Source organism: Propithecus coquereli, unplaced genomic scaffold (genome assembly GCF_000956105.1).
Source record: "Propithecus coquereli isolate 6110/MARCELLA unplaced genomic scaffold, Pcoq_1.0 Scaffold217, whole genome shotgun sequence".
NCBI classification, from domain to species: domain Eukaryota; kingdom Metazoa; phylum Chordata; class Mammalia; order Primates; family Indriidae; genus Propithecus; species Propithecus coquereli.
The window spans coordinates 2,634,479-2,702,368 of NW_012146856.1; the positions used below are offsets into that span (position 1 = coordinate 2,634,479).

The 67,890-nt window shown below is 50.3% G+C and overlaps 1 protein-coding gene across 4 annotated transcripts; it reads left to right on the plus strand.

The window, feature by feature from the left end:
- Positions 1-20,854: 20,854 nt before the first annotated feature.
- On the plus strand, positions 20,855-52,509 carry STEAP3 (STEAP family member 3, metalloreductase). Of its 4 annotated transcripts, XM_012644682.1 has the most exons (6): positions 20,898-20,931; positions 21,849-22,088; positions 37,170-37,669; positions 38,291-38,818; positions 45,362-45,526; positions 51,883-52,509. In XM_012644682.1, the coding sequence occupies exons 3-6, from the start codon at positions 37,178-37,180 to the stop codon at positions 52,162-52,164; spliced, it is 1,467 nt and encodes a 488-aa protein (XP_012500136.1). In that variant the 5' UTR covers positions 20,898-20,931; positions 21,849-22,088; positions 37,170-37,177; the 3' UTR covers positions 52,165-52,509. The 4 variants fall into 4 exon arrangements, with proteins under 4 accessions (XP_012500135.1, XP_012500136.1, XP_012500137.1 ...); XM_012644681.1 differs by lacking the exon at positions 21,849-22,088 and having other exon boundaries at positions 20,855-20,931; XM_012644683.1 differs by lacking the exons at positions 20,898-20,931; positions 21,849-22,088 and adding an exon at positions 25,274-25,693.
- Positions 52,510-67,890: the final 15,381 nt, after the last annotated feature.

Genomic DNA, 67,890 nt, shown 5'->3' on the forward strand with positions numbered 1-67,890 from the left:
GGGCAAGTGTTTGGGCAGGACATCTGCCTTCAGCGCAAGGCGATTCCAGAGAGGCCTGCGGCCATTGCTCCACCAGCACCCAAGGCACCTGGAGAAATGAGCGCCTCTGTCCAGAAGGGGGTCTTGGCAGCATGCTGTGTATCCACTGCAGGGCACACAGCTTGCTGAGCAAGCTCTTCACGTGCATAGCTTACCTGCCCTGCACAAGGACCCTATGAACCAGCAGTATTGTTGTCCCCGCCTGACATAAACGGACTGTGAGCCTTACAGAGGTAAGGTGACTGGTCCAGGTTCACACAGCAAGTGAAAGGCTAAGCTCCCTCTCCCCGTTCTTCTCCTTAGCAAACTCCATTCACCCTGCAAAGCCCAGCTCAGCGCCCACAGCCCTGTCATGCCCTCCTCCTTCCCTTAGGAAGACCAAGTCCCCCGGCCTCACACCGTGGTTTCTAGCCCCTTCATCACCCTGGACAAGGTCACCTGGAGGTTCCATCCAGATTGTGAATGTCCCTCTTTAACCACACCCCCAGCTGAACCCACGACTTCAGGGATATGTGGCCTTGTCCCTGGGTTAAGTGGGATTCTACTGCCCTTACCCTGGACCTGGACCTGGGCTTTGCCCGCACACCTTCCTGCCACGAGGGCCTGTACTTAACCGAAGACAGCTCAGCTGCACTGGGGATTCCCTGAGCGTGTGGTCAGCTCGCACCATTACATCCTTGTCACCTGTGCCCTGGGAAGCTGTCTCTGCTCACACCCTGCTGGGGCACCAGCTATTTGGTCAACTTGATCGAGACGAAGGAGACTGGAGGGGCCCAGGGCTCCCTTTCTCTGGGAAACCGTGTTTTGAAACAACACATTCATTGCATTCACTGGGGGTATCAGAAGTCAATGATAATTTGTGTTTTGTCCTTATTGGATGTCACAGGGCAGGTACCCTAAAAGCAGACCGGAGATGAACATTGGCGAGACTGATTGAGGGGCGTGCTCCCAGGAGAACCAGGTAAGGGATGGGGGAGAAGGACAGGAAAGGGAAGAAATTACACAGACTTGGGTGGTGGGGAGCTGGGCTCTCATACCCCAGCCCCAGCCAGGCAGTGCCTCGGGGGTGCCCCAGGAGGACACCAGCTCCCCCGCCCTCCCACACCCCGGCCATCTGTGCATGCACATGTGGCCGCACCAGCTGCCCTCCGCGGTCTGCTGAAGGGAGTGGCAGGTGCAGGCCATTAGACACCTGCACCCAGCGCCCAGGGATGGGTGCACAGACACAGTAACACGGATCTGAGAGGGTCAGAGCAGTGTCTCCTGCACTACCATAAGTATTTTTGCCTCCCCATTACCAAGAAAGTATGAAGCATTTGGTTCCCTGGGTTGTTCCCTGTTCCGTGTTGCTCAGCCAGCTAAAATCAGAAGTTGCCAAAGCTCCTACGGAGACAAGGCACCCATCGAGGCTCTTGTTCGCAAAAGTCTGGGTTCATGAAGCTGATGGAGCTGGACTTCCCCAGAAGGAAAAGACACTAATGTTTCATAAGGTTGGAATCCAAGGAAAGAAGTATATGAAGTTTCCCCAGGGCCTAAAAACTAAAATTAGACATTCCTAAGATGGCAGGAACACTTCATCCAAGCCCCTTCCTAAACAGATAGCAAACCTCATATAGGAGGGTGCCTAGGGGGGCTGACATGAAATCGTGAAGCTCCCAACCTTAGTGAAGACCCCCAAGCTGCAGCCTGGCCTGGAAGCAGAGGGACACCCCTGCTAGGATAGGAACTTAGAGTAACGAGTGACAGCAGAAGACCGGAGGGCTGTCCCTCAGTGCTCGCCCAGGGTGAGGCCTGTCCAAATGCTGACAGACACAGATTTCTCATTTATCTTGACAAATGGGGACTTGCAGCCAATTTCATTTGATTTAAAGCAAATAAAATAATGTGACATCTTTTTACCCCCAGCAAGAACTAATCCCTTTTTCCAGTGCTCCCACGGCATGGAGGACATTTCCCTGATTGGCTCTTTGCGTGACTGTCCTTCCTCCCCAGGAGACCCTCGCCTCATTAAAGTGGAGGTGGTGCTTTCTCTACCGTTTCTGCAGCCCAGGTGCCTATCGAGGGCCCGGCACCCAGTGGGTCTGCAATAAATGGGATCTATTGTAATCAACCCTTCTGCACAATAGCATATAAAACATCAAAGTATTATTCATTGTTTGCATTTTTGTATTTCCTCCCCCTTCCTCTCACTTCACAGCTCTGCAAGCAGAAGCTCATAAATGTTGCATGAAAGAAGGAATGGAAGGATGGATGGATGGACGGATGGATGGACGGATAGACAGATGAACTGACAGATGAGGCTAGTGAGCAAATGCAGCAACGCTTTTTTCAGAGTGATCTGTTTGGACCACTGCCATTTCCTGTTGGCTGAGCAATGAGTATGCCGGGGGGCCAATCAGCTCTAAATGCCAGGGAGCATGTGGACAGAGGAAGTTTCTTGCTATCTCTCCTTCACCCTGACAGTCATGGCCCCAAGGGCTCACCAAGGCCCTTGAGACCAATTCTGCCATCAGAAAGGAAAAGCCCTAGCAAAACATTTTGCATTCAGAACATTAACATTTATAGCACAGTGAGAGAACTATGAAATATCTCCCCAGCAAGCACTGGGCAATGCCATGCTGGTGAGCTCTCAGGAGCCCTGGAAAACTCACTTGTACCTTTCTTACCCTGAACCCCCATTACAAATACATGATACACAAAATTCATACTGTACAACATAGGAATTCCGGCATGGAGCACTCTCATTCTCATATGTTGCTGTTGAGAGTGAACATTGGTACCCCCTCTACTCAAGAGAATTTGACAATATCAACCTTTTTAATGCACATACCATTTGATCCAGGCACTCTACTCCTAGGAATTCATCCTGCAAACACAATCACAATCACATTTATGTATTAAAAAACCATAAACAGTGTTTGTAAAAGCAATTCATGGAAACCATCCAACTCTCTCTCAGTCTCTCTGATTTTCTGCAGCCATCGGAAAGAATGAGAGTTCTGCATGTTCTGACATGGAACATTCCTCAGGATATGTTGCTTAAGGGGGAACAAGGTACAGATCATTGTGCATCATTTACTACCATTTGCGATGGTCTTAACATAGCACAGACCAACCCTGGAAGGATCTGTAAGAATGAGTCCCAGGGCTCGCTTACAGGGAGGGACCACAGAGGCTGGGACATGAGAGTAGGGAAATTCTTCTCATGTTGTACATTTTGAATTTTGTGTATCATGTGCGTGTATTACTTACGCTTAATCAAATAATCAATTTTAATATTATTAATTTTACAAATAAACATCCTTACTCACCCAGCCAGGTGCCATGGTATCTGACATTCTGCCTATGGAGAATCACAAGGTTAAAATCTTGGATTGAACATTGTTTCTTCTTAGAAGCTCTAAAATGCAAACCTCGCTAGAGGTGACTTAAGTATGATCTATCCTATCAGACTGATTTTCCTCACTCAGGAATACAAAAAACCTCTGTTCCACACACTTGTGCAGGCACCAGAGAGGCAGGGAGAAGCAGGGCCGACCTCCCAGTCAGCCAGGTGGACAGCTGTGCACACAGAGTAATGGCCCTGCACAGGGATGGGACAAATCCACCCTGACATTTGAGGCAACGAGGCAAGGGTGCAAGCGGTAGGCAAGGTTAGGATTTAGAATTCTCAGACTCCTTGGGTTTCATTGGAGCATGCTGGCGTGAGAGAGCCAGGCCTTGGCCTTGGCCTGGCTCCGTGTCTTCCCATTCTCTTCCCAGCACTGTCAGTGAAGCAAGAGGCGGGGAAGGCCGTTCCAGGGAGAGGAGTGGCTGGACAAGAGGCTGAGTGCAGAAGTCAAAGGGAGAAAGAGCGAGAGGGCAGGGGCCCAACCTCCCTGCTTCCCACCTCCCTGCTTCAGCGCCTGCCCTGCTCATGCCCCTCTGGTCTCCAGCTCTCCAGGGGTACACCCTTGCTACCCACAGGGACATCCAAGGACCAGCAGTAGTACCTGTAAGCTTGGAAATGCAGACCCTCAGGCCCCACCTCATAGCTACTGAATCAGAGTTTGCATTCTAACCACAGCCCCAAGCGAGCCCTGCAAGCTTAGTAATTTGAGCAGCAGTGGTCTACGCCAAACTCCAACCCCAATGGCGCTCCATTTAGCGGTGGTGGGCATTCTGCCTTGTACTGTTGCTTCTGGAGTGCAGCTTATGGAAGTGGGAGGGAGGGGACTGCACTTACCATTCAGTCCCCTTGTGGTCTCTGGGTCCTTGGTCGCTCACAGCAGTCTGTGGGTGGAATGAGCACCAGACACTTTGCAGCATCATCGTTCCCTCCTGATGAAGCTCTTCTTGGTCCTGGCTTCTTTTGGATGCCCTGGGGCACAGTGGCCAGAAGGTCCACTAAGGGGCTCTCTGGGGAGGCGGGGAGGGAGAAGCTGCCCTCACCCCCCCAGCACTCCTGGATGAAAGAGGATGCCCTGGGCTGGGCTGGGGTCTCCTGGGTCCTCAGTCTCAAGCTGCCTTCTGACATCTGCGAGCTTGTTGAGGTAGGACCACGTCCTACATAGGGTGGGTACAGAATATACATTAGGATGGACCCAGCATCTGGCCCACCTCCTCATGTTTCGGGAATGGGCCACTAGGGAGTCTTGGGGAGGAGTAGGCCCTGCCTCATCCACGAAAGCTTCAAAGGCCCTGACCTTGGCCTGGGCAGCTGGGAAGCAGGCAGATGCCCCAAGTTCAGACAGTCAGATGCTCCCACCAAGGATTCAGGTCTAGAGTGAATGACATCAAGAAGCAGGGCAGGGCCGGGCGCAGTGGCTCACGCCTGTAATCCTAGCTCTCTGGGAGGCCGAGGCGGGCGGATTGATTGAGCTCAGGAGTTCGAAACCAGCCTGAGCAAGAGCGAGACCCTGTCTCTACTAAAAATAGAAAGAAATTAATTGGACAACTAAAAACATATATAGAAAAATTAGCCGGGCATGGTGGCACATGCCTGTAGTCCCAGCTACTTGGGAGGCTGAGGCAGTAGGATCGCTTGAGCCCAGGAGTTTGAGGTTGCTGTGAGCTAGGCTGATGCCACAGCACTCACTCTAGCCAGGGCAACAGAGTGAGACTCTGTCTCAAAAAAAAAAAAAAAAAAAAAGAAGCAGGGCAGATCAGAATTCCTGCTGGCCAATGTGGCATCCCTGCCCCCAGCAGCAGAGGCAGCAGGGCCAGTGGTGGCATCTGGTGTCCATAGTGATGGTCACGGTGTCCCAGACAGGCAGTCCCTGCCCCATGACCTCAGCTGTCTCTCCAGCTGCCTGTGGTTCCCACCTGTGTCCCTTCAGCCCCTCCAGATTCCATGAGGGGCCCGTGTCCTGCTCCAGACAGGCAGAGTCCAGGTCAGTGCGGCACAAGTCTGAGCATCACTGAAGGGGAGGGATGAGAGAGGACATGATGCTGTCAGAACCTCCGTGTCATCCAGGGAATTTAAGGCTATTTTTAGCTCAGTTCCCATCATTCGAAGCAGCGTGGACAGACTTCACCGTGCCTCTCCCAGGAGTGCTTGTGTTCCTGGGACACACCTCTGCTATAACACTTGTCGCCTGCTGTTAGTCAAGCATCTGCCTCCTTCATTTGCTTGTGGGTGTTTGGAGCGCAATCCACAATTCCTCTCTGTGTGCCTCAGTTTCTCCACCTTTAATAGAGGAGATTGGATAAGATTCCTAAGGCTGCTTCCCCTGATGGCTCTACGAGCTGGTCCGTGCATTCAGCCAATCCGTCAGCCGTCAAGCGCGCCTTCCTGCAAGACTCTAGCGGGGTTACATACCATGGGAAACTGAGATGCAGAGGGAGGAAAGGTGAATGGCCCAAGGTTAAAGAGACAAAACCAGCAGTGTGGTAAGGGAAGGGGTGTTCATATTACCGCAGGACTCCAAATTCTACCAGAATTGATGCTTGTTCTTTAGAGGGAGGCCTCACTTTTTGCATTCAAGCATGTATTTGCAGATCAATACCCATCAATAATTGGAGGAGATGGGCAAAGACTCTAGCAAAGGTCCCAGGTCTTCCTAGATGTGTCCAGAATAATGAGCGCTCACCCCCCAGATGGTACCATACATTGGGGGAGGTGTTGGACAGTCCCACCCTGCCCCTGCCTGCCCAGTCACACTCACCAACCCCTCCAGGACCTAATGGGGACTCACTCCACACACGGGCCACCTTCAGAAGTCACTTACCCTCTCTCCCTGTTCACTGTAATAAAATGGGCAAGGTTGTTGAGAGAATAAATGGACCTTGATTTTCTCATCTCTAAGTGAGAAGGTTGGACTGGAATTAACAAAAGTATCCTTGACGTTCTTTCCAGCTGACATCCTCGTGCCTCGCTAAGTGGTTGTGAAACAGGATTATGTAAGGTCCCGTGGCCTCACCGATTGTTTGGAGCATCCAGTCTTTTTCCCCAGCTGGATAACCATGTGCCCAAGGGCAGGAATTGTGCCGACACCCACCAGGTGCATGTGAGTCAGTGTCTGGACTATGTGGCCCCGCTGGGTCCGCACTTGCTGTATCAGACACCCCATCTCAGCCCTCAGCCACCTCTGACCTCCGCCCTGCAGGTGGTTCCTCTACAGCCCCAGGGCTTCTCCCACACTGATGCAGGTCACCTGGACAGCCCATCCCAGCTCAGGAGTGCAGGACAGTCAAGGACTCCTGCAGCCCTTGGCCACAGGGATGGGTATGTGGAGTACAGGGTGGGAGGCAGGAACGTACACCCTCCCCAGAAGCTTCCCATGGGATGGAGGTCAGCTCGGGACACACCCTGACTTGACCTCCCCTCCTCCACATCACTGCCCCGGCCCCTCGCTCTGCTCCCTGACCTCTCCTCCCAAATAAACTGCAAGCATGTGCACACCCGGCTGCGGCTCTGCTCTTGGTGGGACTCGAGGCGGGGACTCACGCCCCAGGGACTTGAGCCTGAGCCAGAGGAGGCAGGAGGGGGCACAGCTGGAGCTGTGGGCCCCAGCCAAGTGGCTTCCGGGGTGCCGAGTGAGCTCCCACATAGGGGAGAGGGCTCCTAACAGGGAACGAGGAGGAGAGAACACAAGGGCAGAAATAACCAAGCAGGGGGATTTCTCTCGGACGGCCTCAGTCTCCCTGCCCCTGGCCCTGGCATGGACACAGCCTGCTCTCTTCCCTGGCCCCCAAAACCTGCCAACAACAAGGCAGGTGCTCAAGGCAGCAGCTCACTGAAGTCTGGGAGCGTTGGTGCATAATCGGCACGTGCGGCTGGAAACAGCTTTCCAGAAAGCAGCTCCCAGATCCCATCCTGTTTCAGAGACCCCTCTCTCTCCAGACCCTTCCTTCTACCTTCTGGCTCCTCACTCTTCTCTCCTAGGTTGCCTGAAATACAAAATCCCTGTTATTTTAAAATGCAGGATATTTTACAATCCCATGTGTCCGGTCGCTGTGGCCCAGGTGTGGGCTGAGGAGTTAGAGGGGAGTGTGCCTTTCATGGCGCCTGAAAAGCGTTGTCCCAGAGGAGCAGATCTCTGCCTCTCTGAGAGGAATTCCATCTTCCTCCCAGCCCAAGTTGCCTGACTTGCAGCCTGCCTTCTCAAATTAATATTATATTCCTCTTTATTACAGAAGCATCTACCTGTACCAGTATGAAAGAGGTGGGCTGGCCCACTAAGCATTCAAGGCTCTGAGCAGCACGGGGCAGCTGGCATCAAAGCTTGGGCTGCCACTGACAGTTGTGTAAATTGTGCTGTGTCTGGTGCTAACACCCTGGGTTGGAGAAGGCGCAGCAAGGAGAGGCATAGCAGGCGCGTGGTGGCAGCAGGGAGCAGCAAGAGCAAGTGTGTCTGTCCCCCCAACCACACTCCCCCTCCCTGCCCCTACTGGTCTTTGCCAGCTCCCTGCAGCACCGCCACCCCCTCAGCCTCTTGTGGTTCATCCACCCATGGCTCTGGCCTCTAACCTGGCAGGACTGTATAGGCTAGGAAGAAAAGTGGGGAAGGTTAAGGGAGAAGGAAGTCAAGTCCAAGTTGGGACAATGCCAGAATGTCCAGGCTGGAATCAGCTACAGCCCTCTCAGTGTTCAGACAAGGAAGTAGGAACAGAGAGGGTGACTAAGTCAAAGGCACTCCAGCCTTGTGGGGGATCCTGTGTCCCCGCAGGATGCAGAGGGGATCCTCAACCCCAGCCACACCCTCAGGGTACATGGTCAGAGAGAAATGTGGCCAGTCTCCAACTATGTCTCCCACTTGCACGGGCGAGCCTGCAAGCTACAGCCAACCCACCACCACAGTGACAACGATGTGCTCAGTGACGCCACCTCCTGACACACAGCTGCCAGCCAGTGTTTGCAAACTTTGATTTGCAGCTTTATTAGAGGGTTGGATCAACAAGCTTTTCCTTTAATGAAAAAGAATGAAGTAGGATAGAATAAAATAAAAAACAATCAGATCTTATTATACATTGTAAGGATAAGTTTTGTCTCCCGACAACTTTGTTTCAATTATGGGCGTACAACCTAGATTTGATTATGTGTGTATGGGGATAGGTGTGCTGGTGTGAAAAGGCTTGAATGCCATTGCCTTATACCCATTTGACAAACCAGCCACCCAACACAGGTTCCAAACGTGAGTATTCGCCAACCAAAGGGAGAGAGCTTGAGCCTGGAACAAGCTCCTCAATTCAAGTGCCACTTTCTCCTGGGCGAGAAAGGAGCTGAGGCCACATGCGCACTCGATACTGCCCCACGCTTGACTTTCATAAAGCACCATCCACCGCGAAACCTTTGATTCTCACTGCTGGAGGATCAGTGCTCTCAGCTGAGAGATGGGCGTGCGGAGTCTTCCCATGAGAGCGCTGAAGACGTCGGGGATGATGCCTGTGAGCTCCGGGCACAGGGCACTGCTCCGCAGGTGGCAGGACGGCCCACCGCCAAGGAGGCCCCACGGCCCCTCGTCCCAGCACACTCCGCTGCCTCTGCTCACAGTGTTCAAGGCAGGATACTGCCTTGGAAGAGCCTTTTGGGGCTGCCTGGGGTGGAGGGGTGGAGGGGATGCTTCCGCTCTGCCCCCCGACGGTTCACTTAAAATGAACGGACAGTAGACAGATGAACGGGAGAAAAAGGCATGCAAATTTGCTAAGGTGCATAAGCATGGGAGCCTCACAAACTGTGAGACTCAAAGGGCCAGGTGGCTGAAGCATGATTAGTACCTCTCATAGGCAGAGGGAGAGGGGTGTAGGTAACTCTGAGCCATAGTAAATAATCTCAGGGGAATTGAATGGCCCCAGGAGGCAGACATGACCTTGTAAATGACTCTCTTAGGAAACCAAATGGCCCCACACACAAATTATGGGAAGGTGAGGGGCAAAGCTGCTCTGTGAACCAAGGTTCGGGGTCTCCTCTGATGGGGTGCATGCTCTCAGATCTCACAGCTCCCTCAAAAAAACCCCTTTTTAAAAAAATGTATTGTTATTTTATTTTTTAGGGATGGAGTCTCGCTCCGTCACCCAGGCTGGAGTGCAGTGGAACCACCCTAGTCCTCCCACGGCAGCCTCCCGAGTAGCTGGGATTACAGGCAAGAGCCACCGTGCCCAGCGATGTTGTCGTCTTATGTGGATAAAGTCTCCTAGGTAATTGCCCAAAGCCACCCTCAGAAGCACAGATGAAAAGTCTGTCTGAGTGTGATGACGGTTTTTAATTTTTTCTCTTCTCTGGTGGGTAGTTAATCTTTCCCGTTTGTTTGATAAGATTCCTAGGGAGGGAGTCTTAAGACAATTGCATTTCTTTTGCAAAAAAGTTTCCTTAGATAAGGAAATTCCAGAAAGACTCCCTTCCGGCACTTGGGGGAGTGGGGGGCCATAAATAAGAGAAGGTTAGAAAATTCTTGGTTCTGAGGCAGCTTCTAAGGCCTTCCATTTCTTTTAATTTCGAGTGCCCACCGTGCCCAAGCACTACACTTTGGGGTATCACACTTTGGGGTATCATTCTCTGCATCCCAGCAGGGGAGCGGGGCTGTCTTCAGAGCCTGTGCCAGGTAACCCCCTAAGGGTCAGAGATGGCTCAAGTGGGGTTCACGGGAGAGGTGCCCCAGGCCTCAGGCTCACCCCCAAACACACTCTTGGGGAAGTCTGTGGGGGCAGGCTCTTGATTTTTCTCCTCGCTCCGCTTTTCCAAAAGGCAGACCTGGCCCTGCAGCCCGTGCCCCACACTCGGTCCTCACCATGCATGTGGGCACCTGAGGGGGGGCTGCTCCCCAGAAGGCATACCAGACCTCTGGTTAATTTTTCAGCAGCTCCTCACCTGCTAATGGCCCCAGGAAACAGCCGGCTCCATCCCCGCCTAAGTGCTGGCCTCCCCCACACCTGCCCAGCCTGGGCAGGAAGCCCAGCGCTGCCCCATGGCCCACAGTGGCCCACGGCCAACTCCCCACATTGCCATGGCTTCTGTTTGCCCTCTACCAAGGACTTGGGGCTTGGCATCTCATTTTACCCATGACTGTATGTGCTCCCTGTGTGATAGCCTGGGGCACTGAAGACTTGTGTCCCTGTCACTTGGAATGCAGTTGAGTTCCCAAGCACATGCTGCTGAGAGGCATCTTGGTGCTCAGAGGGTGGCAGTAGGAGGAACCTGGCTGTGGGCCTGAGACACTACCGGCCAGAGATTCCCCACCCCTGGCCAGCTCAAGCCATTCCTCTGCCACCACCGCTGTTCCACCATGCTCTGCCTGGCTGGTTCCTGAGTCAGAGCCAGGCTGGGAGATGTGGGTCTCTGAGCCCCCAGCCTGTCACCCCCAAGAAGAAAGCACTCTTGTTCTTTAGGGTGAAATCATTACAACATGAGCCTTTACTTCCATCTACCCAGAAATGTATCCCCTTTCAAAGTGTTCGTGCCCACCCCAGCCCAGCCCTACCACCGCAATTCCTGAGCGTTTCCTAGAAAACTATCTCCAAGGGCTCCCAAGAGATGTTGATGTCACATTGATTCTGACGACACATGAGATAAGCTCTCTCCAGTGGAACCACCGATACCCCTGCTTGCTTTGGAGAGGGAACGGGATTCTTGATTGTCCACAGCAAAACCCGGCCCAGCTATGACCTTGAGCAAAATACCCTGAAAGCTCGGAGTTAACCCAAGTCTGGCACTCTCCGCTCACACAGACCTCATCCCAACCTTAGCGCTCCACTCAATCCGTGCCTGAGCCCACTCGATTCCCTGGGACTGACAAGGGCAACGAGGTGGGAGGGGGAAGGAGGAAGGTTGCAGCTCAGCCCCACCAGCTGGAATTCTTGCCCCCTCATACCTGAGTATTTGGTACCTCCAGGGCCAAGGGGGACCTCCTTTCCCAAGTCTAAGGCACTCCTGATCTCCCACCCAGGATTAACTTCTTCCCTAGATGACTAGCTAAGAGAACTCATTCTGTACAACAAGAAAACCCCACCCCCAACCAGCCACAGAGTGTGGTCTGGCCTGGACAAGGCCGACTAAAGAAAAGAGCAACGAAGACCCCCGTAGCTGAAATAGACTTTAAGTACCTTAAAGATGAGCCAGGCCCCAGGGCTGAGGATGGAGAGCTGCCCCGGTGCCACCATGTTAGGGGCCCAGGGCCACTGCAGGGGCGGAGGGGATTGGCGGGATCTGGAGCTCTACGTGACCCCATGCCCACATGCATACACACACACGTGGCACACTACTTATTGATCGGGTGGCATAGCATCACAGGCAGTGGCATGGTGAAGGCAGCGTGGAATCAGAGTCAGGCAGCCCTGGCTGAGACTCGAGTTCTCCTGCCGCTGGCTGTGAGATGAGGAAATCCACTGCCTCTCTCCAAGCTCTCCGTTTCTTTTCTTCTGTGTGTGTGTGCGCGTGTGTGTGTGTGTGTGTTTGGGGGGATGGGGTTTGAGGCAGGGTCTCACTCTGTTGCCCAGGCTGGAGTGTAGTGGGGCGATCATAGCCCATTGCAGCCTCGAACTCCTGGGCTCAAGCAATCTTCCCACCTCAGCCTCCTGAGTAGCTGAGACTACAGGCGTGTACCACCACGCCCAGCTAATTTTTTAATTTTTTTTAGAGACATGGGGGTCTCGGTACATTGCCGAGGCTCGTCTTGAACTCCTGGCCTCAAGTGATCCTCCCACCTCAGCCTCCCAGAGTGCTAGGATTACAGGTATCAGCCGCCATACCCAACCTTAAGCTGTTCTTTTCTATGGAATGAGGACATTGTTCCCAACCAAATAATCTAAAGCCCATGCCTGTGCCTGAAATCCTTCTCTCTAGTATCCCTTGGTGCCCATGTGTCTGCAATCTTTCTCTCTGGTGGCCCCACTTCCTGCACAGTGGGACCTACCCACGGCACACCATAGTTGCTTGCTGTCTCCTGATGAGACCCACTGAGAAGGGACTGTGTGGAGGGAAGGCGGTGGCCTCTCCCTGTGAGGCCCTCTGAGGCTTAAGGCAAAGTCAGAAGTAAAAAAGAGGGGGGCACCCCTCCCAACCAGCTGCCATCCCAGGGAACCCAGCCTAAGGCCAGCTATGTTTACATATTATTTGCATAAATCTGCATAAGTGCTGTTGTCCTATTGCGTCTTATAGTCAATTATTGCATTCAGGCAGCTCTGTGTTCCAGGAAGGGGGCACCAGCAAAGATGTGGCCTCCTGGGCTTGATGACAAGAAGGTACCCAAAGCCCCTCTTCACCCCCAGCAGAAAATATCTCCCCTCGGGCTGCCCCATGCTTTCCCTGAACCCACCCCCAGGCTACTGCCCACTGCCTTTGGTAGCTCCCATCACAAGTTTCTGGTAATTGGGGAAGGCATGGGGCCTGGCACCCCTAACCTCTCCCATTCAGTGGACCCTAATTTAATCAGATTAGAATTTTCCCATTTAATAGTATGATAGGAAGACTATTAATTGTTATAAATCATTCAATAATAACTTGTATATTTCAAAATAGCTACAGGAGAAGAATTGTGATGTTCTTAACACAAAGAAAAGGTCAATGTTTGAGGTGACAGATACCCCAATAACACTGATTTGACCATTGTACAGTATATACATGTATCAAAATATCACATGTACCCCCTAAATATATACAACCATCAATTTTAAAAAATCTTCCCCATGTTTTAGCCTGACCTCACCTACACACCAGGTATGAGCAACTTCAGACTCCTCAGACTGTTGGAGACGGAGGCCCGAGGAGGGGGAGGAGCTGGCAGAGCTGGTGTCCCAAGGAGTCAGAGTGGCCACAGTGGCCTGGAGCAGAGAGGTGGAGGAGAGGGTGCTTCCTAGGAGGATGAGGGTTTCTGGGGCTGCAGGGAAGAGTGTGAAGTGGAATGAGAGAGCTGAGGGAAGACTGGGCCTTGCAACCACCCAAATCAGGCCCCCCAACAGGGCTGAGGCTGAGAGACAGAGTGCACCCTGCTTCCTGGCGTTCTCCTTCCATCACCCCAAGCTTCTGACATCCAGAGAATTGATTGTGGTGGAGAACGACAAGGAGCCAAGGTGAGGGGAGGCGGGGAATGCAGTGTGTTCAAGGCCTACTTTGAACCATCTGTACTTGGTTTACTTTGCCTGGTGTTACCATTCCCATTTTACAGATAAGAAAACTGAGGCTCAAGATTAAACCTAGGTCCTGGTAACTTCAAAAGCCTTGTTCTTTCTAGGCGTCAAAGTCAGTAGGTGGGCCATGGGTCTTACAGTCACGTCCCTTCCTGGTCTTGACGGGCAAGACTAGGACCTTGGCTAAATTGCCTGTCTGCAGACTTTCCAGCCCCAGCTGAAGACCTGCTGTGAGCACTTGTTTTGCACCCTTTGATTAAACGTGTAGCCTCCGGGTCTGGGCAACAGGCTTCCAACACTCAAGACTCATTTTGTCCCCTAAGTAGACTTCAAAACACAGCCCAGAGACTCCGCCTGCCAGTTGCCCATTAAGCCCAGCCTGGCATCTTCCTTCTTTGATCCAGCCTTCGCACAGAGAGGGGGGAGAGAGGCTCTTCTGAAATGAATAAGGGCAAACAGACAACAGGGATGTAGATGGAGGAGTAAGCACCAAAACAGACCTGCAAGTTCGAATCCTGGCTCTGCCACTTTTTGAGCTATGTCACAGCAGGCAGATGACTTAACCGCCTCCTGCCTCAGTTTCCCTATTTGAAAACGGGGAAAATGTACTATGAGGATTAAATGAGTTAATACAGTCGAAATGCTTTGAAAAGCACCTAGTATGTAGCAAGCACTCAAAACATGTTAGCTATTATCATCACACAGACAGACATGCCTCCTAAAATCTTCCTGGGCTCCCAGTGCCAGCATGATAAAGCCTTGCTTCTCACCAAAGACAAACCAGGCCTCTCGTCGCCTGCCCCCTCCCTCCCCAGCCCCATCTCCTGAAGCGCCTTTCAGGGCCCCCCAGCCTGTGCACAGGACCTGTTCCCAGCAATTCTCAAAGCAGCGGGGGGACGTTCTAAGATCTCAGATCTCAGACACGGCAAGCCGGCAGGAGCGGGAGGCCCAGCAAGAAGAGATTTTATGAGTCGGTCAGCCATGGCGGTAGGGCATGGTCAGGTTTCCTGATTCCCAGACCAGGGTGCCCAGGGTACCCACAGTTTATGTGAGACGGGGAGGAGAGGGGGCAGGGGCTGCTGGCGTCCACGGCCCACCTGGGATTCCTTGCTGTGGGGTAGGGGGAGGCAGGAGGAGAGCCATTTCCTGATGGCTTCTCAGAGGCGGTGTGGGTTTAGATAATCGCACAGGATAAGGAAGACCTTTTCCCACCTGGAGGCATATTTCCTCTTGGAACTGGCTTTCGGTAGTGTGCCTTCCTGTCTCTGAACATCCTTCTTTTCCTCTCAGAGGGTCTGACTGCAGATGTCTGAGGACAGCTCTGAGTCAGGCATGGTGGCTCACACCTGTAATGCCAGCGCTTTGGGAGGCTGAGGTGGGGAGCTCACTTGAGGCCAGGCATTCAAGACCAGCCTGGGCAACACAGTGAGACTCCATCTCCGCAGAAATTTTTTTAAAAAACGAATAAAGATAGCTCTGTTATGATGTCCCTCTTGTGTGCATGTCCATGAAATCAGGTAGTAGGCCAGATAGAACCAGACCCTCCGTGACTTACCCGACATTCCACAGACCTGCTTCCCTGCTGCGCAGATCTCAGGCAGACACACCAAGGGACTGGGGGCGGCTGGTGGGATCTCCCCCGGGCAGCCTGTGCCACATTGGGAGGAGAGTTTGAGAGAAAGGCTCTCCGGTCAGACTGCATGGATGGGCCCTCGCAGCAAGCTGGCCCCAGTCCTCGAACTAAGAGGGTCACCAAAGGTGTGTAGGCCACTGCCCACAGGCACCCTCCACCTAGGGAGGCAAAGGTAGCAGATCTGGAGTCAGTCGGACCTGGCTCCATCCGGGATCTGCCACGTCCTCACTGAGTGACGCTGAGCAAGTCACATCCTCACCTGAAAAATGGGGCCGATCCCACTCATTTCGCAGGGTCTCAGTGGGGACTGAAGAGGGGTGATCTCAATGTAGCACAGGGTTTGCCACAGGTGGGACTCCAGCACATGTCACTTCCTCGCCTCCCCTTGAGGGCCAAGATCAAGGAGACCGAGAACTGGGCAGGTTGAAACCCAAGCCCTGGAGGCAGGGCTTATCTCCACCTCTGATCCCAGTGTGTTTGCAGCAGACCCTGAGGACAGTGACCACCCTAGCCCTGCCTGCCCCTAAGCCTCTGCTGACACTTATCTCCACGGCCCACGCTGAGCTGAGTGAGTCCAGCCTCAAGGCTACATGTGACTTTCTGGATCTTTGAGTGCAGCATTTTGACAGAATCCAAATTTTATAGACCAAATCCTTTTAATAAAGGTATTTGTTCTGTGAAGTTTGGATGTGGTCGAAGGGCCGCACTTGGGGATCTGGAGGCCACTGTGGCCTTGAGGCCGCAGGTTCCCCACCCCTGGTAGACCACGGTGCCCAGCTGGAATGGAGGGAAGCCCTTACTGGGCCCAGCAGCAGATTCCACTCGCCTGCGATGATCACACTGCACTGCCCTTCAGCAGGCGGGAAGAGAAAGGCACTCACCCCTAGGCAACGGCAGAAGCCTGGCTTTAGCCCCTTGCTGCTCCAAAGGCAGGCCCGCGATGGCCTGGGAGGGTTTTAGAATTGCAGAGTGCCAGGCCCACCCAGACCTCCCAAATTAGAAGGGCATTATAACGAGACCCCCTAGGAAATTGCATACAGAGCAAACTTTGAGAAGCGCAGCCTACAGCACCATTGAGGAACCGACGACTCCCTGAACACCTGGGTGGACGCAGGTGAACAGAAACCTAGAACTGGAGGGTGCTCACCCTCACCAGGGCACACTACAATAACACACTGCACTGTCTTAAAGGTCCTGTGAGCCAGTAGCCTGATTTCATCCGCTTTTGAACTTCTGTCAGTATGGAGGGCATGGCTCTCGCCTTCACAACACTCAGTACCTATTACACAGAGCCCCAGGGAAAAAATATGACTGGTGTATTTGCTCCCTTCCAATAACTGATCATATTTCCCCTTTACCATGGTAATGGGATACTCAGACCCATGTTCCGACTGTATTATCCTCATTAAATATATTTAAATTCCACTATCTTTTCCCCAACCCATGATTTTTCTGCGTCTGGTTTATCATTAAGCTTTTCCATGTAAGCTGTCCCAAGTTGCCTTTTGAAAAAGCCGACTGTGTAAGCAAAATAAATAGGAAAGGTCTGTGCATTCCGGTGGCAAAGCTCCCTTTCCCCTGATACCACCACCCTGTCACGGTCATGGCACACCCTCTGCTGGGTTTTGGAGATGAGGATGGAGGGGTTGGGAGTAGGATGCCTCCTTGGCTGTCTGACAGGAGTTACTAAGAAAAGAAAACCCAACCAGCTGGGGGCTCTTGAGGGGCCATCAACACAGGACATTCACACCGTGCTCCTCGCCGTGTCCTCCCTGCCCTCAGAGCCCATCTCACCAGATCCGGAGCTTGAGGTAGTGTCCTCTCTGCCAGGCAACTCTCCACAGCCTGGGGCACGGATGGTGGGATAGGCGCCCTGGTCACCAGGAGCCACAGCTGCCGTCTCTCCTATGCTGCTCCTTGTGTTGCTGGGACCTCCTTGTCACGAGCCAAGACAGTTGATCCTACACAAAAATTTAAGTACCTATTATGTACCAGGGAGCTCATTAGAAAAATCCCCCCTCCATCGCCAGTCCTTTATCCACCCTCCCCTTGCGGCATCTACCTTTAGAACCTTCTCCACACTCTCGTGCTGGCCATAGCTAACCTCCCTGCAGATACACAGATCTCATTACACGGAGCTCAGAGCATCTCCTGTCTGCAGAGCTCGCGTTGCAGTAGAGGATGGAAGGAGGGCAGCCTTGTGCTGCAGCAGGATACCGAACTCTGGGGTGCAGGGAGATCCGGTGTGTGGGGGGTGTCCTAATGTCCCATAAGCCACACCCTATAATGCTGTGCAACACTGGCTCACAAGAACGTGCTGTGGAAAGCGGCAGCTTGCCACCCCGCTCGGTGGCGTGTCTCTGTCCCAGACCAGTCCCTTCGCCCGGCGCTGCACTGCCTCCGCTCTGAGTGTTGCTGGCATGGCTGTGCCCACTGGGTCATCACGATGGCAAAGACAATTCCTCCATTTGCCTGAATCCCCCCCGGATCCTTCACCCCAAATGTAGCCTCACCACCTCCCTTACACAAGAGAACAGCCGCCTGTGCCCCCAGAAGCTCGGAGGGGTCTCAGGGCACCTGGTCTAGCGGGACGAAAGTGTGGGGCAGGGGAGCAGCACCCTCCTGGGGCCACAGCCTGCCCTGGCCTGGGCAGGATGAGATCCAGGTGGCCTGGCTCCCAGCCAGGGCTGTCAAAGTGTAGCAGGCACACGGCTACCCATGGCCAGCTCATTTTCATAGTCAGAGTGTTTATTTTATGGAATGGATATGCTCGATCCCAGCCTATAAATGCTGGATCAACCCAAGAAGCTGAGACTGAAAAATAGCCCTCTCCTCTCTGGTCCAAGTAGGAAATGAATCTAGATTCTCTTCCTAGACACTCTTGTCTTCTTGGCCAAAGGGCTAGCCTTGTCTTCAAGGAAAAGGGCAACCCCAGGAGCTCTAAAAATTGAATGCTCAGGGAGTCCAGGTCCAGACATCCCTAAATGCATGTGTGGAACACGCCTGACTCGGCAGCACGCCAGCTCTGGGGCTACAAGGGAGGTGAGTGGGCCAAGCCGTGGGGGAGCTTCCCAGAGGTGCTGAAGGAGGGGGCTGAGGAAGGGTGAGGTCAGGGGTGCATCCATTCAGCAAATATTTACTGAGCACCTACTATGTGCCCAGCACTGCCCTAAGCACCACGGATACAGAAGTGAATAAACACAAAAACCCCTGCCATGGAGGAGCTCACATTTCTGCGGGAGAATACAGTTACCAAACAACAGACATAAAGTCTACTTTATAGTGTTAAAAGGTGGTAACGGATATGAAAAAACAAAAGAAAAGAAATAGAGCAAGTACATGGAAGGGGGCTGGGGCAAGTCAGGGGGGCCTCCCAGAAATGATGGCATTTCAGCAAAGACTAAAAGGAGGAATGGGGAGCCGTGGGGACGCCCAGGGTCCAGGCGGAGGGAACAGCCAGGGGCAGGATCCTGAGAATCTCTGTGAGGAGAAGGGAGAAGGCCCGCCTGGCGGGACTGAGTGAGCAGAGATGGGGAGACAGAGGGTGAGGTGGCAGAGTGGGGAGCGGGCCGATCACGTGGGCCTCACGGCCACTGCAAGAGTTTCACTTTTGTTCAGAGACTAGAGACGAGAGATCCAGGGGAGCGTTTGAGCAGAGGAGTAACAGGATCCGACAAACAGCTTGAAAGGATGGCTTTGGACTGCACTGCCCTTGGCAGAGGACACCAGAGTCTGGCCCATAGAAGATGCTCAACAAACCTCAGCGCATCACCCTCCCTCCTGGGGAGGTCAGGGCTCATCTGCCTTGGAGAATTTGGCCCCCAAACTCCAGGAAACATTCCCTGAGCTCTCACCCACACCAGACCCCATGCCGGGTGAGACAGGCTCACACTCAAGGCTCCCCCAGTCCAAGCAGCGGTGGACAGGCCAAGTGCCAAAGGCCAAAGGCGTGGGTCAGGTGCTCTGTCCCCCAAGGTGCGGTGTCACTCCTCTCCCTCCCCTGCCTATCAGGCCCCGCAGTTCCCTCTTGCAGAAGCTTATGCTCCTTTGGGATAATGCTCTGCTAACCTCTGCCAGCCCAGCTCTCTCTCTCTCCAACTCATGGGGGCCCTCCCCAAAGAGACCTGCTTGGATGCTGGAAGGATCTAGGCATCCTTCCCAGGATGCTGGAAGACCTCTCAGCGCTTCCGTTTCCATTTCCCAAGCTCGATCTCCTTGTGCTATCGGTTGGCACTAAAGGAAGGATGTTCCAAGATCCCCATCAGCAAGCGCAGATCGAGTGTGCTGGGCTCCATGCCAGGGCACCAAGGGGCTAGGGACCAGGAAGGTCCTTGAAGGAGGCAGGAGAGGCTCTGCGCCTTAGGGCCTGGCTGAGCAGGGAGCCGGGGAGGGAGGATGTTTAGACATGAGGAACCTACAGCAGTGAGCAAGCACAGGTGCGCACGGGTGGGTCTCGGTGGGAGGGACGGTGGAGGAGAGGCCCCTTGCAGCAGCACTCCCTCCACAGGGAGATCAGAACTCTGCCTCTGCATCCCCATTGTGCCCTTTGGGGTCTAGTTTTGGGGCCACCTCTGAGGCCCAGCCCCTGTCTCTGGGCTCCCTGGGGCTTTATCTCCCCAGCAGAGGCTGGCTTCCTGGAAAACAGGATTCTCAGACTTCCTAAGAATAACCTGAAGCTCCTCATCAGGGACTAATGAAATACCCCCCCAAGAATATTCTAGAAAGAGTCATAAGGGTCAGGAAACCCCCACTCAGCCTTCCAGAAGCTGAGTGAAGTTGGTGCCCCACTTAACCATGAGAGTCCCCGTCTCCTCATTTGTCAAGGGAGGGGAATGACTGCCGCAGCAGGTGTAGTCACTGAGAGATGGCTTCTGCCCCATGCACGTGTCTCTAGAAAGGTACCCAAAAGATATCCTCACTCTACACCCCACCTCACCGGGGTGCTGTGAAGCCATGGGCATTGGAGGGTGGGGGAGGGCAGCAGGTGGTGCCCCAGGGCAGGGAGCTGTCTTCTTCAGAGTCCAGGCAGTTCTAGGAGAAAGGCCACCGCCTGCTCCCAGGCATTGAAACCTGAGGACTACTGGGAAGGTGGGCAAGGGACAGAGATGTGGCGAGACCACAAAGACCCGGGTGTGACCTTGTTCAGAGGGAAGAGAAAGGGCCTCTCCTGTCCCCACTTCCATTGCATGCAGAGGGAAGGGGTCCGATCCAATCTGGCGCCTTGGCCTCTTCCCACCTGTGCAAGCTTGGCTTGCCACTTGTGAAATGGACGTGGATTGAGCAGTCCCTCAGGCTAACGGAGAGGGGACCTAGAGGTCTCCCTGGCCCCCAGGCCCTCCTGGTCCTGGGGAAGAGGCGGTCCTGGAGTTCTGCTTACTTTAATGGTGTGCAGGGGACTGCAGATCAGGAAGTGGCGGGGCTGGCTTTGAACTCCTGCCCGCCCCCCCTCGCCGCCAGTGCAGACAGTGGTCAGACGAGGCTGCAGCTGCCAACGCTGCAGGGCTGGGCGGGGATCGAGGGCCCTGCGGCTCCCCGATTGTGGCCCTGGTAGAGGTGGCCGAGCTGGATAAGCAACAGCGGGCAGGCGGGCGGCCACCTCCCCTGCAGGTCCGTCCCTCAGGGGCGGGTGGGGCGCGGAGAGAGGAGGAGCCTCGGGCCGAGCCGCCTCCGCCGGGGACCTTCAGCCGCCGGCCTGCTCGGAGCAGCTGGCCACGAAGGTGAGAGACCCTACCCCGGTCGCCTTGGGGCTGTTGGCTTCGCCCTGTCCCGGGACTCTTTCCCTGGTGCCCGCCGAGTAGCACCCTGCGCCATTGCCGCGCGGAGCCCGGGCGCTTCCACCTGTCTGCAGGCGACCCTGTCCCCTGGGACTGAGCCACGTGCGCCCGGCGGCGGAGAAACTGGGTCCTGGGCTCCCCGCCACCCCCAACCCCGTGAGCCTGCCTTCCCGGGACTCAAGCCGCGCGCGCCGGGCCAGTGGGCAGAGCAGGCGGCGGCAGGGGGAGGGGCAGGCGGCCGGAGCGCAGGGTGCAGACGTGGGCGCCCCTCCCCGGCTGAGTCCACACGTCCCATGTGCCGCGCGGCTCTGGCCAGCCCGTCCCAGGGGAAGGGCGGCAGCCGTGGGGCGGGATTTTCCAGGTTCTTCCTTGCCAGGTCTCCCAACCCCTTCGCAGCAGGGCAGAGCGGGGACCCAGGCGCCCAACCTTGGTCCAGAGGACGCTGGACCGCCCAGTGCAAAGTTCCCCCTCCTGCCCGCTTCCCGAAATTTGGGGGCAGGCTGCCCGGAGAGGTGTGGTTGGAACTTTGATCACTCTGGGTAAATGAAGGGGAGAGTGCCCCCAGCCAACACGTCGTTTGGGGGCCAGGGGGCCAACCTGCAGGGAAAATGCAGGCAGGTCCTGTTGGAGCCATGGCAGAAGACACTGAGAGGCCTCCCAGGTATCCAGGCCCACCTCTGAGATAGCTCCAGAATGGGGTTCTGGAAATACCCCAGGGAGGTATTTCTATCCATCGGAGTGCGGCCATAATGTGATTAACAGCAAATATTTATTGCACCTTTATGTGTGCCAGGCACCTTGCTAAGGGCTTTGCACACACTGTGCCAACAGGAAGGCCTCATTATTGTCTCTTGTTACAGATGGGGAAACTGAGCCTCAAAGAGCCTGGGTATTTTGCAAGGGTACGCAGGGAACAAGTTGCAGAAGTAGGATTCGAACCCAGATTTACCTGACTTGGGAGCCCAGAGGAACCTACTAGTGGAGAGAGACAGGCCATGTCCTCAGAGGATTCTGCCAACCCAAAGAATGCAGTGCTGGGGGCCGGAATGTCCACAAACCAAAGGATCTCATCTAGGTGTGCCCTCTCAGTCACCTGCAAGGTTTGTGAAAAATATAGATGCCCAAGTCCCACCTGCAGCTGATCAAATCAGCCAGGAGCCCTGGAGGGACTAGACTGTGTCTTACTCGTCTCTGTCCCCAGTGGCCCGCAGAGGGGCTGGCAGGGAGCCGGTGCGTAATCGATGTCTGATGGATGAATGGGTATAGCGGGGCACATGGTGTCACTGGGGGAGTGGTGGAGAAAGGGAAGGCTTCCTGAAGGGGGTTTTGAATGGTGGACAGGTGGCCTCTGCCAACAAGCTGGGAGGAAGATATGGAATCGCCATGGGGTGAAGCTGGTCTCAAAAACAGCAGGGAACTCAGGCCAGGCCACCTGTTTACATGAGAGTTGAACAGCCTGCCCCAAGCTTGTGGAGCTCCCCAGGACCTGGCCTGGTTAAACTGGGACCACGCACGTGCCCTTTCCAGCCTAGAGATGTCAGACAGGTAGATTTCTTTCCTGTTTATATTTCCTGTTCTGTCCCATGGCCCTTCCCTCCTTGGACTTATCAGAGACCTGCCCAGGGTGCTGGGCAGGGCTTCGGGTAGTTAAAAAGTGAAAGTTCTTTACTGCTGTCCAAAGCCCCACACCTGAGCAATGGGTGGGGCGAGGGCAGCTGGCTGAGCACTGGGGCAAGAGCCTGGCTTCGGAGTCAGATGTGCTGAGTCTGAACCTCAGCTCTTCACCCTATGACATGAGGCCCTCTGCTCTCTGAACCTGTTTTTTTCATCTGTAAAACCTTGCCAAGGGCTTAGAACAGGATATCTCCATTAAACAGGGACAATAGTGCCTGGCTGGAAGGTTAATTGTGTAAAGTGCTGAGTTCTGGGAGTGCAGTAAATATCAGATCCCTCCTCTTTCCCCAGAGGTTTGAACATTAACCAGCTGGGGAGCTTCCAGGCTCCTTGCACTTCTCATCTCAACCTCTCAGTTTCTTAGAGAAGGTAACTGAGGCACAGAGAGTGGCCACCAAGTCCCCTTGGAGCTGGCGCTGGCTCTAAAGCCTAGGGTTCCCAGCTCAGTGTGGTGGCTGGATGCCTCCCAGGCTGGAAGGAGAAGTCTGTGCTTCCTGCTTCACTCCCTGTCCAGCTGCAAATGAAAACCTCAGCGGGCTGGGGTGACTTTCAGGCAGTTTGGGACAGGGCGGGGAAGCTAGCCATTCAGGGATGTCAGGCTCCCTTGCCGTCTAGCTGAGGATGGACCCACCCTTTCCTGTCCTCCTTGTCATGTGTAGTGGCCAGGTCCTCCTGGGCTGGGCAGGCCTGAGCTGCGTAAGTTAAGCTCTCCATGAAACTGCTTCCTATCATCTAGACCGGGAATGGGCCTCTTGATTTAAAACAAGGAAGTTTGCCAGTTTAAGTAGTTATTAAAACCGAAGGCCAAGTTGGCTCCTTTCCTCCCTTCTGGGGCCTAGAGAGGCATGTGCCTCATTTTTTCACTCCTACCCCGCCTCTGCCAACCCCATCCCAATTTGGGAGGCTGTGGAGGTCACAGAACTTGGAGAGGAGAAGGCAAGGGGTGGGGGGAGGACGCTCTAGAGGGTACTCAAAATTGGGCCGCAGAAGTCTCACTTCCTCCCATCTGCCCCCTGAAGCTGAGCCCACCTACCTGTCCAACATGACTTCTGACAGGTCCCAGGCCTCTGCATGCTCCAACCTGTCAGCACTTAACAACCTTGGCTTGCCATACACCACCCCCATCACCCTAAAATGACAGTCCTCGTCCCTGAGCATTCAGCCTCCTTCATGGTAAGGCCCTGGGCCAAGCACATTATATACCTGAGGTCATTTGTAACTCAAGACTCTTAGGAGGCAGATAGCGTTATTCTCCCAGCCGTGTAACTTGCCCAAGGACATACGTGACTCCAGCCTCTTCTTTTGATTCCAAACCTGAGACTCCTGCATGTCCAAATTCTGCCTCGTCACTTATTCATTCAGCAAACGTTTATTGAGCACTAACTTTGTGCCAGAAACTTCAAGACCGGCTGAGTCCCGCTTCTGGCAGGATGAGTGTTGCTGTCACTTACCACCCTGTAAACACCCACACCCGTCACGTATTTCTGAATCCAAGTGAGGAGATGCAGTGGCAGTGGGGCCCAGGACCCACAGCTGATGTAAGCCAGGATGCAAAATCAGAGATGTCCCCACAGCCCTGAGCGGGAGGTATCCACTGCTGTGCCTGCCGTCAGGGCCGATGGGTAACTGCTAGTGGATCATAAACTCCTGCACTGCCACGTCGGCCCAGGGGCAGGATGTTCCCCTCCCCTTCAGGTGTGGCTGAATAGACCGGGGTTTGGCCGCTTTGGCAACGTAAGAACTTGTCACTGGAGAATTACTTGGTACTCAACTCTTCCCAATCAGTGTGTCCTCGTACATCCCCATAGTCCCCCGGCAGAACAGGCACAGGTGAGCACTGATTGTTCTGCAATCAGGCAGTAACTTACTCCTGTCTCCCGACTTCCGCTTAATGAGAGCCAGGTGGGATCTAAGCAAACAGGACATTGTAAAGCCTTCTTGAGCTGTCAGATTAAATTGTTTTAAAAAAACACAGACCTAACATCACAAAACCAATCACGGGAAAATGTGAAGGGACTTGAGGATTGACTAACGGGCCTTGTAAACTTTATTCGGGGTAGTGGGCTGTCTCAAAGCCCGTGTGGTAGGGTCTGTGATGGAAGGACCTTCCCGTTACCATATGTGCCCGATGCCGGTGAGGTCACTTGTCTGGCTGTGGGAAGGGCCGGCTTGTGATTTGTAGTGGGCTTGAGAGGGAGAAGGCACGCCTGGGGCTGAGACCCAGCACAGCTGGGGCGAGGGTCTCTCCGAAGGTGAACTCACTCTGGGTGCAAAGCTGGAGGTCAGGGTGTCTGCGAACTGGGCCCTCCAGGGGAGGCCCTTCCTGCACATCGCTGCAGTGGGCTCCCTGGCATCTGAGGGGGCTGCGCTGAGGCCTTCTGGGTGACTAGCCAGGCCTGCACACGGGTCCGTAGAGCACTGGATGCAGGGGGTGTGGGAGTCACCACTGTCCAGCGAATCAGCCGCCACCTGGGCGGGGGACCAGAGCAGCTGTGGGAAGTGAGACCAGGCCCTTTGTGGCTGGTCCTCGGAAATGGCTCCAGACTTGGCAGAAATAAGGTGGTTCCTGGAACTGGGAGGGAAGGAAGATGGTGCTGGGCCCAGCAGCCAAGGACTGTGATGGGGAGGAGGGTTCCATCCGGGAAAGCCCTGCCCTCCTGGTAGTCCTGGATCAGGAGGCTATTCCTGGATCCACAGCCCAAAGGGGAGACCTTACAACACCCGTGCCGGTGTGAGCTCTGGAGTTCTGGAGTGGCTGCTTTTTGTCCTCCCATGGCCTTTGCTGGAACCGCCCTGAATGTCTGGTGTGGCTGTGAGTGGAGTACCGAGTGGAGGGGGATCCCAGGATCGAGGGAGCTCAGTGAGAACCACAGGGAGCAGGTGTCACAGCTGACCTGCAGCCCTCCAGGAACTGGGGTGCTTGTGAGCCCCTGTGCTGCCCGCGCCTTGGAAGTCTTGCTTTCCTAAGGAAGTGTGGCTCCCTCACAGTACGGCTTCTCCAAGGGGACCCAGAGACGACCCAGCAGCTTTGGTAAGAACAGAGTCCTGAACACCCCTGCCACCCCCCACCTCAGCCAGGGACACTGGGCCTGGGGCTGCCCAGAAACCTGCTGCTGAAGCTCCCTGGGTGATTCTGGTGCTCACTGGTGAGCCCCGTGGGCCCAGCAGGTACCTACCAGCCTCCTGTGTGGATGTGCAGGAGTGGGGGACACACAGGTCCCTGCCCTCAGCTGACCCTGCTGAGTGACCAAAGAGCAGCAGGGCACTGGAGGCAGGGAGGTCAGGGCCGTGTGCGGTGAGTGGCCAACGGCCGAGCAAGGAAATGTGTGCACAGGAGCCGCTCTAAGGGAGGTGTGGGGGGGTTTCCACATTCACTGTTTTGCTTAATCGTCAGACCAGAGAGGGAAAGCAGCCTGCCCGCGGTCACCCTGCTGGCACGTGGCTGAACCGCAGTTCACACCCCAATCCACCAACTAACACAGCTGCCCCTCTGAATTCAGAGTGGGGAGAGATTGCTGGGTGGGGGAGCTGTGGGGAGCTTACGTGCTTGGGCGGGGTCTTCGAGGAAGGGGGATTTGGATGGGCCAGGAGGAAGTCGAGACTTGGTGGAAGTCGTGGTGTTGGCCGAAGCGGAGGGGCAGGAAATGGGAGGCGGGGCGGTGGGAGGTCAGTCTGTGTACAGGCCTGTGCTGGGCTCTGGGGAGATTCGGGGACCTAACTGTGCCCACGGGAGCCCTCACTCTAGGAAGACAGGCAGACTTTGGAGGCCACGGAAGTCAGAGCACTCTGTGGGCCCATTCGGGTCGTTGGTATTTATGATAACAGAGTAACCCTGCCAGGGCCTGGTGGTGTGTGTTCTGGTCATCAAATGCCCAGGGTTACTTCGAGCTGACGTACGCCAAGATCGCTGGTTTCCAGACAAGTTGAAAACAATTGAATGTACTTGTCCCTAAGAAGGGACTTAGCACAATTTACTTCAATGATACAAAAGCCTCCAAACCTCTGGCCTCCTTTGGGCTGCAGGTGTGGCCTCCAGGTCAATGGAAAAGCCATCCGCAGCCGCAGGAACGTGCCCGTGTCCCCAGTCCACGCTTTGCCCTTGGGACAGTGCTGTCTTCTGTTATGGATTTTTCCGTCTGTCTTTCTTCCCACCGTGGGTACTGACTAGCAAGTAAAGATGACAATGAAGCCTTTGTCGGTACAAAATGCCGAGAGAATTATCACTAAGCCAATGACAGCCACGGTGATTGCAATAAATTTCCCACACAGAATTTGATAAATTGCCACTTTCTACAGCCATTATGTTTGTCTTTGTATCCTGAAGAGTAAATGCCTCTCCCTACCCCCCCTGCCTTTCTCTCTCTCACGTGCATGTGCGTGTCAGATGACATTTATTCATTTTATGCATCCTGGGTTCTACTGGTCGTCCCGCCTCAGTTCCTGTAGCAAAGAGACCTGAGTCTGAGCCACTAATTATCACCAGTGAGGTTTCCTCCCCAAACAGGAAGTATCAGGCCTGACTGCTCTCTCTCCCAGTGCACTCTCTAACCAAGCATCAGTCACCACTCCCGCCCCGGCCCTGTGGCCAGGAGCTGGCGCACAGGCTGAGGGGGAGGCAGCCCAGCTGTCCCAGCCCCTGGCAGGCCCTTCGCCTTCTGAGAAACCAAAAGTCAGAACCACAGTCAGGCTGTCCACAAGCTGGAGCGAGAAGGGGTGGTCCGGACCACAGTGGGGTTGTCAAGGGACTCAAGCTTCAGACCCTTGTGCCGGCCAGATGTCACACCAGCCTGCTGTTGGTAAGTTTGGTTAAGGTGCAGACCCAATGTGGCATGGGTCGTGTGCGGGTCCCTCCCACTAGCCCCACCAGTCCCTGGCCTAGTGCACCCCTCGAATCTCTGGGGAGTCCAAAGAAATTAACACCTCCCGAGGCGCGGTGCCTCCTTGGAAGTGGCAGCAAAGAGTGCAGTATGATGCGGTTCTTGCCAAAATCAAATGGGAAATGTTCTCTTCTGCACATTTTCATGGCCCCCTTTTGAGGGAGGGGAGTCCAGGCTATTAAATCAGGAGCCTTTGCAAAGTAAAAGGTTCAAGGATTTATCATACACGGTGCCTTCATGTAGTGACAGCAACAGCTTTGTGGGATCTGGTGTGTGAGAGTGTGTGTTTTTAAAAAGATGATCGTGTTTATGATGCATTTCTGTGGAATGCGGGCCCATTTAGATTATAAATTTTACTTATTGGTAAGCTTTTCTGCATTGGTTTCTCACAGAACTGTTGCTGCAAGTAATTGAACCAAATTTTTCTAGAAGATTTGAAAATCTAGATGTTTGTAAAAAGCCCTATAAATTATTCATTCACTTTTATTTTGCAAAGTGGTGTGGTGATAAACTTGTTTTCCATCAGAGGAAACTTGCACGTATGTGTCTTTGTGTGTGGATTGGCTTATGTGTGTGCCTGAGCTTTTGTAGGAACTTCTCAGCCTACCTTTTAAAAATATAATGATTTTTTTATGATGTCTAAATAACGATTCCAGGCAGTATTACAAGAAATGTAACAGTAAAATGTTTGTAAAAGTCCATCAGAAAGGAAAAAATGCCCACAGAGAAAATAGAAATGCACCAATTAAGATGTGTGTGGCTGTAACTGAGCTTTTAAACCCTGATTTGAAACTGGCGTCTTCTGTCCTCTCTCCTCTCAGGTCAGCTGTGGGAGGCCAGGGGTGGGATGTGGAGAGGGACCAGGGGTCAGTGGAGCCTTCTGGCCCCTAAGACTGAAGGGGCCCTGTAAGAACAAAGCCTGGGGGCTGTGCTACCGTGGTTGGGTCTGGGATACAGGGCAGCCCCGATCTGCAGAAACAGCCTGAGAATGGGACGCTGGAAAGTGTGAGTTGGGGCAGCTCAGGGAGGAGTAGGAAAACCGAAGGGGAAGAGAGCAGATGACATCAGAGCCTGGTGCCGACCAGGTGACCAGCTGTTACTCACATCTATGGCAAGGCACCTCCGGCCCTCACCACCCTGGAGGCAGCTGGAATGCAGGCACCAGGTGGGATTAGGGCACAGTAGATCCGGGGCAGGCAGGAGCCAACTCTGGGGCCCAGAGGGTGCCTGGGCCTCGGTTTTCTCACCTGCAAAGTGGAAGTAATGACAGCCTCCCACAGGTCAAACCCTACATGCACACAGCCACAGGCCCGCTCTCTGGCATTTGACCCTTGCTTATTGCAGCTGTGCCCGCGCCAGGCACTTGCTGGGTGCTGGGATGTGCCTGCTCAGCTCCTGTCGGTTGGGGAAGGCAGACCCCATGTCCCGCAGGAGGCCCGGGATTTCTACATGGGGCAGTCATGGGGCAGGAAAGGGAACTTCCCTGAAAGCTGCCTTTATTTGCATAGCAAGTGCCCGCTTTTTACTTAGATTGTATATTTCAAATCCATAAAATGGGGAAGACTTTATAGAAGCTGTTATTCATTTTACCTGACTAGGAAATGTGAATTATTCATATCAAAGAGTGTTAGTTTTAATGTTAACATTAGCATGTGGGGAGGGGTGAAGGAGATTATTAGGGGTAGGGCCCCACCACCATCCACCCCTTTGGACCTTGAAGGGAAAGTGTGCACCATTGCATGCCAGCTCCATACCTAGGCTGCAGCGGTATTAGAAAATCACGGTATTGTGATTTCATTGCCAATGGGTGCAGGGGGCCCCAGCTAGGTCCTGGGGAGAACAACTATGTCTCATAAGCACTCCCCACCCTCAGGCTCAGAATCTGGTCATCACATCATTCAAGCCACCACATTAATTGAGCACCTACTGTATGCCAGGCCCTGGGCTAGGTGCTAGAGGCACAGAAATGAATAAGAAGTGGCTCCCATCTGGGGGGGTGACAGACAAGTGAAGCAGTGTGTGCAGTCAACACTAATGTGACAGAAGTGGAGCGAGTCCCAGATTATGAAGTCTCCCCTGTCCTAGGCCCAGACTGTAGCCAGGAGCTGCTCCCAGGGCTGCCTGGGCCAGCTCTGGGGACTCTTGCAAAATTTAGAGCTCTTGCAAAAGTCAGAGCTCTTGCAAAAGTTGGAGCTGGCATGTGGCAGGTGGTTGGGAAGTGGCTGCATGACTCTCCCCACTCTTACAGCAGATGAAAGATGGGGCCAACTTCCAGTGTCCGTGAGAGTCCAAAGGAAGAGGCCACCAAGGGTCAGGGGAGGGCCCCCCAGAGGCTTCCTAGAAAAGGCAGTGCATCAACTGGGCAAACCAGGGGCAAGTGTGCATCCCCAAGCCCAAGAATCAGGTGATAGGAGGTTGACCAGGTGTCTGAGCTCCTTGGCAGACGCCTGGAGCTATCTCTGTGTGTCTTAGCTGCCTCTGCCCCCACGGCCCCCTGCCCAGGAACAGGGCCAAGATGCAGCCCTGATTCTACATATGCTGCAAGGCGAGGGGTGGGGGCAGCCACAGCCCACAAGACCCACCAGCCCCAGGGTTTGCAGCTCCAAGTTTCCCTGAAAAGCAAGAATCCACCCAACTCCAGATGCTGAGGCTGCAGATTCAGCTGCTGCTGCCTGATGGCCTCCAGCCTGGTTGGCTTAACCGGCCCATAGGGAGCTGGCTGCACCCCCATGCCAGCTCCCTGACCTCACGGGGCAGAGTGAAGCCACTCCTCCCTGGCTTCACAGCGCCTGGCTATGCCCTCATTAGAGCATTTTGTTCCTTGCTGCACTGGGTTCCCGGCTTTTCTAAGTGCCCAAAGAGGGCAGCCTGTCTTTGGCCATCCACACGGCCCTAATGCCTTGCTCCATGCAGGTACACAGGGAAAATAATGAAGGAATTTCTCAGAGAAGGATTGGCAAGATCAACCATTGCATAAAATTGCACAGGCTGTGCACTGCACAACTTCATGGGTCACTCTCCCCAGGGATTACAATGTGAATGGCGCCCCCTGGCATTGTGCAGCATGGAGACTCCAGTGCTTGAGCATCCTCCCAATTCCACCCCCCAACCCTCGCTTCCAGCCCCTGGCCTTGGTGCTGACCGCTGGGCTTTCCTCTTCCCCTTCCCAGCCAGCACTGACTCCATCCTGCCCATATGCTGGCACTGTGGAGTAACGGACGGTCATGAACTGTTCCAACTGTTCTCAGGGCTGGACTGTCGAGTCATGGTGGAGAAGGAGTCCTGGATGGGAGGCAGGAAACTCCACCCTCTGGGAACATCCTCCCAGTCAGAGTGTTAGGGGGCCCCTGGGTCCCCCAGCACTGTTCCTCTCTTCTCCTCCAGCCTACAGCGGCCTGTGACCCCCCTGGGCAGGGGAGGAGGCCACGGGAGCAGTGTGCCTCAATGGCTCCACTAACAATGCCGTGGTGAGGCTGACCACCTTCTCACCAGAGAGTCCCCGCTCTGGGCGGCCGAGGGGTGCGCAGGGATGAGGAGCATAGATGAGAGCACGGGTACTCGGCCTGGGGGCCAGGGAGGGCTTTATGAAGTGTGGTCCCTGCAGCAGCATCAGACATTCCAGGCATGGAGCCCAGGAACGTGTTTTCGCAAGCCCTCCAGGTAATTCTGATACAGCTCAGGTTTGACCTGGTATGGCCTAAGTGCTGGGGTCACAAAAGTGAGTAGTAGAACTGAGTAAACAGTTCCCCTCTTGACAAGCTTGGAGTCCAGGAAGGAGACAGACAGGAAAGAAAAAATATTGTCTAGTGGGACGGGTTGCTCTCGAGGGCTCTCTGAAGGCAGAGGCAGCTGGTGTGGGCTTGAGCCAGGAGCTGGGGGTCCTGGCAACCCCGATGACATGAGGACTGTCCCTGACAGGGAACGGGATATTGGGACTGTCAGCTGCTAGAGGGCTCAGGGAGCGCAGTACCCGAGTCCCAAACCACCAGGGCCCTGCCCCTGACAGCCAGCCTCTCCCTACGGTGCCCCACTCCCCAGCTCACCCGCCCCTTCTCCCTCCTCCCTGAGTCCCAAATAGCAGCAGGTTTTTTCCTCCAATGGTCTTGGGGAGAAATGGGCGTGTGCCTCCAAGCCATTATCTTAGAGCACATTTTTAGAACATTTTAAAGTAAATTTTTCCATTTGGCAGAGAACACCATATATTGATTTAGATGCATCTATTTCTGCTTTACACAGACAAAAAGGTTTACAAAAAATCCTAGAGAGAAAGAAGAAGAAAATGAAAAATGAGTGAATTTAACAGGCCTAAAACATGGCACTTTACTTACCTCATGTAATCCTTACAAGTCATTAAAGTAAGTAACATCACCGCATGGCGCGGGCGAGGAAACGGGCCCCAGAAAGGTGAAGTGACTTGCCCACGTCCTGACAGCTGCCCTGGGGAGAGCAGGCTGGCCTGGCAGGGCAAGCTCCCAGTGACCCGCTGTGGCTTCAGGTGTGTGATTCGGAGAGTCCCGGGGGCTGATCTGATCCTCTGCCTACTTAGGGAAGGGATGACTCTGGGGGGAAGAAAGGAAGAAATGGGCCCTAATGCCCCACCCACAGATTTGCAGCTGTGCGCTAGTTCCCCCGCACGACCTCATATAAACCCTCAGCCACGCGGGAGAATAGCAGGTGATGCTTCCCGTCCCCTCCCACTGCAACACTTCTGCCCTGTTCACTGACCCATCCCAGGAGCTGGTGGGGTGGGCCTCAGACCTCAGCACTTGGCCCATGCATGCCATCCCACGTGGCCCTGAAACGGCTGTCTGCTTGCATAGATGGAGTGCAGAGAAGTAGCTGTGTGAGCAAACACCAAGAGGACTGTTTAGCCCAAGGTACCGTCTCCCCTGAGGTCATGGGCTTAGAAACCTCAATGATGTGGAAAACAACTAGCAAATAACTTTAGAAGGTTACAGAAGCCACTGTCTTAGTCTGTTGTGTGTTGCTATAAAGGAATACCTAAGGCTGGGTAATATATAAAGAAAAAAGGTTTATTTGGCTCACGATTCTGATGGCTGAAAAGTTCAAGATTTGGGCATCTGCATCCGGTGAGGGCTACGGGCTGCTTCCACGCGTGGCGGAAGGCAAAGATCGCATGGCAAGAGAGGAAGCACGAGAGAGCGGGAGGTGCTAGACTCTTAAACAGCCAGCTCTCGTAGGGACTAGTGGAGTGAGAGAACTCACCCCTGAAAGAAGGCACTAATCTATTCCTGAGGGACCTGCCCCATGACCCAAACACCTCCATCACCGGGGATCAAATCAAATTTCAACATGAGTTTTGGAGGGGACAAACATCCAAACCGTAGCAGCCACCAACATTGATGTCACAAAATCCATGCCTTAAGCTCATGACACGTCCTTAAGCTCTCGCTCAAAATGTGTTTACACGTGCTAGTAAGTAACAGTTTGCGGTGTCTCGATTTCTCTTTTAATAGCAACTTTTCTTTCTTTCTAACAACTTTATTGAGCTATACTTCCCATACCATGCAATTCAGCCGTTTAAAGTGTATAATTCAATGGCTTTTAGTATATTCAGCATTGTGCAGCCATCACCACAATCAATTTTAGAATATTTCCGTCAACCCAAAAAGAAACCCTGTACCAGTCAGCAGCCACTCCCCATTGTCCCCCATTCCCTGGCAACCACTAGTCTACTTTGTGTCTCTTGGATTTGCTTATTCTAGCATTCCATTAAAATGCAGTTATATAATATGTGGCCTCTTGCAACTGGCTTCTTTCACTTAGCATAATACATAATACAGGGTTCATCCGTGTGGGAGCGTGTATCAGTACTTAGTTTTTTTTTATGGCCGAATCTTACCCCATTGTGTGGGTGTGCCACGTTTTGTTTAAGCATTTGTCAGCTGGTGGGTGTCTGGGTTGTGTCTACTTTGGAGGTGTTATGAATAATGCTGCTGTGAACATTGGTGTGAATGTTTTTGTGTGGATATGTGTTTTCATTGTTCTTTGCTATATGCCTAGGAGTGGCATTGCTGGGTCCCTTCTGAGGGACTGCCAGACGCTTTTGCACACCGGCTGCACCGTTTTCCAATTCCACCAGCAGTGGGAGTGATTTCTCCCCATCCTCGCCAACACTTGTTATTACCTGTCTTTTAACAAAATTATTATTATAGCCATCGTAGTGGGTGTAAAGTGGTGTCTCCTTGTGGTTTTAATTTGCATTTCCTTGAGGGCTAATGATGTGGAACGTCTTTCCATGTGCTTAGTGGCCATTTGTGTATCTTCTTTGAAGAAATGTCTATTCAAATCTTTTGCCCATTTTTATATAGGTCATTTGTCTTTTTCAATATTAAGTTTTTAGAGTTTTTATTTATTTATTTATTTATTTTATTTTTTAAAGGCAGGGTCTCACTCCGTCACCCAGGCTGGAGTGCAGTGTTTCGATCATAGCTCACTGCAACCTCCAACTCTTGGGCTCAAGCAACCCTCCTGCCTCAGCCTGCCGAGTAGCTGGGACTACAGGAACTCACCACCACACTCAGCTAATTTTTATTTTTTGTAGAGACAGGGTCTTGATATGTTGTCCAGGCTGGTCTCAAACTCCTGGGCTGAAGCCATCCTCCTGCCTTGGCCTCCCAAAGTACTAGGATTACAGGCATGAGCCATGAGCCCAGCCCATCTCCACACTGTTTACATTTAGAAAAGAATTCTGTGGGAGAATCTGTGTTTTCATTATAGCTAGCTGCAGGGTGCCAAGGCTGGCCTCTGATTTTCAGTTGCCATGGCACCCCTGCCCACACCTGACCCCACAGAGACCCCATGGCCAAAGCCTGCCCTGGCCACTCATATCTGGAGGGTGATTGGCTGCCCACAGAGAAGAGGCCATGGGGCTGTGGCCATCATGACTGCCCACCACATGTGGCCTGCTCAAGAGCAGGCAGAAGCTGGCAGGCAGGCCGGCGGGCCTGGTGTGGCTCCCAGCCATGAACACAACCCACACTGTGGCCCTGCCGGGAAGTGGGAGGGGACAGGCGAGCCTGGGCAGAGACCCAGAGGCCACAGGGACACAGGAGCCTCTATGGTGTTTTGTCCACAGCTTGGGAGGGGAGGTGGCAGGTCTGCATGCAGAGGACAGGCCTCTGTCCACCAAGCTGCAACCTGATCCCCTCTCTGCTCCCTCATCGGATCTATAAATAGATCCGCAGGGAGCCAGGGCCCAGAGAGGGTTAGTTACACCCTCACCTTCAGGCCACAGGGGCAGGCAACAGGGGGTTCCGCTGGACCTCTGGGACCTCCAGAACTTGTACCACCTGTCCTGCCCCAGCCCCCACGGCCTTTAGACTAGCAGCAGCCTTGTGCTGGGCAGGGGGAGGGCAGAAGAGTTTGATGTGGCCACTTTCCAGGAAGAGCTTAGAGGACACACACACAGACACCCCCCTCAGGAAAGATGGCTCTGAGCTAAACATACCAACCCCTTTCATCTTCACAACAATGCTTAGAGACGTGTAATTAATGTCCTCATCTTAAAGGTGAGGGAACCAGACATTCTGGAGAGAGGTCGAATCTGGTGTCAGCTGGGTGGGGGTCCTGGTGGGCGCTTGCATGTCTGTGCAGGTGTGGCCCTCCATCTGTGGACGCAGGAAGCATGGTCCCCGCAAAAAGGACCCTCAGTGGCTCAGCTCAGCCAGGCCCCGCTATGCTGTGAGAGAGGCAGGGCCATGTGTCAAAACCACTTTAAAGGTGTGGGAGGGGTTAAGGAGTTTCCTGCACTGTGGCGGAGGCAGGACAGGAAGGCGTGTCCCCTGACTCTCAGGATGGACAGACAGTCAGGACACCCCTTCCACACCGACCTCTCTCCCCACTGGTGCGGGCCCAGCCCCGCTGCTCTCCAGACGGCTCGCTGCCCCCTGTCTGGGCAGTAGGACTCTGAGTGAAGTCAGACGACAGAGCCAGACAGACCGACAGCCAGCTCTTCCTTCCCTCACCTATCTGTGCCACCAGAGCAAGTTCCTCAACCTCTCGGAGACTCAGTTTCCTCCTCTTTAAATCGAGGCTAGTAACATTGTCTAACGCATGGGGTCCTTGTGAGGACTAGAGGACCATCACTCCAGGAAAGGCCTGAGAACAGTGCGCAGTGCATTGTAGGCATCCCATAAATGGGAGCTTCTGTTGCCTTGTAAAAGGCCCATGCCACAGTTTTTAAAACCTTTTAGGATTGCATTATGTGTCATCTGAGAGCAGAGATGTGATCTCTGTTGACAAAGGTGGGAGCTGGGGTCCAGAGAGGCACAGGGGCTTGTCTGAGGACACACAGCTGGTTCATGGCCGAGCCAGGCCACAGTCTCCTGGCCCCCCTGCTCCATACTGGCATTAGACCCTGTACCCAGCCCTTACCTGCTGTGAAGAGGGTCCGGGGGAGAGCTGTGGAAAAGTGGGAGGTGGCAGGCATCCATGTGGGCGTTTCAAGCCCGTTCCAGGCAGGGCTTCTTAACCCCTGTGGTCCCATAGGCTGGTGAAGCCTGTGGACTTCTGCCCAGAATAATGCTCTCGTGTGCATAAAATAAAATAACCTAGTGTTAGAAAGAAAACATATTAAATGCAACAGTTAAAAAATGTTTTTAAAAGATGTACAGTAGCAATATGCATGTTTTTTTATTAGCACATTAAATAACAAGATCTACTAGCAGGTCTAATATCTACCATAATTTCAAATTAGTGATGAGTTTAAATAGTGTTAGGAAAACTTGTTTACAATTAAATTTGTGATACGACATTGGTCAGTACTGACGAAAAACTCTTTTGCTTACCTTCATACTTAAAGGAAATGGTAAATTTCATTTAGAAGTTGGTGACAATTAAAATATAATTTTTCCCATCCAAGTTTACTGTAGACTCCTGGCCCAAGTCTAGGGTTTCCTGCACGTCCACTCACATCTCGGGCCCAGCGAAGGAGATCCTAGGCATCCACCCTGCCTCAGGGGCCCGTTTACTGCCATGTCTCCCGGTCCTAGCCTTGGAGAAAAGGGCTTCAGGGTTCATTCCTATTATACATTCATTCAGCAAACACTGAGCACCACCTTTGTGCCAGGCCCCACAACAAATAGTGAGGTCCAAAGTCAGGTAAGACGAGGTCCCTGCCTCCAGCTGTTCCTCACGTCCTTCAGGGAGAGCATGAGCAGAACTGTTCCAAAATGCAAAATGCAGCCAAGTGCAGGAACACGCTCCCTCTTCCCGTGATGGTGAAGTGGAGGTTAAATGGTCTCTCCCAGCTAGTGACACCGTCCATCACATAATCCTTCCGAAAAGAAGTGTGGCACTGTATAGCCTTGGTCGTGGAAATCCCAGAGCCTTCTTTGCCACGCCCACTCTGCCAGTTTGTCCCGAGGAAATAATTCAGCAGGACGACAAAGGGGGGAGGGCAGAAGTCCTTCTCTCTCCTCTTCCTGAGTCTGTGCCCTCCTCAGGGCAGGCGCTGGGTCTTGCTCGGCTCATCCGCTGGTGCTGGCCCGTAGCACTCAGTGAACACCTGCTGCGTGAATGTCTGACTGTCGTGCAGTTACGATGGACAAAAGGAGGAAGGTGGCAGGAAGGGAGCCCTCCAGTGACCAGGTTCCTGTCTTCTTGCAGCCACCAAAATGTCAGGAGAGATGGACAAGCCGCTGATCGGCCGTCGCCTGGTGGACAGCAATGGCAGCCTTGCCGAAGCCCCCAGTGAGGCCCCGAAAGTGGGCATTCTGGGCAGTGGGGACTTTGCCCGCTCCCTGGCCACACGCCTGGTGAGCTCTGGCTTCAACGTGGTGGTGGGGAGCCGCAACCCCAAACGCACCGCTGGGCTGTTCCCCTCGGTGGCCCAAGTGACTTTCCAGGTGGATGCAGTGAGCGCGCCAGAGGTCATCTTCGTGGCCATGTTCCGGGAGCACTACTCTTCGCTGTGCAGTCTCAGCGACCAGCTCGCGGGCAAGATCCTGGTGGATGTGAGCAACCCCACGGAGCAAGAGCACCTTCGACATCGCGAGTCCAATGCTGAGTACCTGGCCTCCCTCTTCCCCACCTGCACAGTGGTTAAGGCCTTCAATGTCATCTCTGCCTGGACCCTGCAGGCTGGCCCGAGGGACGGGAACAGGCAGGTAGGTTCTAGCAGAATAACATCCATCATAACAATGCATATAAATGGCTAATTTTTCCTGTGGGCTTTCAGTATGCCAGGCCCTTTTTCATACATCATTGCCGCCAATGTCACATCACCGCAAAATTGCATTTTGCAGAGCAGGAAACTGAGGCTCAGGGATGTCAATGATTTTACTTACTCAGAATCCCACAGATGGTGAGTTGGGATATGAACCCACTTCATATGAATCTGAAACCCAGGTCCTTTCTGCTATGGTTTTGAAAGCAGCTATTCCGCGGGCCGGTGGGGGCTGCCTAGACGGGCATTTTGCCTGTGGCTGCTGATGTCAGTGAGCTGGGCAAGACTCTCACTGTTAGCAGTTTGTGTCCATGGAGTAGTGGGTCTGGCCGGGCCAGAGGCTGGGGGCCCAGGTGGCAGAGGAAAGACCCCTGGCCCACGAGGCAGAACCCCTCTGCTCCCAGCTGCACCATTAACTGGCAGCTCACTTGGACAAGTCCCTGTCCCTCTGAGCCTCAGTTTCCTCAGCTGCTCAGTGAGGAGTTTGGCCTAGATGCTCACTGAGGCCCTGCCCACTCCAGAGGCCTAGGACCCCGTCTGACTACCCGCTTCCTGCCCACAGGTGCCCATCTGTGGCGACCAGCCAGACGCCAAGCGTGCTGTCTCTGAGATGGTACACGCCATGGGCTTCATGCCCATGGACATGGGATCCCTGGCATCGGCCCGGGAAGTGGAGGCCATTCCCCTGCGCCTCCTCCCCGGCTGGAAGGTGCCCAGCCTCCTGGCCCTGGGGCTCTTCGTCTGCTTCTATGCCTACAACTTCATCCGGGACGTGCTGCAGCCCTACGTGCAGGAGAGCAAGAACAAGTTCTACAAGCTGCCAGTGTCCGTGGTCAACACCACGCTGCCATGTGTGGCCTACGTGCTGCTGTCGCTGGTGTACTTGCCCGGTGTGCTGGCAGCCGCCCTGCAGTTGCGGCGGGGCACCAAGTACCGCCGCTTCCCCGACTGGCTGGACCACTGGCTGCAGCACCGCAAGCAGATCGGGCTGCTCAGCTTCTTCTGCGCCGCCCTGCACGCGCTCTACAGCTTCTGCCTGCCGCTGCGCCGCTCCAACCGCTACGACCTGGTCAACCTGGCCATCAAGCAGGTACCTGCCCGGCACCCGCCCGCGCTCCCTGCCGCAGGCAGCACGTGCCTGCCCAGCTCCTTCGGTGAGCCAGGTGCAGCTGGAACCCCTGGGTTCAGCCGCACCAGTTGCCAACTGCGGATTCTGTTCCGATCGGGCAGCTCCCACATCCTGCTGTCCAAGATTTTGAGTATCAGTGAAGAAAGCAGATGAAAATCCCTACCCTCGTGGGTACGGCCCAGGTGGGGCAGACTTAAAATAAAGCAGTGAGTTGCAGCGGGCCGTTAGGAAGTCGTGAGCGCTAAGGCACAAAGGAAAGCAGGGGAGTGTGGTGGGGGTGTGGTTTTAGAGACGGTCAGGGGAGGCATCGCCGAGTGGATGCTATGTGAGCAGAGGTGGGAAGAAGGGGAGAGTGGGCCAGGTAGGCAGCAGCGGATGATGGAGGCCCAGGGGTCAGTGAGAGCTGAGTCCTAGGGGGCAGCATGTTGGGCCTCCTGGCTTGTTGGAGGAGCAGCCAGGAGGCCCCCGTGGCTAGAGCTCACAAGCGGGTGGCAGAAGAGGCCTGAAAAGTCAAAGCCAGACCAGGGGGTCTTGAAGGCCAAGGAAGGGCTTTGACCTGGGGTTCTGCATGAAACAGGGAGCCAAGGAGTGATGATTTTGAGTTGAGGAGTGATGACCCACCTGATATTTTACCTGCCTCACTCTGGCTGCTGGGCTGAGAACAGACAATGGGGCCCAGAGGCAGCTGGGCTCCTGGGAGCCCAAGGAGGCCGTGCACGCCAGATGCCAGGCAGCGAGGCTGGGAGGGGGCCGGAGCAGCAGAGGGGCAGGGCGGCCCTGGAGGACACAGAAGTGCTGATGTGGTGGGTCTGGGGTGTGGGGTGATCAAGGATGACTCTGGGGTTTTGGTCTGAGCACCTGGAAGCATAGAGTTGCCATTGGCTGAGACAGGGAAGGCTGCAGGAATGAGGGTTTTGGGGTTTAGGGATTTTTATTTGGGGGTTGGTATTATTCATTCATCTAGAAAATCCACATGGTGCTCCTTTGCCAGCAGGATTCCTGGGAAGTGGAGGGCCTTCAGGCCAGGCTGGGTGGGGACATGAGTGGCATCAGCTGGCACCTATACCCATAGAAACAGGCTCCTGATGCTCCATCCTGGTCCACAAGCTCACCTGGCTTGATTGCAGGTGAGCAGACCTGCTAGTTCCAAGCTCAGGTCTGCAAGCAACACTGCCTTTCTCTATTTTCTCCAACTTACTTCCACCTCCAGGCCCAGCCTCTGGGCTGGTTGGTGCATGGGTCCTGACCACTCCAGGACACTTGTTGCCCAATGGGGTTTGGCCCAGGTGCCAGTGAGACACTTCTCATCCATCCCTCGTTCCAGCCTAGAAGGCCCCTGCAGCTCTTGTTCCTGCTCAGGACGCAGGGGCCTAGTGGTCCCCTCGGTGGGCACACCTGCCACAGGGACACCGCCTCAAGGATAGGGGACCAGGAGGCCTGGGAAGTGAGGCTGGGTGGCTCCTGGGAACAGATGTCAGCCCCTCCCTACTGACTCTCAGGGCTCCTCCTTCCCTGCTGGCAGCTTCCAAGCTGCCCTCGTCCTTCCCTACCCACAGACACCTGGCATCATTGTATCTGTGGGCTCAGACTCTCATAAGAGAAAGGAAGAATCCAGACTTCAGGCAGAGAAGCAAGATGCCTGATGGAATTGAGAGGAAGGGAAAAAAATAATAGTCACGAACCTTTAAAAAGACCTTGCTGTATCCCAGCTACCATTCTAAGAGCTTTACATACCTACTGTGGACTCATGTAACCTCTATCTCATCCCTGTAAGGCAAGTGCTGGTCTACCCTTATTTTACAGATGAGAAAACTAGGCACAGGAAGGTTAAGTAATTTGACCAAAGTCACACAGCCTGTAAGTAGCAGAGCTGGGATTCAGATCCAGCTGGTACCTACACTGCTTTCTACAGGAAAAACAAATGCAAATTAACAGTGGAATAAATGATTTCAGAACTCAGATCATTCATTCACTCATTCACTGAGCACCTACTCTGCCAGGCCCTGGGGCCACAGGGCCCACCCTGTCCCTTGCCTCAGCTGGTGTGGGAGCGCATAGAGGCCTGAAGGCCAGAGCTCTGGTCTCTTGTTCTCCAGCATCACCGCTTAGAACAAAGACCTTGACTTTGAGAAAATTACAGCCCCTCTTTTGTCCTCAGGGCCCTGATGTGTAGATCAGGTTCTGTCCTAGTGCTAATATATATATATATTTAGCATGAAATGAAGTTTATTGAGGAAGGGCAAGATAGATTTACAGAGCAAGAGCAATGTATGTTCATCACAGATGACAAACGGGCCCCCCTGTCGTCACAAAAGAGCCTAGTGCTAATATTTTAATGCTATCTGGTATTTTCTTACTCACTTCTAAAAAGAGTCAACCCCCTCAGCAGGAGATTCTGAGAGGCTCTTTGGGGACGGGCACAACGTTTGCTGCCCAGGAGGTGGCAGATCTGAGTGTATGGGAGCCCCTGTCCTCAGAGCTGGCAGGTGTTTCAGGCAGGGGCGGGGAAGAAGGTAACGCCCCTCCCCCCGGAGCACAAGGCATAACCACTGCTCCCTCCCTCCCCTGCCACCCTCCAACCTCCTTTCTCCAGATTCTCTGCCCTGCCAAGGCTCTCCTTGATGTTATGTTGACCCATTGTTGCCTTGGTGCAAATACCAGGGCACCGAGGGGCTCATGAGAAGAACTTCTCCCCCACATTCCAAAGTCCCGTAGGGCTGTGGCCTTGGCGAGGCTGCCAGGCAACCATTCCTCCCGCAGGACCCGATCGCTCTCAGAGACACCCAAGGCCTCGCAGGCAAAGGGGCTTAAACTTGTCCCGCTGAGTTCTCAAGGGCAGAGCCAGGGCTGATGTGGGTGTGCCTGGGGGGATGGTCTGAGGGAGGCAGGGGCTTCACAGAGTGGCCACAGAGTGGGGAGTTGCCGAGCCTGGAGATGTTGGGGCAGCCATGCCCTCGGGTCCTGAGCCTGGCTCTGAGGCTGTTCTGCATTGAGTTGCTGGCGCAGGGCCTCCTGGGGCAGTCCCTGCCTGCTGTGTGACTTTCCCTGCCTGCCCACGGGCACCTCGGCACAGCGTCCCCACATGGCCACTGCCCGCTCCAGCTGCCCACGGGGCCCTGTGGGAAAGGGACAGTGCTGGCCTGGGCACAGGAAACGCCTTCTTCAAGATCTCCTTAAAGCCCCTGAGTCCACAGATTTGGAAGCAAAGCTGGATCCCAGCTGTAGAGAAAACCGTTGAGATCGTGTTTATTGACAGTGTTATTACCAACGATAGCTGGTATTTGCATAGCGCTGTCTGACTTGCTTGTGCATTTCCCCAGAGATGCATTTCAAGATCAAAATCAAAGATCAAGATCAAAGACAATGTTTAACCTGCACACTGTTTTCCTATTTCCCTCACCTCAAACTAAATCGGGACGTAGCTGTCAAAGAACAATCTATAACTCTCACCTGGCCATGCCACTGCTGAAAAGTGTTCGGTGACTCCCCATTGTCCTTGGGATAATGGTAGACCCCTCAGGAAGCGGCCACACTCCCTTTCCAGCCTCATCTCCCCTACTTCTCCTGGGACGTGTCACACTCGGGTCCCATGTTGTCCTCTAAATGGGCAGAGCTCATTCCCCTTGGCCCAGAATACCCATCCTGGGACATCCTGACAGCCTGACACACTCCTATTCCTCCTCCAAAACCCTACCTCTGTTAAGCTCTGCCAGCCTATCCCCCCACTTACTCATACCCACCTCTGTCATCTGTTCTATTTTGTACACACTCCTATTATTTTTCTTACGCACCACTTTGTACCCCACTCAAAGTTCCATGACTGGGTCTTCCATACCTTGAGGTCCAGGATTCCTAACATGGATTCTCAGTGCAAGTTCACTGAGTGACTGGTTGTTAAATTGGCCACAACGCCAGTCATCTCTTAAGAGGAGTACACGTAGAGCGTGGTGCAAGAACTAATCTAACTGCCCAGCTGCCACTAAGAGCAACAGCACCAGTCATTTATTTTATTAAGCAACTACTGTGTGCCAGTCACATGCTACTCATTTCACCAACATCGTCTTTTTAGTCCTGCAGTAACATAGCAAGAGAGAGACAGCCATGCTATTGGCAGGGAAAGGGACTGCCCCCCAGTGGCAGAATCGACGTTAGAATCCAAGGCCTGTGGGACTCCGTCCACCGCCCATCCAGACGGCCCCTTCCACACCCAGCTGCCTCCTCCTCCTCTGGGTCTGGCAGGCAATGGGTGGGCACCACTCTCTTCCCGCCCCCTGCCTGCCATGGGGACAGGGAGAAGGGCCGCTGCGGTAGCCTCACTGGTCCTTCAACATCTAACCCGCAGCCTAAAGGGAAATCCTGCGTCCGAACGCCATCTTTCCATCTCTTGTTGGCGACCACTCCCTTGGCATTGTCTAGGTGGCCAATTTGATTAGCTCTCGACATGGGAGAATCACTAGGGGAATGGAGAGCTGTTACATCTCCCTTCCAGTGAGCTGTGCGCGGCACTGGCACCGTGGCGTTCTGAGGGCAGTGCTGTGGCGGGTTGGGGGAGACTGTCACGGGCTGTTCGAGGTGGCCGGGATCCAAGTCCTCATGCAGGTCCTCACAATCCATGGCCCCCTCACCTACCTCATTCCTCCCTTCCCAGCATCACTGAGAAGTGGAAATATTAGAGGAAAAAAACAAGACATTTCGCAAGCAAATGTGGTATACGTGTGTAATCATCCAGCTCTGACTTGTGGCATTAACTGCCTGATCTTACCAGAACAAAGAGAGGAATGACTAATGAAGTACAGTCGAAGAACAAACAACTTGCAAAGAGGAGATGACTTATTCGGCAGCAGTTGTTGACACTGCGAGGTGTGAGTAAGACTTCTCTGGGCAGAGCGACGGAGGAGACCTCTCTGCCCTCTGCACGCCTTCCTAGCTAACGCCGACCGCAGCCCCAGCCGGCCACGCACAATCGGAGAACTCTAGACAGCACCTCATCCAGCCCTCAGGCAGAGAAACTGAGGCCCAGAGACAGAGTTGCCCAGAGTCACACACGACTGGGGAGTCCCCGGACTCCTGGTCCTTTTGTGGCTAAAGGCACCAAACTGAGCCAGCCTGTCCTAAAATAGAACAAATATTTTTTTAAAAACTGCAGGAAAAGTACCCAATGGATGGTATTTTCTCAGTTTCTTTCAACTTTCTCTTGTAAGCTTTTCAACCATTTTTGCACAGACTACTGGATTCGTTTTTAATATTTTATCTGCTAACTAGGCTTATGTTATTTGTTTTCCTGCTGGAATAGTTTCTCAAAAAACCTGTATGAGTCACTGTTTTGAGAGGCAGAGACCTGCCTACTAAAGCGTAGTCACATTTTCTAGTGGAAATGCTATTCCATGTTCTGCTGGTAGAATTAAAGGACCAGCACTTCATGGTATTTCTCAGAGAACACCTTGACTTCCGGGAACTCTGCTACCTGGTCTAGTTGAGAAATGATGGTTCTAATGGGAGGCCCCTGATAAAAGTTCTTCCTCATGCAGGCGCTGTGCAAGTGAATGTCGGCCCGGCCGGGAGGGCCTCAGCTACAGTGCACGCCAGGTAGGGAGAGAAGGCGTGGAAATCTCTGGACTCACAGGGGTTCCTTGACTTACGTGTCTCGGGTCTTGATGAGGACCGAGAGCTCTGTGAGGACAGGTATCCTTATTCTCTGTAGCCCAGGACCCAGCACACAGTAGGTGCTTCATAAAGTGCTCACTGAACTGTTTGATGAATGGCTGTCAGTCTCTGTCACCTGGCAAAGTTGAGCCAAAGCTGCATGCTGTGGACAGAGATGGAGGACTGGGTAGGAAGAGAGGAGTGTGGGGGCTTTGAGTCAGGAAATGTTGGTGGTCAGCATGCGTGTGTGTCTTTGTGTGTCCTGAGTGTGAACCAGTGACTGCAGACAGGTTGGGAGACCAGGAAGATGGGGTGCAGGCTGGGAGGAGAAGCAGTCAGCAGAGACACAAGCCCATCTGGCCAACAGGCCCCAGAGCCAGGATAGCTCCTCTCTCCTGTCCTGGGATTCAGGGGCCAGAAAACTGTATGATGTCGTCATGCCTGGGGCTCTGTATTTTGTGTTGACTTTCTGGACTCTTTACTCTTGACTGACGTGACCCTTCTGCTTGGCTGGCTCCCTGGGCAGGTGTGTAAAAGTCCGGGGAAGCCAAGTTTTTGGAGCCAGACTGCATGGGTCCTGAGCCTAGCTATGCATCTGTGTGACTTTGAGAAGGTGACTTGATCTTTGTGCCTCATTTTCCTCATCTGTAAAATGGGATAATAGTGAGTTCTACTTGATGGGGTTGTTGCGAGGATTCAAGGCGTTAATGCGCGAGAAGCGCTCCTCACAGCCAGGCATGTGTTAGGTGGGCTGTGAGCATCAGCTGTTGCTGTCTTCCTTGTGTCCTTAAGCACTCGCTTGCCCTTCCAGGGCACCAGCCTTTGCCACAGTGTTCATGGTTTTCTTTCCATCCATGTCAGGTCTTGGCCAACAAGAGCCACCTGTGGGTGGAGGAGGAAGTCTGGAGGATGGAGATATACCTCTCCGTGGGAGTGCTGGCCCTCGGCACGCTGTCCCTGCTGGCTGTGACCTCGCTGCCGTCCATCGCAAACTCGCTCAACTGGAGGGAGTTCAGCTTCGTTCAGGTAAAGTAGGTCTCCCCTCTGCTAGCGAGCCTCAGCTTGGCCCAAGCCCACCTCCCACCAGCAAGCACCTGCCCCTCCAAGAACTGCCACGGCTTTGATCATCTGTACAGCAAGACTGCTCTGCCACACGCAAGAGCCTGCCTAACCTGGAGGACCCATCCGAGCCTCCTGATAATGGGCTTCCTGGGACAAGCTTATTCTCCAGACATCTGGGGAAGCCAGATATAGGCATGTGAAAAACTTAGAGACCAGAACACTGAACCCTGGGTCAAGCAGTCTCAGCTTCTACAATTCTTAAGCTTCCCAAACAAAAGTCCATGACATGCAGTCACTAGACATTCTGCAGGTCTAGGTAGGAGCCCGTGAGCTAGTGAGTGGGCCTAGCCCACCACCTTGCACCCTTGTCTCAACCCAGCTCTGTTGTTCCTTTTAACCCCGTGATTCTTGCAGAGCTGATGGGAGGTAACCATTAGGGTCACCAGTTTATAGAGAATGAGACACAGCTTTTCCCAAAGGACACCATTCCTATGGAAAATCCAGAGAAAAGGAGGTCTATAGTCAAATCAATTTGAGAAAGATTTGATTCCCCTAAGAGATTCACAATGCATCTCAGCACATCAAAGAATCTAATGATGTCTACAACAAACCAACCTTTGTTAACCAGACTTATTTGAGCATGAGCACCCTCCCCTCCTCTTTTCCAAATAACAGCTATCAACACTCCATGGACGCTCTCAGAAATGCTGCTAGCGGCATACGGTTCTTATGCATTTGTTCATTCATCAAATGTTTATTGAGCACTTACTGCATGCAGGCAATGCACAAGGCCTGGTATGCAATAGGGAACAAGACAGGCAGAGCCACCTTTCAACTATAACGACAACTGAGATGGAGACATTCTTAACATTTCTTTGGCATCTCCCACTGTTCTTCACAGAGAATACGTGGTCAGTGTTGGCGGATTAACTCATGCCTCCCAGCAGTAGGAGCTGACTAATGCTGGATCCTGCCATTGTGCTGTATCAGGGCAGAGAACAGCGATTGTATCCACCCCCACAAGCAACAAAAATCTGTTGAGTACCTTCTCTGTGCAGCGAGGACACGGTACAGGACTGAGGGACAGTGACAGTGTGATGCTCTTACATAATCCAACTGAATTGTCCCTGATTGGGGATGCTTCATGTCCCTTAGAACAAAACAGAGTTGTGGTTGTGTATTTTCTAAAGTGTGTCTGTTTCTGAATCTCCCTGGCTCTGCTCATCTCAGAAGGTCCCCGGAGGAGCGCTCAGGGCTGAGACATGCGAGCATAAGAGCAGGGGAGGAGTTTTATTTATCTGCCCACTAATCCCCATGGGTCTCACACCCAAATCTAGGATTTTCCTGTTCCCACCTGGAGTATCCCGGGCGCATGGTTTATCCGCAATTAAAACAGACTGCAGGCTGCTCCCCTCACCGGAAAGCTGCTCCCGTAAGCAGCCGTAGATTACATGCCCTGGCTCCTGCTGCTGGGGAAAGCCGGTGGATTTGATTTTGTTAGCAAAAGCTGACTGCGGCTCCAAAAGCTGTGTTCTACTTTACATATTAAAGAGTCAAAACACAGATAGGACCGTCCTTTTGCCACTGCGAGAGCAGGGGGGCTTGGAAAGGTGGAAAGGCAGGATTTTACTTTTGGAAATCAAATGCCAGCATTCTGTCCACAAAACCTAGATGCCGATCCAGAGGAGGCACTGTCGGCGCCCCGGCAGCCTGGGTGCCAGCTCTCCCCGCCACTACCCTGCTCCATGATCGTGGGCAGATCACGCCCACGCCGAGCTCAGGTTACATCCCTGGAAGATGGAGTCCATGCCCCACAGGGACTTTGTGAGCCACAGGGAGAGATTATGTGTGAAAGAAAAATAAAAAACATTTTGCTATTGTTCTAGGTATCTGGCCACATTGCTATCATCCCTGATTAAATTACCGGCCACCCATTTTTAAGTTCAGTAGGAGGCAGTGAGATAGAGGCCAAGAAACTCCAACCCTGCATCAGAGTGGTCCGGGTCTGTGTTTGCAGAGTGGTGACACTCATTCATGGGTCAAAGTGGGTCACAACCAGCATTTCTTACATGAAATGGAACAGAGCGGCAACGAAAGCATCGGAGTGATTTGCATGCTGTAAGGATAGATGTCTTTTCAGTTACATTGATTCAGTGGGTATGTATACATGCGTGGTATACCTGGTTCTCCTCTGGGCAGGAGTGTCACACACAACGCTTACTGTGTGCTGCCATCCAGAACACTCTGAGAGAAATACAGATACCCAGGCCTGCTCCCTCCTATGCTCTCAGATGCTCAGGGACAGCTCTGGAAGTCTATTTTTGCAGCTCTCTGGGTGACTCATAGGTGCACATGCTGCAGTGTGTGGCAACCTCCGGTGGAGGGAACACAGGCAGTGGAGCCAGCAGACCGGGTTCAGTCCCAAGACACCCACCTACCAGCCCTGCGCCATCAGACAAGTTTCTTAGCCTCCCAGGGCTTCTGCTTGCTCACCTGCTCCTGTGTCCGCCTCGTGTGGTCACACAGAGGATGTGAGCTGGACACTGTAACATGCAAGATGTGTGTACCCAAAAGTGGCTTGCTGATTTCAGAAGTAAGCTGCAACCTTCTCCCATAAAGTTAGCACAGCCAGAGAGGAGCTGCCAGAACCCCATCTCCCTGCCTTGCCACACACGACCACAGCAGCCACTGGGGCATGGAAACCCGCTATGGGGACGGCTATGGGTCTCGGGCACGTGGGATGACCCCGAGTCTGTAATGGTCTGTTTAGCTAGAAACAACGTGTTGGTTCCACAAAGAGGTGACTTGTGATTGCATTTATCCTTTTGTTCCCAAGCCTATTTTCAAAGTTTTAAATTTTGGTTTGTGTTTCTTGGGTGTTTTTGTTATCGTTTTGGTTTTGTTTGGCTGTGCTGAGTACTCCTGATTTAGCCAATTAAGCATTGTTAGATGTTAGATTGCAAAAGACCCAGATCAGAGCAGCTCACCTGCACAGAAAAATTAGCACCTAAGTTCTGTCCCAGAGTTAGAACTTCCTGTGACCTTGCCCACTCCAGCCACCTGCCTGAAATAATGACAGAGACCAGCCTGACCCCAGCTTTGTGAGCGATTGTCCAAAGCCCCTTCGCGCCACAGTAATTGAGTACCAGCAGGAGATACTGACGATCTGCTGTTTCTTTTTTGCTAACAAGCTTACCTATAATAAAAATGGCCCTAGCTTGAGGGGGTTATTAATTGCCCCATGATAATCCCTCTCCTTCTTTTGGCTTTCTTTGGCTGTTTTGGGATTTTTAAATTGTTCCCAAGGAGAAAGAGTTTCAGGGAAACAAACTTGCCGGAATCAGCCAGGCTTCCCGTTGGGATCAGTAAGCCAAAGGCCCTTTGTTATTGGCTAGCCTTTAGCTGTCAGCCCTGCCAGGAACCATTAGCCCGAGGCTGGGGCTTCCTGCCATCTGCACATGGGATTTGGGATGGCAGCGGGATGAGGATGTATGAACAGAGCTGACTGCTGCTGGTGGACCCGGGAGCGGCATCTCCCAGAATGCCCAGCACTGCCCATAACTGTCCAGATACTGGGGACAGTAGCCCACGTGGCCATACACTGGAGCTACAGGGCATGTCACCTGAGGGAGATGCCAAGGCCTCACTGGGGCCACTAGGCTGGCTTCCTAGGCCTGAGTGGGTTCTTCTTGCTGCACCATCTGGGAAGGCCCCACAATGCAGAGTGTGGACACTGACAGCCCTCAGTAGATCTGTGTCTAAGGAACAGATAGATAGGTCCAGGCCTTCCCCAATCAAATGACCTGGGAAGAGCAACCTGCGTGGACTTCCCAACCTGAAACTAGAAGGATGTGATGACGAGAGTCTCCTAAATGAGCGGTTTAGTCCTGGCTGCCCAAGACCATCATCTGCTGAACTTTAAAAAACAACAGATGCCTGAGCACCAGTCCAAACCAATTTAATGTGAATTTCTAGCGGTGAGACTTGGGCACTAATATTCTACCCAAGCTCCCCAGGTGGTTTCCATGTGTAGCCAGATTTGAAAACCACAGTGTCAGACTGATAAACCCTCAGGGATAAAAGGCACCTTCCAGCCATCTCAGCAACCCCAGTAACTCCACAGCAAGGAAGGGAGAGAGGGCCCACAGTTTGGGCCTGGTGAACATCAGGGTGACCAACGTAGGCTATTCACAACTTACTCCTAATGGTCAGTGCTGGGAACCTCTTTAACTCCAGTCTTCCATAACAAGAGATCAGAACTTAGAAAAAGTTGATGTTGCTCAGAAGTTACAGGGGATTTGGAATACTTGACAGACACATCTGGAAGTGACAAGGATTTGGTTACATGTGACTTACAGTCAAGGAGGCTTCCACTTGGGGGCCAGTCACACGAAAAATGGCGTGAATTAACTGTGGGTGATAGCACAAAGCCAACCATGGCTTCCCAGCTGGAGGCGGTGAGCCGGGAAGTTGTTAAGGATGAGACGAGAAGATCCTTGAAGTGGACACAAAGCCAGGAACCAGGGATGGCTAGGAAGGATAGAGAATGTTTTGTTTGGTTATTTTATTTGGGGACAAAAATGTACCTGGGAACCTATCTATGAAATTAGTGTGCAGCCATTGGAAAATGTTTATTATTAATATCACATTTAGCAGAAGCATTAGAAGCAATTCTTCCAAACCATGTTCCTTCACTCACTGGGTTCACCATCCTGCTCTTTGTCCTGGAGTTGGGTACAAGCAAAGCACTGCCCCCCACCGGGGAGAAGCGAGAAAGCAGGCACCGTGTGCGGTCAGACCCACCGAGAAACCTGTCTAGTGGAGCAGGGAGCAAATGAGGGAGCCGTGTCCCTCGGCTAAGCCCTGGGTTGATGCCGATAAGCTGGGCTAGAAGGAACCCAGGAGGCCCAATTGCAGCTTCTCCGTGGAAAGCTTAAACCCAGTCTATAAAGAGCACCCCGAGGTACCAACGTGCCACCACGTTTAAGTTAAACCCTTGCAATGTCTCCTTGAGAAAATGCATATGCGTTCATTGCTTTACGGGTCACTATTAGTTTCATTCCCTATGCAATAAAAACAGGTCTCTCCTGCCCCCGCATCTCTCCTGGCCCTTGGTGCTTGCAGAATTCAGTCAGAAGCGCCCAGGCCTCTCCTCCCTGTCACTGTGAAGCCCTGACCCACAGTGCCCTCTCCCTCTGTCGCTGCCTGCCTCTGCGCTTTCCCCGCTGACCTCAGCTTTTGGAATCACTCACTTCCCACCAAGGCTGATGAAGCGACTTGCCCAGGCCCAGTGTCAGCTGAACCAGCACCAGCAGTAGAGCCTGGGTTCCCTCCCTTGCAGTCCACGAGGACCCTCACATGCCAGAGGCTGCAGTTACGGAGCAGCGCCTCCCAGCCATTTTCACATCGCAGCTCCTGTAAAAGCCACAGTTGGGGTGGTGGGGACGAGCTGCTCTTGGCCGGAAGCCACCCATGAAAGCCCACATGTGGCTCAAGGGGCGGGAAGCTCTGTTGTGAAATGGCCCAACCATTTCCATTTGGAGTCGAGATGGTCTCGTCTCCCTCTGGTCACTAATCTCCTCCCAAGCAGGAGAGGAGGCTGGCATGGTTTCCTCCTGGGGTGTTCATAACTCAGCGTGGGGCAGGCAGGGGAGGACCGGCGTGCACAGAGAGCATCTGCGTGGTGTTCTGGGGCTTTCTGTACAGAGCAAGGTCACCTGCACCACAGGCCCCTGCACTATGAGTGCCAAATCCACATGCCATCTGTAAATTATTTATTTATGTTTATCTTTAAGCCAATTTAAAATTAATTTTCACTTTTTATCTGGCCTTAACTTAGGCCAAATATTTGTGAAATTATGATTTTGGTATGCTGGCAGACACTTGTCACTCTAATATACATTAAAATATACACAAAACTAGTAAAGTGGGGTTTTTTTTGAATTTATTCATTTATTGATTTCTAGTCAAGTGTTTATAAACTTCTTTGAACCTAATTCCATCAAAAATCATCTGGCAGCCACCAGATGATACCGGGGAAAAAGATCATTATCTAATTGCGTCCACGTGGATCAGGCAGTCCTTATACACCTTCAGCATGGAAGCATCATTCCGCTTTTCTGTTGGGGAAACTGAGGCTTGGAGTTGCGGCAGTTGCCACAGGATCACGCAGGTAGAGTGATAGGGCTGGGGTTGGAACCATGGCCATGAGCACCAAAGCCACTCTCCCTCTCTCCGCCAGGAGAGCAGATGGGCCGTGGGCAGAGTTGCTACTGCTGTTGTCACTCGGCCCTCATTCCAGCCTTCTTTTCCCTCTGCAGTCCACGCTGGGCTTCGTGGCCCTGGTGCTGAGCACGCTGCACACGCTCACCTACGGCTGGACCCGCGCCTTCGAGGAGAAACACTACAAGTTCTTCCTGCCTCCCACCTTCACGCTCACGCTGCTGGTGCCCTGTGTCATCATCCTGGCCAAAGGCCTGTTCCTCCTGCCCTGCTTCAGCCGCAGACTCGCCAAGATCCGGAGGGGCTGGGAGAGGGACAGCGCCGTCAAGTTCATGCTGCCCACGGGCCCCACCCTCACCGAGAAGACGAGCCACGTGTGAGGTCCTGCGGGCTCCAGACACCAGGCACAGGCTGGATGGCGGATAGGTTTTCTTTTCTGGAAGGCGCAGAGCAGTGTAATTGTGTGCAAATGGGTGGTTTGAAGTCCGAATTCCTGGGATGCAGGTGTATGCAGTAATATTCAGAATGACACATACACATGTGTGACATGTATGTACATATATTCCATACATATAACAGGATTTTCAATTATATTTACTTAGCTAAAAAGTTGGGTCCCTGAGATTTCAACATGTATATTTAAAAGCAAGAGCCAGATGTTGGCAGAAGAGCAGATCGTGCTGTGGTGACATTTGCAAGGATATACACACACTTTTTGTACAGAAGAGGCTTGTCCCTTGCTGAATTTGGTCCATTCCTTCCCCGCCCCCATCCCCTTTTGCTACTTCTCTAAGGCTCTTGCAGAGCTGGGGCTCTAAGGTGCAGGGAAGACAACAGCTCTGCCTGGAGCCGCCCCAGGCCCACACATCGGGCTGAAGACTGCCATCAGGGAAGGCCGGGGGGACCAAAGGCAGGGAGGGGGCAGGAGCCCCGAGTCTGGGACCTGAGAGCCCATAGAAGGTCTTTGCCTTTGCGGGGCAGCGGTGAGTGGGTGGGAGTGGGGCTGAAGCTGCTCCACTTCATCCTGCCTGAGCTGGGGAGATTTTTTCTGTGAAAGTCAGATGTCACCGTGGAGCCTGCAAATTGATCCTCCTGTGAGAGTGTGAAGTCACCTCCTCGCCAGAGCCATTAATGAACCCCCTCTTGAGAACAAGTGTAATTTCTTTCCCTGCGTTAAGCTGGTGATGACCGTTCTTTCAGCCACTGTGCCTTCTCACCTCTTCCATCATTAGTTCCAGCGTCTCCCAGGAAGGCCCGGAGCAGACCCTTAGAAATCAGTCCAAGAGTAGGGAGAAAAAACACTCAGCTTGCTAGGCGATGGAGCCGAGCCCTTCCTCGGACCCTGCCCGGGGGCCGAGGGACCATGTTCGTTAAGTCAGTGCTGTGGAAGCACTGGGGACCCCTCCCACTGTCCTCTGCTGCTGCTGGGCAAAGAACCCACCTTCCAAGCACCCAGAAAACCACCCTGACTCCAAGTTCTTCCTGATGAGCGTTACATTTCAAAACAGTGGGGAGGGTCTTTTCTGCCAAAGCTACAAACCTAAAACGCTGATGCACACGAGGGCAGCCACCGCCAGGGCCACGGGACGCTTGTCCTCCACTCACACACCATCCGTCACTGGTTCCTGCTGAAACCGGTCGGCTTTCCCTGTGGAGAAACAGCTGTTCTCAGCTGGGCCCCCCAACTCCCCGCAGAACCAGGGAGATCTGCCACCAAAGAGGCATCTTTGAACACAAAGGAGTGAGGTCTCGATGGGTCCCCTGGGCCCAAAGGGACCCAGAGAGTAGGGCCGGCGAAGGCTGACCAGAAGGTGCCGTGTGATAAGATGCCCCTGCCTCCCCCAGGGAGCTTCACGGGCTCATGTCTGTGGAGCACGAGGGCCCTTCAGGGCAATGGGACAAAGCCCAGTGCAAGGATATCCCATCAGGCCTGAGACGGATGGAAGGAGGGCCATGCCACGGAAGCTCTCTGCTTGCTGCCGCTATTGTCCATCTGCTGCTCCAAGGGTGAGCGGCAGAAGCTTGTCTCATAAACTAGCACTGATGGAGCATCAGCCGTGGCCCACGGACAGCCTCACTGGGAAGTGGACAAGTGAAGCAGAGATGTTAGCATTTGATGGCATTTGAGGGCCCATGGATTCCCTGCCAACGGGAAGCAGAGAGAACGTGGGTAATGAAACCCAGTGGTCCCCAACCCCAGCAGGTACTGGCTGCCTTCCTTATCTGGCCCTCCCCAGGCGGGGTGGTTGCTTAGACCAAAGATGCTGACCCAGAGCAGAGGCCAGTGTACTTCCTCCCTTTCCCCAGCTACCTCCTGCTGAAGACGCCCATCCGGAGGGAAGCAATTCCAAGGTGGGGGCAAGAGGGGACAGCACCACCGAGGGCCTGTCATCTACCAGCTGGACGGAAGGTGGGTGGGATGTGTGCTGAGCCCTGATCTTGTGTCTGCTGCTGCTCTTCCCTCCCTCTCCAGGCAGCTGAAGACAGCGTCCCGCTGAGGACGCATCACTCCCTACAGCTTGGTAAATTCTATGTGCCTCTGGGTACGAAAGTGCCTCAACTAACATACTCTGGAAATCCTAAATGCCACGGTCTGAAGTTGATGTCTAAAATCTACGCCATTGAAAGAATCTGTATTTTTTTTTTTTTTTTACCTATAGACCTTGTCTGAGAAGCCGCAAAAATAAATACCTAACCTTCCATGAATTTCGGGCTTTTATTTCTGCCATGGGGGTCACGTGCCCACCTGTTCGCTGACAGCCTTCTGACTAGAGCCAAGTCAGGCGACGTGCAAGGTGTTGGGGCTGCCATGGTGGACACAGAACGATCTGTGCTGAGCTGGCCACTGAGGAGGGGCAGACGTGAGGACCTACAGCCGCAGGCCAGGGAGGAAGTGGGGGGGGATCCTGGTGACAGGGTGCGGGATGGGGGTGTGGGGCCATGCGAGCAGTACTCCAGGCCAGCTGAGTTTAGGGAAGGCTCCAGGAGTGGGCTGAGGCGGAGGTCGAGAGGGTCGGTAAGAGCGGCACTGCTTCTGCAATTAGATGTGCCTCTGAGTCTTGTAGGAGTGTGGTCCAAATGCAGATTCTGATTCATGGGTCTGGGGTGAAATCCGACGTTGTGTATTTCTAGTAAGCTTCTGGGTGACACAGAAGGTGTTGATCCTCGGACACTCTGAGCAACAAGACCTTAGATGGCTTTCCTTGCCTCTGCCATGCTGTAGTCTGTGGCATTCAAACCAGTGCACGCACATCTCTGCCCTGTTAATCGTCCCCATGAGCCTGCTTCCCCTGGCAGCCCTGGGAAGGTATGTGTCTGCTGCTACAACCCTTTGTCCCCTTAAGGGCAGAGGGGGGAAATGCTCCATCCCTAGAGCCACAGCTTTGGAAAACAAGAGGCGCTCTCCTCCGAGACCACCCACCCATCACCCAGCCAAGCCTCCCTACTGAGGCCACCAGACTGTCTCACTGTGTGGGGGGGACAAGAAATCCAGTGCAGAAAGCAGTCTAGTGGCTAAAAACCACTTCTTGGGAACAATAACCAGAAGATGGCCCTGCCATTGTGAGTCTATGACAAGTGTTTTTCAAAGGACAAGCCATGACCAGGAAATAACTTCACTACAAAAAATTTTCAAGGTGAAAAATATCGTGTACTTGCAGGTTCCCTTGCCTACTCTGTGTCTTCCCATGCTTGATGTTGGAAGAGTTAACTTCACAAAGAAGTAATAAAATGGATGAAAAATACCCACTACTAAGGCAGCTCACATAAGAACTAAGGAACAATGAAAATAACTCATATCGGTTAAGGAGACAAAGTTATCATTCAGCTGTTTGACAAGGTGAATCCTTCCCAAAAGCGATGAAGTTGGCCCTGGAAGTGCAGACGCTCTCTGGCACTGGGTCACCTCCCTGCTCCCAGCAAAGTGAGAGTTGGCACCACGGAAGCAGAAATTCTCAATCCCATCAGACCATCACCAATTTTTTCTAACACATATTTTGAAAATCTCTTTTAACTAACCTGAAATGGAATTTGGAAATAATATAACCTGCCTGTGCATATAATTTTTAAATCAATTTAAGTTCTTAATCGAAACATAAAGTAGAAATAAAGATAAAGTAATTTATATTATACTAAAATATATATAAAGTAATGATGAATAATAACTAATATTAAATAATAGTCTTATAAATAAGTTGGTTTTAAGAGAAATACAATGATACTCAACTAAACATTGGTGACTTTCTTGCTTTATAACTGACATTTTAAGACAAGGGCTAAAGTGTCGTGTGTGTGTGTGTGTGTGTGTGTGTGTGTGTGCGCGCGCGCGCTCACTGTGAGTGTCTGAAACTGTGTTGAATGCTATGAAGTCAAGTAGGGCAAAGACCCACAGCTTTTGACTAGATTTGGAAACGTGGAAACTTAATGGTGAGAATTTCAGTGGGGAGTTGGGGGTAAAATCTAGATCAGGTAAGAGGGAAATGGAGACAGTAATTCTGAAGAACTCTTTTGAGACCTGGCTGTAAAGAAGGAGAGAGAAAGGACTGGGGCCTGGTGGGGGTTGAGGGTGGTGCTGAAGGAGGGCTGGTTATTTTTCCCATGGTTCTGACCTGAACATGCTTTAAATGTTTCTGGAAAAAAAATATGAACAGAAATGGTTGAAGGCACAAGATAGAGAGCGAAAGAGAACCCAGAGCACGGGCGGCTGCAGAGCAGAGGAGCAGCTCGTCCTCTACCACTAGGAGGGAGGGCAGAAGAGGGAGGGTGGGCCACTGAGGGGAGGGTTTAGCTCTGCTGATGTGACTTGGGATAGTTCCCTTCTGATGGTATCTGTGTCCTTCATGAAAAAGCAGTCAATGCCATCTGCTGAGTGACAGGGAAGGAAGAGGGTTTGGCTCTGAGGTTTGAAGAGGGATGAAAGGTTAAAAATAATTGTGGGAGAAAGTTAAAAGGGAGCTGACCAGAGAAACACAATAGGATTAAAAAAAAAGGACCTGATTATAACAGTTTTTGTCCAAGGCAAAATATTCCTAATTGTGTTTCCTGGGAAGTGTGCAAAGTTGATCTTGTTTAATTAAATTCTATTTCCCCCCACCAATTTCTATAATAACTCCAGATAAGTTTGTCTTAGTTCAGTTTGATCTCTAGTAGTTATCCATAAATGCTTTGGCTTCATTTCTGTTTTCTCTGTTCAGAAATGAACAATCCCATGTGGAACCTTTGATGCACTAGGCAACCAGAAAACCTCCACTGCCAATTTTCCCATAAAGTGAATAATCAACACCCTTGTTTATTGAGTGTTGATTCCATTTATTGGACCAGAAACCTAGCTTATTTCTATAATTCCCATCATAAAACAGCCTACTCTTAAAAATCTAATTTTAGCCAACAGTTAAAATTTTTCCCCAACTAGAGAATTCATTAGGGCTTTCTCTTCCTGAAGGGCCTTCCCGCTACAAAACAACTAGTTCCTACACAAAAGACATACTTTTTAAGGCACTGCTGAACTTGAGGGAGGTAAGGGAAATCACCAGGGCAGAAAATAAATGGGAACACACACTAATAAACAAACAAAACAAAGTTCTCCTTGGCTCCTGGCAGAAGGAAATTCAAGTCCTTTCTGGAGAAAAGCAACCTCAGTTCAGAACAACCAAATAAGGAGCCCAATATCTAAGATCAACAAACCATAGGTGAGAATCAACAGAAACACAACCCCCAGGGACTTCAAAGAACACAATTATCAAATATAGAATAATGATATATTAAATATCTAAAGAATTAAAAATAGGGTTGCAAAAAATAAGTAAGCAATAAGACTATAAAGGAGCAGACATGATGATAAATAGAATTTTCGGAAATGAAAAATTGTTGGAAACAAACTTACTTTTGTGGGTTTAACAGCGGATTGGAGAAAATTAGTGAATCTCTAAATGAAGCTGAAGAAATTACTCAGAATGCAATAAAGAGACAAATGAATAGAAAATATAAAAGAGAGGTTAAAAGAGGTAGAGATTAAAATAAAAAAAAATCTAACATACAAATAACTGGAGTTTCAGAAGGAAAGAACAGTGGAGAGACAAATTTTAAAGAGATAAAGGATGAGGATTTTCCAAAACTACTGAAAGACTAGAATCCATAAAATCAGAAAGCACAATGTACACCACCAGGCAGGAAAACAAATTTAAAAGTAAAATTAAACTTAGACACACTAAGGAGCTCTTAAAAGCAGTCAGAGAAAAATGACAGACCACCTAGAATTGTGAAATTATAACAGACTTAACAATATCAATGGAAATCAGAAAATAGTGGTGTAATATGTTGATAGCACAGAGAAGAAATAACTGTCAACTTAGAACCTTAAATTCAGCAAAACTGATTCTTAAGATGCAAAATAAGAATGTTTCAGATAACAAAAATAGAGAGAATTTGCCAACAGTTATTCTATAAAGAGAAGAACATATACTTCAGAGAGAAGGAAAATAATCCCAGAGGGGGATCTGAAAGACAAGGAGAAATAGTGAGCAAAGAAATGCTGACCACATGAGTAAATCTAAACAAATCTTTTCTATATAAAATAATATCTATTTATGTGGGTTTTTTTTTAAAGGACACACTAACTGACTAAATGATAATGGCATGTAAATTGACTGAGTAAAGGATTGAGTTAAAATGTTGTAAAGCTCTTATATTTGTTTAGAGGTAAGGGCAAATTATGGACTAATTTAGATTTTGTTAAGTACTTCTGGAAAAATACCAAGTAACCCCTAAAAAGCTAAAACCATAATTATAACACCCAAGTCCTTAGGAAGGCAAAAACAAAAAAAGAAAACAAACAAAAATTTCAATTTTTAAAAGCAAAAAACAAGAAAAATAGCACAGATAAAACAAGACAGAAAAAAAAAGTAGATATTAGAAATAAATCCACATATATCAATAATTGTGAAGCAGATTACCATTCACTAGTATTAATCTCTATGATGGGCATAGCATGCACTGGTTACTAAGGGAGGACTCTAAACACCTTTCCAATTTCTGCTAAGATTCCTAGATCTGGATGGTGCCCAGGTCTGGCAGGAGTCTTTACACAAACCCAGGTTGCAGAAGTTTTGCACAAATCCAGCTGCCAGAGTATGAGTTTGGTGAGACAGAACACTGGCACATGTCCAGCAGAGCAGATTTATTACTCACAGGTAGACTGCAAGGATGAACATGTTACCAAAAGCGTGGCCATTTGTCCTCGAGGCTGTATTGGAAGAATGAGAACAAGTGGTTTGAGGAGAAAGAAAGAGAAGTTTTATCACTTTTCTGGCAAAGGAGGAGGATGGGGACTCCTGTCTGAAATACCATCGTCCTCCTAATAAGCAGAAATACAGAGCTTTTAGAGGATGGGCTGTCAGCTTTAGGCAACTGCTATTCAACTCTAGCTGATGATTCTGATGGTCCCATCTCTGCTGAAGACAATCTCCTGACCTCCACCCAGGACCTCTCTTTACCAGGCTGGGCCATCTCCTGTAGCACAAGTAACAAAAAACTTACCCTGCCCCTCCCAACCACTGGCCTGAGGCAGGGATGCAGGCTTTAGTTCTCCAAAAGGAGTGGAGGATATTTTAAAAAGACAGAAAACATTTTTGCCATTTTTTTGTTTGTTTGTTTGTTTGTTTGTTTTTTCACACCATTCCCTCTGTTACAAACAGAAGCCTGGGATCTGTGGTGAGCTGGTCCCCCAAGACTCAAGACCTGCCCAGGACAGGTGGAATCCTATCTGCATATGCCCCACTTTGCACTGCAGCAGGGACCCTGAAAGCAGTCCACGGGGATTTTATACTCCAGGGGTACTTAACTCATTGAGCTTAAGCCTTGCAGGGCATCCTGTTCTGGGAGTAACAAAGACAAAGCATGGGCTGTTCTGGATGGTTCTTCCTTATGTCAGGATGCTGCATTCTCAGTACATTCCACCCAAGAACTGTCAGAAAGAGTAGGGAGACCTGGATCAGCCCAGACCATTCAGGAACTTCCCCCCCTACAATAATCACAATAAAATACAAATGTATTAAACTCTTCAGTTAACAGAGATTCTCAGATTGGATTTTGTCAATATAATGACATGCTATTTATAAGTGGCATACCTATACTGAAGGTAAAGATATGGAAAAAGATGTGTTAAGCCAAAAGAAAAAAAAACAAACAATTAAAGTTAAGGTAGCTAGATCATTATCATATAAAGCATACTTTATGACAAAGGACATTATTAGGACACGATGAGAAAATGAAGATTTAAATATTTTAGAATTATATGCATTTAACAATATAGTCTCAAAATACATAAAGCAAAAGGAAAGAAACGTGAATAAATCCATCATCATACTAGTAGATTACAATAAGCAAAAAATTATGTATGTGTGCCTGCGCATGTATGTGTATAACAGCACAAGTTTGATATCATGAGAAATAGAAAAATTATGTTCTTATTAAGAAAACAAATTGAAAACATACCATAAAGCAAATTTCAACAAATTTCAAAGAATAAGTATCATACAGACTGTATTCTCTCAACTGAATGCAATAAAGTTAGAAATTAAGAACAAAATGCTATATATTAAATGCCTATACATTTTGAAATATCGAATACAGATTTTTAAATAATCAAAGAGAAATTGTAATGGAAATTTTCAAAAATTTAAAACTGAGTGATTATTAAGTATCTCCACATCTGCATTTGGGAGATGTAGCAGAAGATTACTTAGAAGAAAATCAATAGCCTTGATAGGAATTAATACACAAAGAATATAACCCACAGAAAGTAAAAGAAAGACATATTGAATGGAAGAGCAGAAATTAGTGAAAATAGAAAACAAAGATATAATAAGGAAGACTGACAAAGCCAACGGTTGGTTTTGTATAAAACTAATGAAATAGATTAATCTTTGATAAGGCTGATCATGGAAAAAAGATAAAATGCTCAAATAAATAATTTTATATATAAAAAGAAGACAATACTACAGATCAAACAGAAACTTAAATGGTATCAAGAGAATATTACACATGAGATTATGCAAACAAATTTGAAAACTTAGACAGAATGGACAAAAATATAACTTACCAAAACTGACTCAAGAAAACAAAAAGTCTGGATATTCCTAAAGTCATTAAAGAAATTATATCAGTAGTTTAAAATTCCACCCCCACCCCTCCCCACACACAAACCCCCAGGCCAGGATGGTTTTACAGCAAAATCCTACTAAACTTTCAAAGAACAAATAATTCTATGTTATCTAATCTCTTTCAAAAATTATAAAAAAGATGCACTATTCCACAAAGTATTCTATGAAGACATGAGAGATAATAAAAATGGACAAGAAATATGTGAGAAAGGAAAATCATAGGCTAATCTCACTCCTAACATAAAAATCCTATACAAAGATTTTAGCAAACTAAATTTTTTTTTTTTTTTTTTTTTGGAAACAGGGTCGCACTCTATTGCCCAGGCTAAAGTGCAGTGGCATCATCGTAGTTCACTGCAACCTCAAACTCCTGGGCTCAAATGATTTTCCTGCCTCAGCCTCCCAAGTAGCTGGGACTACAGGCGTGAGCCATCATACCCAGCTAATTTTTAAAATTTTTATAGAGGTAGGCTCTCGCTATGTTGCTCAAGCTTGTCTTGACCTCCTAGGCTCAAGGAATCCTCCTGCCTTGGCCTCCCAAAGTGCTTGGATTATAGGCATGAACCACCACACCCAGTCTAAATCTTGTAATATATAAAAAGGTCATACCTCATGACTAAATCTGGCTTATTCCAGGAATGTAAGTATGGTTTAAAATAAGAAACTATAAATATCGTTCATCAAATTCACCGCATTAAAAATTTTGATCACCTCAGTAGATAAAGAAAGCAAATGATAAATTCAATACCAATTAGAGATTCTTACTTAGCAAAAGAGGAATAATGCATTCAGTTTGGGCAGCTTGTTAAAAAGAAAAAGAGGAAGAAACGGGAACTTCCTTAACTTGATAAAAGTAATCTATTAAAAACTTACAGAAAATATCACTCTACTGGTGAAATATTAGTAGCAGTTCACTTAAAATCAGGACCAAGACAAGGGTGTCCACTGTTACCACATTTATTTAAGATTGTACCAGAGATCCTAGCCAATGCAAAGGGAGAAAATAATAAAAGAAATAAAAGGTATGTAGAACAGGAGAGGAAAACACAAAACTACCATTATTTATAGATAATGTAATGGCCTGCGCTGGAAACCCAAAAGAATGTAAAAATTATTATAAGTAATAAGATAGTTTAGCCAGGTGGCTACTTTTAAATTATATAAACATTTATTGATTTCTCATACCCCAGCAATGAATGGTAAGAAAACAAATTTAAAAAAATAGCACCTATTTTAATGGCAACAAAAAATATAAGATATGTAGAATAAATCTAATAGATCTGCTGGAGACCTGTAATGAAAAATTATATAATTTTTACTGAAAATATTGAAGGAGAGCAGATATATTCCATGTTCCTGGGAAGGCAAATGAACACCGTAACGCTATTAGTTTTCTCTAAACTGACGTAGAGTCCTGTTGGCACGACTGATCTTTCAGCCAACAGCTGACTTAGGGAACATTAGGAAAAGAAGTTAGAATCCTGGCGGTTTTCATAGCTACCTTCTGGTAAAATCAAGAAAGTGGTTTTACTACAACTTACAGAATAGATGTCAGCAGCCTGGAAGAAAATTACAGAAAAAATACTGGAGATGTTTTTTTAAAAGTGTTGCATTATAAAAAGAAATAAGCCATTCATATATTCAACAACACAAATGGACCACAAAATCTTTATGCTGATCTGAAAGAAACCAGACACAAAACAGTACATCCTGTATGAATCCATTCACATGGAGTTCTGAACAGGCAAAATTAACCTATACCCAATCAGATGTTAGGGGAAAAAAACTCATCAATGATGAAAGAAATCACAACAGAGGATGCCTCTAGGGGGTCAAGACCGACTGGGAATGGGTATGAGAGATCTTTCTGGGATGATGGGAATGTTCTGCATATTGATAAGAGTGAGGGTTATACAATCATTGAGAATCATCAAATTATATCTGTACATTTATGTTGTATATTTATTATACTTCAAAAAATAATTTTAAAATTATATATCAACAATGTTCTTGATGGATCAGAGTTTGATATTTTTGTAGAAAAACGTGGAATCAATTACTCTAAGTCAAAAGTGACTCAGGGAGTATGTCAGTGAAAATGATGGAGAAGGACCTGTGAAATTCCCTCCTTCATAAAAACGATGAGAAAACTAGCAAAAAATGTCAGTATCAACTTTTTCAGAACTCTGGAAATTAACCAAAGACCTGCAATTATCTGGGGAACATTTATTCACGAAACAGCTGAATCTCAGTAAGAACAGAGAGCTTTGCGGTGTTTTCACTCGCCCTGCTCCCTTCCCCCACTCTCTAGCTCTGCAGTTGCCTTGCAAACCCACAGCCTACAATCACAGCGGAAACCTGGCAGCAGCCAGAGTACAGAAGTGCACTGGAGCCCCTTCAAAGCTTCATTCCCAGAGCACTGTCATTATCTCAACTGCGTGGGGGTTTCCTGGAAGACCTCAAGACTGCAAGGCTGCCTTTATTTGACCTGACTCCGAGTGCACCCAGTGAAAAATGCTTTTTCCAGTGGCATTTGTTGAAAATAATTACAGGCAATTATTTCACTTTGTGGTTACCTGAGGTATTGGATAACAGTTGGGGCAAAGAGTACACCAACCAAAAAACTTAACAGGAAAAGCTGAGAAATGAGATGTCTATAGGGGCTTTGAAAAGCTGCATGTGCTCCATGGAACATGGGTTCCTTGGAATTGAGAAGTCCACATGCATGCATAGGGCTGGGTGCATGCTCAAGACTATGCACGTGCTCAGGAAAGAACTGATAAGGCCCTATGCCCTCCCGTCTAGCTGACCTTAAGGCATGGCACAAACATGAAGTGAAGGCTAAAGCCAAGCTACCAAGTGCCTGATGGAGTTTTCATGGTGTGCTCCCAACACACACATACACACACACACACACACACACACACACACACACACACACACACATAAAGTCCCACAGCAAACAGTGGGAGACTTATCAGTTCCAGACATTTAAGGTATTCTCTGTCCAATCATTAACTGACAACTAAGCTAAGCAAGCAGAAACTTCAACGGTGGTCATGCCCAAAAAAGAATATAGACTTTACTGATTTAATTCAGAAAAGTCACTAGACTATCGACAATCAGAAGAAACAATAATAAACCATGGGGAAGGAGAAGAATCTTGTCTTAGTTTGTTTGTACTGCTATAATAAAATACCTGAGACTAGGTAAATTTATAAGGAACAGAAATATATTTTCATGCAGTTCTGGAGGCTGAGAAGTCCAAGATCAAGGTGCCAGGGTGTTTGGTTTTCTGGTGAGGGTTGCTCTCTGCTTCCAAGATGGTGCCTTATTTCTGTATTCTCTGGAGGGGAGGAACTCTGTGTTTTCACATGGCAGAAGGCAGAACAGAAAGAGAATACTGTGTGAAGCCTCTTTTATAAGGACCTTAATCCCATTCATGAGGAAGGAGCCCTCATGGTCTAATTACCTCTTAAAGGTCCCCCCTCTTGGTACCATCACATTGGCCACTAAGTTTCAACACCTGAATTTTAGAAGGGTTATATTCAAACCATAGCAAATCTGATTTCCAGAGTTGCCACATCATATTATCTAAAATGTTGGATCCCCAAGGAAAAAAAAAAAGAGAGAGATGCAAAGAAATGAGAAAGTGCACCCCATCCAAAGGAAAAAAAATCAATCAATAGAAACTACCCCTGAGGAAGTTCAGAGACTGGATTTACTAGACAAAGACTTAAATAATCTATTTTTAATATGTTTAAAGAACTAAAAGAAACCATGTCTAAATAACTAAAGGAAAACATGAGAAAGATATATCACCACATACAGAATATCAATAAAGAGACAGAAATTCTGGAATTGAAAAGTATAATCAAAATTCTGAAATTACAAAAGTACAATAACTGAAATTTGTTAAAAATTCGTTAGCAGTACTCAACAGCAGATTAAGCATACAGAAGAAGGAATCAGCAAACTTGAAATAGATCAACTGAGATTATATAGTCTGAGAACCAGAGAAGAAAAAGAATGAAGAAAAATGAATGGAGCCCAAGAGACCAGTGGGACATTATCAAGCATATTAACAAACTTTATGAAGAACATTAATCTACACATCCAAAAATGTCAATGAACTCCAAGTAGGATAAATTCAAAGAGATCCACATGTAAACACATCATAATCAAGCTGTCTAAAGCCAAAGGAAAAGAATCTTGAATGTAACAAGACAGGAGTGATTAATCACATACAAGAGATCTTCAACAAGACTGATAGCTGATTTTTCATCAAAAACCATGGAGGCCAGTGGCAGCAGGATGGCATATATAAAGTACTGAAAGAAAAATGCAATCAACCAAGACTTCCATATCCAACACATCTATCTTAAAAGTGAAAGAGAGAGAGATCAACATCGGGCATAATAATGTAAGGAGTTCCACTGACCCACTCCCCAGTGAAACTGATAAAAATTATTTTCAAAATAAGATTAAAGCCTCTGAAAATGGCCCACAGATCTGTGGAAAATGAAGGAAAATATATTCAAGAAAATTTACAAAAATAAATTGGTAAGAGAGGCAAGAGTGTGTGATATTTGAACCAAGACTACTCCCTTCCTGTTCCTTATCAGCTCAGTGAGGTGCAGATTCCACTCTAGACTGCTATAGCCAAGAACACAGGATTGCCTCTTCCCAAGATACAATTGAAGGGCTTTCTTCCTAGAAGGAGCAACATCAGAAGTTTAACACTATGAGGGAGGAAGGGAATAGATTTCACTAAAATGATCCAGCCAGTCACTAAAAAACAAACAAGCAAATAAAAATAACAAGCTCTGAAGGCACGGGAGTAACGGAGTTGCTAAAGAATATTATCTAAAATATCTAGTCTCCAACATGAGTCATGCAAGATATAGGAGAGTATAACCCATATACTGTAGGGGGGAAAAGGACAACAGAACTGTCTATGGGAATGACCAGAAGGCAAATTTCACAGAAAAAAATTTCAAAATATCCATTATAAATATATTCAAAAATGAAGGCATTCCCAGGTAAACAAAAACTGAAATAATTTGTCACTAGCAGAGATGCCTTAAAAGATATGCTAACGGAAGTCCTTTGGGCCAGATTAAAAGGCCACTAGACAGTAACTCAAATCTACATGAAGAAATAAAAAGCACCAGTAAAGGTAACTACAGAGGTAAATATAAAAGAAAGTATACATGTATTTTATTTGTAACTCTTTTTTCCTCCTATCTGACTTAAAATACAACATATAAAACAATAATTCTATCTCTGTGTTGATGGTGTACATTATGCATAGTGTATAATGATGTAATTTGTACAATAACATCAAAGGAGGGAGGAGAAAATGGAGTATATAGAAGCAAAGTTTTTGTATAATATTGAAATTAATTTGGTATTAATACAAACTAAATTGTTATAAATTTATGTCAATTATAATCCCCAGGGAAATCACAAAGAAATAATTTTTAAATAAACAGTAAAAGAAATGATAAGAGAATTGAAATAGTACACTAGAAAATATCTATTTAACACAAAAGAAAGCAGTAAGGGAGACCCTGAGAAACAAAAAAGACAGAAGACATGTAGAAAACAATAGCAATATGGCAAATAAATTCAAACTTATCAGTAATTATACTAAATGTAAAAGGATTTAACACTTCAAGTAAAAGGCAGAGATTGGCAGAATGGATTTTTTAAAATGACTCAACTATATATTATCCACAAGAGATTCATTTACAGTTCAAAGACACAAATTGGTTGAAAGTAAAAGAATGAAAAAAGATACGCAAATGGTAACCAAAAGAGAACTAGATGGCTATATGCTAAAGATAAAATATACTTTAAGACAAAAGCTATTACTGGAGACAAAGAAGAACATTTTGTAATAATTAAAAGTGTCAATCCATCAAGAATACATAACAGTTATACATATATGCACCTAACAACACAGTCCCAAGATACATAAAGCAAAAACTGTCAGACTTGAAGCGGAAAATAGACAATTCGACAGTAACAATTGGAGAATTTAATACCTCATTTTCAGTAACTGGTAGAACTAAACAAAAGATCACCAAGGATATAGAAGACTTGAACAACACTATAAAAAACTAGATTTAACACACATCTATAGAACACTACTCAACAAAAGCAGAATTCTTAATTATTAACTACATATGGAACATTCTCCAGGATAGACCATCCATTAGGGCATGTAAAACAAGGCTGGAGTGCAGTGGTGTGATCATAGCTCACTACAACCTCCAACTCCCAAGCTCAATTGATTCTCTTGCCTTAGCCTCCCCAGTAGCTATCACTGCAGGCACATGTCACCATGCTCAGCTATTTTTTTTTTTATTTTTTGTAGAGTTGGGGTCTCACTGTGTTGCCCCAGCTGGGCTGGAATTCCTGGCCTCAAGTGATCCTCTCACCTCAGCCCCCCAAAGTGCTGTGATTACAGGCATAACCCACTATACCCAGTCCTAATAAATTTTAAAAGATAGAAATCACATAAAGTATGTTCTCTGACTACAGTGAAATGAAATTAAAAATTAATAACAGACATAAATTTGAAAACTTCACAAGCATACAGAAATTAAACCACTCCTTAGCAATCAAGACATCAAAGAAGAAATAACGAGGAAAATTAGAAAAAAATTTTGAGATGAATGAAAACAAAAATATAACATCCCAAAGCTTTATGGGATACAGTTAAAGCAGTGCTTAGAGAGAAATTTATATTTGTAAATACCTATATTAAGAAGAGAAAAAATCTCAAATAACCTAAACTTCCACTTTAAGAAACTAGAAAAGCAAGAGAAAAACAAATCCAAAGAAACCATAAGGAAGGTGGCAGCACAAATTGATATAAAAACTTTAGAGGCCGGGCGCAGTGGCTCACGCCTGTAATCCTAGCTCTCTGGGAGGCCGAGG

What these genes read in the sequence shown, in the direction of transcription:
- STEAP3 (XM_012644680.1), top strand. Translation starts at nt 27,437, where the DNA reads ATGTCACACCAGCCTGCTGTTG. An exon ending in TCAACCTGGCCATCAAGCAG is followed by an intron (nt 38,819 to 45,361) that starts GTACCTGCCCGG and finishes CATCCATGTCAG; the next exon opens with GTCTTGGCCAACAAGAGCCA. An exon ending in GGGAGTTCAGCTTCGTTCAG is followed by an intron (nt 45,527 to 51,882) that starts GTAAAGTAGGTC and finishes TTCCCTCTGCAG; the next exon opens with TCCACGCTGGGCTTCGTGGC.